General features: G+C 39.0%; 4 gene segments (V, D, J or C); all 4 read left to right on the forward strand.

The window, feature by feature from the left end:
* The first annotated feature begins 16,857 nt into the window (after positions 1-16,857).
* LOC138833346 (immunoglobulin kappa variable 1D-13-like) lies at positions 16,858-17,422 on the forward strand. The segment is given in 2 exon segments: positions 16,858-16,929; positions 17,054-17,422. Coding segments are annotated over 2 exon segments (396 nt in total).
* Positions 17,423-26,288: 8,866 nt separating this feature from the next.
* Positions 26,289-42,070, forward strand: LOC138833352 (immunoglobulin kappa variable 1-9-like). The segment is given in 4 exon segments: positions 26,289-26,419; positions 26,762-26,937; positions 39,153-39,408; positions 39,533-42,070. Coding segments are annotated over 2 exon segments (477 nt in total).
* Positions 42,071-44,419: 2,349 nt separating this feature from the next.
* Positions 44,420-45,206, forward strand: LOC138833385 (immunoglobulin kappa variable 1-39-like). The segment is given in 3 exon segments: positions 44,420-44,519; positions 44,658-44,765; positions 44,884-45,206. Coding segments are annotated over 3 exon segments (531 nt in total).
* A 10,499-nt stretch (positions 45,207-55,705) lies between these two features.
* LOC138833347 (immunoglobulin kappa variable 1-9-like) lies at positions 55,706-56,610 on the forward strand. The segment is given in 2 exon segments: positions 55,706-55,779; positions 55,903-56,610. Coding segments are annotated over 2 exon segments (540 nt in total).
* Positions 56,611-72,089: the final 15,479 nt, after the last annotated feature.

The raw sequence follows: 72,089 nt of genomic DNA on the forward strand, positions 1-72,089 counted from the left end.
TGAAATCTGAGGATTGTTTTTAAAAGCTATCATCGGAAGGAATTCAGTGAGTGTCTTTCTCCAATTAATCACAAAAAAAACTGGAAGCAGAACTGTGGCTCAAGTAGTATAGGGATAACCTTGAACATAAAAATTTAGAGACATAGGCCAGGCCCAGAGTTCATGCCCAGGACCAGCAAAAAGAAAAGAAAAGAAAAGAAAAAGAAAAAGAAAAAGAACAAAAGAGAAGATAAAAGAAAAGGCAAGAAATATGTGACATGCACAAGTGAGATATCATGGCGAAAGCCCTTCATGTATTAATATATACTAAATAAATGAATGAAAGGAAGACAAAATAGGCTCTATGGGTTTCTGGGAAGAAATGACAGAGAAGGAAGGAGAGGAAATCAAGGTGAATATGATTTAAGTGCTTTAATGGCATATGTAAAATAGAACAGTAAATCCTGTTGAAATGTTTTAAGAAGGTAAAAGTGGGATAATGAATAGGGATCAATGGCATGAAGTTGACGATGTACATTGTATGTAAGTGAAAAAGTCACAATGAAACCCTTTTTGCACAACTTATATATGCTGAAAAACAAACAAATTCATTCTTATTTTCTAGCAGTACAAAAGCAGTGGTCAAAAACTCTATATGTTGCTATTTTCTACAAAAAATGTCACTATGCCTTTATGCAGTCTAAAATATCTCAGTCCAACATCATGGAAGTTCTCTTACCCAGACTTGTAAATTCAAGTTTTAATCTTAGTCACAATACATACAATAATCATGAACTTGTTAAGAAATGATTGTAGAAAGTGAATGATTTCAAAGCACACAGAAAAATTGATGAATTAATACCATATTGGGCATGCTGGCTTATACTTATAGTTCAGACTCCTAAGGAAACAGAGAATGGTAGGAATGTGCTTCTAGGTCAGTCAGGGAAAATTAGTAAGGCCATATTTCATTCATTAGGCCACCAGAGAACAATTTCTTTTTCTAAATAAGTTTATTATTGTGAAAATACTGTTGCATTTAAAGATAAGTAGTCAAATGGTTTTTTCTTTCTTGTGATTTTTTCAAACATATTTATAAGATGATTTCTTTGTTGCTTTGTATGTACCTCCCCCATGGGAGGTATCACTGTATTTGATGTTGATATAATTTGTAGAGGGGAATGGAAAAAATAAATAGTTTAAATAGGGTTACAGGTGTACTCATTACAACAATGAGATGTACAAAACGTTATGTCAAAAAAAGAGAACAGTCTTATCACTATCAGTGACCAAAACTAACCATGTTGCTGAATGTCTCTCAGATTAGATTTGTACTTGTTTACTCACAGGTTTATATTCAGTGGTGCATATCTCTGAGCAAAGTCCAGAAGTGTTTCTGTGTTCTTTTTGTTGTGTCTGTTAGGAGGTTCATGTTTTGAATTACCATTACTAGCAGTCTTCCTTCCAGTTCTAGACTAAGGGGATAGCTGGTAGATTGCTCTGCTCAGTTATTCTTTCCCTTGGTAATTTGTGAGAATGCATGGAGAACTTTTTGATAGTTAATAAATCGCCTATTCCTTGTTGAAATATTATTAATTCAAGGATTTACAGTTTCTTTAATGGATGTGATATCCAAATTCATCAGTGAATAGCACTTGATAGCTCATTTCTTTTCTCTTATTAGTTTAGCTCAAGCTAACTTTGTATCCCACACAGTAGTGACTCCTTGGGTCCTGACACCTGCACAGGCCAATCCCAAACATCTGGATGTCCTCTTGTGTCACTCCATCTCAGCACCTTCAATGGAGTCAACAATGCTATTTCTCCCTTGCATGGACAATCAGCTCTCCTCACTCTTTCTTCCAAGCCCCTTGTAGCTTCCTCCCCATATGGATGACATTTCTGGATGCTAATGGTTCCAAAAATCTGTTCAAAGATGCCAACATCATCTTCTTTTCTGTGGTTCTACTCACTCTGCTTGCGCCCAATATCTTTAGCAGAGGTGATGAGCACAGTGTTTTCTTAGTAACTAGGAGACCACTGAGTGTAGAAGACAGATGCAGGTTTGTACAACAAAATAGGTTCTAGGATAACCTGAGTTTATCCTCCTTTTCAGGAAGAATTAGCTTCTGAACACAATAGTTATGTTGAAGATGTATAAAACCCAGAAAGAATAATTTGAGGATAAGCACAAACATTTGAAATTATACACAAAGCTAGGTTGGTAGAAAAGATTGTTCATGTATGAAGGGAGTCAATTTCTGAAAAGACTTGCTTTTATTAACTGATCAGGACAAAAAAACTTAAGAGAAGAAGGAGGAAACAAGGCAGAGCTGTACATTACACAATGTCCAGGCATTTTCTCATCAATGAGGTCCACTTTCTTATTTCACCATTATGGATTGCTTTATAGGTTAGCAGTGCTGATATGCCATATAAAGGTTATCAGCGAACAAAAGCAATTCAAAAATGTTCTGTTCTGGATAATAAAGATATGTGTCAAAAATGTCTGTAAATGTCTGGAACTAACACTCCAGTGGACAGGTCTTGTCTCAGTTAAAAGAAATCAAAAGAAAAACAGCTTTGAAACAAAGGGACCATTGGCATTATCAAGCCACTGAAAAGCAACTTGTTGATTCTCTTCTGTGGCTACAATATTTTCTGTTGATGATCTAGGTCCCCTGAGAATCAGAATGTGCAGAGTTGCTGAGATGAGGCAGCTGGACAGCTGTGCTTAACCCTGCCCAGATGCTGCTGATTTACATGATCAAACATCACAGCCCACTATGTCAGGACATCTTCATATTCATGCATTTTACATGTATTTGTTCCATGCATTTGTTCAAGTCCATGCATTTTGCTGCTGCTTATAGGATGTCATGTTTCTTTATGCATGTTTGTGTGTGTGTGTGTGTGTGTGTGTGTGTGTGTGTGTGTGTGTGTGTGTTTGAAGCACTTTACTTTCTTATCTTTTGTAGGATACCTTACTAAATCCAAATTTTCACTACTGTGAACAATATCACAATTAACATAGGCATGCATCAATTCCTTCTTAATACTACTTTCATAAATTGGTTGTTTTTCCTTTGGATATATACCCAGGAATGAGCTAGTAAACTCATCTGGTATGTCTATTTTTAGGTTTTTAGTGCCTTCCTTACTCTCATCCCTACTGGATATCTAACATATTCCTACCAACTGAACTTGCTTACCTAGTAGTTTAGGGTATACAACTAGTTTGGATTCACAGGGTAAATGAGAAGCCATTCTCAGTATTAGAAGCAGGGTTGTTGCTGTTCTTGTTGTTTCCTAGTAAAAGAGAATTAAAGCTTTAATTATATTTGATCAACACATATTAATCATATGTAGTTAATGGCATGGTATCAAGTTTCAATAAGACTTACATTTTGTAATAAATAAATGTGTGTATGTGGCATATCAACAATCTTAAAATAACTCCTTTCTTTGAGGAGAATTTCTAAAGACCTGGGGGTTTGGCAATCAAATATTGGAAATGGGAGATTCTGAGTTGTACAGGACCAATCTTCACACAGCCAAGAAATCATAGATAGAAATTTCTAAAACCAAGAACTAACATCATTTTTAAGCTGTTTATCTGAGGCATTTTATTTTATCTCAGGCATTGAAAGCTGACTGGCATAAGAGGCATGTTAATCCTGATAACAACTTGACTAGATTGCTAAATGTCTAAGAGATCAACTCATCTCAAGTGGTGTTCATGAGGGTATTTCTAGATCACATGGGCTCTACCATAATGAGTGGATTCATCACATTATGGATTAACCATGGGGTAGTATTATGAGGAGGTGTTAAAGCATGGAGTGTGCTTAGTTGGAGGAAATATACCACTTATGGGCTTAGACTTGGACTATACATTGTCCTGTCCACTTCCTGTCTTCTCGTGGTTTCTTGTCTGCTCTAAATTGAGTGACCTCTGCTAGATGTTCCTACCCCATAACGTTCTGTCTCACCATTGACCAAGGAAGCCAAGGACTGTGAATAGAAGTTGTTACTGTCAAGCATTTGCTTTCAGACTCATGAAATTTATGAAATCCCTCATATCTCTTGACTAGCAATCTATACTTTATCTAGATAACAAGGATTCATACACAATTTCAGAAATTATGCTTTTGATGAAGTCTATTTTGGTTAAGAAGATCTTAATTTGGAATAAATTAGGCATACACAAATATTGAATCAAACAATGATCACATGTATCAAAACAACAATGGTTTTAGAAACTTGAGGCTATATCAAGACTAAAGAAATAACTAAAAAATTGCCAACAATCCCAATGAAATTTGAAAAGTAAAGAAGTAGATTGAAGTAGAGGCTCCATTGGCAAAATTGCTACCAAGAATCTATGTTAAAAGATAGATATGGGGGTAGTTGTGGAGGTAGGAGGGAAGGGATGGTACGGGGGAAAAAAAAAGGAGGAGACAACAATGCATGATAGGAAATGTACTCATTGCCTTGCTCATGTAACTGTAACCCCTCTGTTCAGTATTTTTACAATAAAAAAACAGGCAACAAAGATAGATAGACTATAGTCCTGACTACTAATAGGAGGAACCTGGTCCTGTCTGTATCTGACAAGCAAAACTAAAACTAAAAGGTGTGATAGAAGTATGGCTCACTTTAGAGTGCTTGCTTAGCAAGCTCAAGGTCCTGAATTACAATGCTTGGACTACAAACCCTCTAAAAATATGTTTCTGTGTTGGATATATTGTGACCTGAATTTCTTTTGTCCCTTAACCTCTAGATGTTGTTTGTGACCTCTAGAAGTCACTGCCCCTCTGGCCACTAAGGAAGATCAAATAAAATTCATGTTTGTGGCAAGTTGGGTGACCCACAGCATAACAGATAGCTGCTACATCTGGATCAGCAGAAATTCAGAACATGAATAGCTAATGAATATAACTGCTTGGGATTGTGTGTTGCTTTTTGGGAGGTGCATTATGCTTGCTCAAAACAAATTACATAATTATAAATCCTCATAAAACTATAAGAAATAGGAGAAATATAAAATATCTACAAAATATGATTGAGTACAAAATTTAGTTCCTTTATAGAAACATCTAAGGAACAGTTAGCACTAAAATTAACCATACTATGATAGTCCTCTCTAGTTTAGTCTCTGTCATCTCTGGTGGTGTCTATCTCTTACTGTAATACATAGTCATGCATAGTCATATATAAATGGAGCAATAAAATTGAGAATCATACATATAGAATATATAAATATAGAATCATCAATATAGAATATATGAATATAGAATCATAAATATCATTAGGTTCACTGTTAACAAAGAAGAGGCATATTAATAAATATTAATAAATATATGAATATTTGTCTATATTGGTCATATAGTTAAAAATATGTACATTTATTTATTTATTTATTGCTGCATATGTACAAATTTCCAGGAAGAAATGCATACATGTGCAGATAGATGCACACACAAAAATCAAGGATCCTGTGAAAGACAGTTTATTCTTTCCAGCGACTGCTTTAGAGAAAAACTTGGAAGAACCCAGAACCTGGAGACTTCTGAAGAAACATGCATATACTGTTCAATAATATTCATTTTTCACTCATTATTCTCTTGGAAGCTTTAGGAAAATAGAAGTACTTTTGATGATGGTATGTGCTGATTTATCTGCATTGTCAAATTAGTTGGATTGCTACAGGATGAAGAAACTATACAATCAGGACGACTCCAATTACAAACCCCCTATCTCCAACTCCAGAAGCTTTGCCTTAAGACTTCTGAATAGTTTGTGAACAAGTCCATATCATATTATAAGTCCTTTATAAGCACATTTGTTATCTGTAACTAAGAACAGTGACCAATCCTCACAGAATGCAGCAGCCTGTTTTCTTCTAATTATTACCCTTTCCCAGCAATGGCTCCAGGTAGCCAACACTAGCAACTTTGTAAGCTTTTTTCACTTGTTTCTGTGTCCTCCCCTGTGTGGACTTACTAGCTCTTCTTTTTCCTCTTCTTTGTCTTCCTCTTCTTCTTCTTCCTCTTCTTCTTCTTCTTCTTCTTCTTCTTCTTCTTCTTCTTCTTCTTCTTCTTCTTCTTCTTCTTCTTCTTCTTCTTCTTCTTCTTCTTCTTCTTCTTCTTCTTCTTTCTCTTCTTCTTCTTTTTGTTTGTTGTGGGCCTTAAACTCTGAGCTAGGGCACTGTCCCTGTGCTCTTCAGCTCAAGGTAAGCGCTCTACCACTTGAGCAACAGCACCACTTCTGGGTTTCTAGTGTTTATTGGAGATAAGCATCTCCTGGACTTTCCTGCTAGGGCTGGAACCATGATCCTCACATTTCAGCCTCCTGAGTAGCTAGGATTACAGGCGTGAGCCACCAGCACCTGGCTTAGCTCTTCGTTTTCAACTTAGTACTGAATACCCTCCCCAACACCCCCTTCAAAAAAAGAGTAGAATTTTATCTCACAAATTACTCCTTAGGTTGAACAAAGTGATATTCAATCAATTTGAAACCAGAGCTTTCTACAATATAAGGCAGTGAATAACAGTTGAGTATAGAATCCCTAAGGAAAAAGAGGAAGACCTAAGTAAAGACAGACTCCAATAGCGATAGAATATTTCTAATAAACTGTGCATAATTCCAAATTGGAAGAATTATGAAAGCAGCTGCCATGGTGCTCTTCTAAAGAGTTATTTTGCCAGAGGGACTTCTTTATCCATATGAATTTATTACTACCAGAAATAATAAGATAGGTTGAAGTTATATAACTCCTGAAATTTTGCACTGAGAATGAGTACACTTTCTATACTGCCATGCTGAAAAAATTATACTTGGAGTCAGTACTACTGAGATTTAGGTTCAGCAAGCGGAATCTGAAGATCAGAGTTTTTAGCAAACTGAAAATGAATCCCTCTGATACTTTCTCCAATTAACCAGCAAAACACCTGCATGTTGAAGTGTCAAGTGGTAGACCTCCAGCCTTGCACAAAAAAAGCTAATGGCAATATACAAGCCCTTACATCAGTACAAACACACACACACACACACACACACACACACACACACACACACACACACACACACAAAGGAGCACACTCTATTTTTACCCCCCCCAACAACATGCAATACAAATTTAATCCATAGAAAATGTCAATAGGGTCATTAACAGATAGAACAGTGCTAGAGGAATATCAATACCAAATTTCAAACTCTACTAAAAAGCCATAGTAACCAAAACAGCTTGGTACTGGCACGAGAACAGACCTCAAGTCCAATGGTATAGAATTGAAAACCCAGAAATGAACCAAAAGACCTATAGCCATCTAATCTTCAAAAAGGGAGCTAAAAAAATAGAATGGAAGAAAGTCAGCCTCTTCAGGAAATGGTGCTGGAAAAATTGGTAAATCACTTGTAGAAAAGTAAAGCTAGACCCTTATATATCACCCTGCACCAGAATCAACTCCAAATGGATCAAAGACCTCGGAGTCAAAGCAGACACTCTGAAAACATTACAGGATGGAATAGGAGAAACCCTAGGTCTCCTTGGCACAGGCCAAAATTTTCTTAATAGAGACCCAGAAACAGAACAAATCAAAGAAAGTTTGGACAAACGGGATTGCATGAAATTGCAGAGCTTCTGCATGGCAAAGGACATAGCTATCAAGATCAATAGATTGGGAGAAGATCTTCACTAGCCATCCAACGGACAAGGTTCTCATATCTAAAATATCCCTGGAATTCAAAAACTTATATCCCCCAAAAATAAATCCTCAAAAAAAACTGCCCAATAAATAAGTGAGCTAAAGATTTAAAGAGAAACTTCTCTGAAGAAGAAAGAAGGAAGGCCAATAGACACATGAAGAAATGCTCAACCTCCCTAGCCATAAAAGAAATGCAAATCAAAACAACATTGAGATACCACCTCACCCCAGTTAGAATGGCTATAATGAAGAACTCTAATAACAACAGATGCTGGAGGGGATGTGGACAGAAGGGAACATTACTGCATTGTTGATGGGAGTTTAAAGGTGTTCAACCACTTTGGAAAGTAGTATGGAGGTTCCTCCAAAGAGTCCACATAGAGCTCCCCTATAACCCAGCAATCCCACTTTTAGGCATTTACCCAAATGATCACAAACAAGACCATACTAAAGTTATCAGCACAACTATGTTTATTGCAGCTGCAGCATTATTTACCATAGGTAAGTTATGGAACCAATGGTGATGCCCCTCAGTAGATGAATTGATCAAGAAAATGTGGTTTATATACACAATGGAATTCTATACCTCCATCAGAATAAATGACATTGCCACATTTTTTAAGAAATGGAAAGACTTGGAAAAAATTATACTAAGTGAAGTAAGCCAGGCCCAAAGAAACATAGGTCCCATGGTATATGTCTGAGAAAAGCAGAAATGGTCAGATAAGTTGATATTAGATGAAATGAACCCCATAGCAAGGATTTGAATATTGTTTCTTTGTTGCGATTGTTTCTGACATGTTTATAAGATGATTTCTTTGTTGCTTTGTATGTCCCTCCCCAAGGCATAACCTCTTTTTTGACTGTATTTGATGTTGGTATAATTTGTGGAGGGGAAAGGAAAAAGCAAATTGTTTAAATAGGGATGCAGGGGGCCCCTTTCAACAATGAGATGCACAAGACATTATGTCAAAAAAGGAACTTTACAGCTTTGGCAAGGGTGGGGGTGGGGGTGAGAGGGTAAGGTGGGAGGGAGATGGGAAGGGAGGGGAAGGGGAAACAAAGGAGGAGGCAACAATGCTTGATAAGAAATGAACTCATTACCTTGCCCATGTAATTGTAACCCCTCTGTACGGTATTTTCAAAATAATAAAAAAAGGAAAAGTCAAAAGGACATTTTGGAATATATTGTATTAATAGTTCTAGCGGGAAAAAGCTTATTTTATAAAATATAAGGCTAAAATATTACCACTAGAGGGCAGAGAAAACCAGTAGAAAACAAGCTGTTCATCTTAGTAATAGGGAAGTCATAGAATTAGTGTTTTACTATCAACCAAGTCTGCAGGATTGGATATTTGAGGATGACCAGCCACACACAAGAGGAGCTGTCAGCAGGCTGGATTGTGGGGAAAAGTCTTCTGTCTTTGGAATTTGGAGACTGGAAACTTCATCTTGTCTCTATTTCATGCCTGCTTTCTTAGCAAAGGTAATCCTTCATGTCCCCCTGAGTTACGTTTACTTGGAAGAGGCCTGTAAGAAGTGAGTGAGGTGATGTGAGATCACTGGGCTGAAGCAAACCCTATAGTACTAGTGTCTTTAGGAGATGAGGCACTGGGGATTGCTGTCTTTGTCATGGTGTCTATCTCTGTCTCTGTCTCTGATCCTCTTTTCTGCACTTCATCAGGCATAACACCTGGTCAGTTGATACAGATGGATTGTAATAATAGTTTGCACCACTTGATATTTATAATTTGTTGTGTGTTTTTCAAACATTTTTTTCAGTAACAATCACTAATTAATTTTTCTTCTCATTGTCATTTCTACCTTTTAGCACCTTGATATAGAAAACCTTCTACTTACTCGGGGTTTAGGAGAGTAATCATTAAGACCACCTGTCTATGAAATATTTAATGCACTCATATATTCATAGTAGTCCCAAGGTTCTTATACCAACATGTTTCCTCTGCCTTATTAACTACTGGCAGATTAAAGAGGATAATTCTCACAAGTCTTTTCTTCTCTGAATTGCAAGAGTTGTACAAGAGATTATATAATGTAACATGCTCATTGGAATGTCTAGGGCTTCTTGATCAGAGTCAACCTTCTGTCATGCTATTTGAAAATAAACAGCAGAAATTATAGCATGGAAAACATGAAGTTATTCTATACAACTGAAAAGATAAAGAATTATATAGGATTTCTCTCACCTAAATCCTCATGATTATGAATGACCTAAAAACTGTTTTAGATAATAAATTGTTATTTTACCAAAATGAAGTGTTTCAATCACAAGAATAAATTAGTTTCCTATCACATTATTAAAAGCTGAGACATGTACATATAGGCATAGCTTTTTATTTAAATGTGGATAAATATTTAAACACTTTCAGATGATGTAATTTCAAATATTAAAAGATATGTGAGATATTGTCTATACATTACAAGAATCTTTCCAGAATTAGAAATACATTACTTGTGTGCACATTCATATGAGATAGAGCAGCAGGGAGGGAGCTGGGCAGTTGGGGTTGTGATGCCATCTTGCTGTCAGTCACCCTTATGATGCTCTCAGACTCTTGTTCCTAGGAAAGCCTATTAGAGCTCTGAGCACCCAATGTTGGACCTGAGCAGCCTATGCTAAGAGTCAGAGAATTAAATATTAGAACAGGGGCTGTGAGTTCTTAGGAAAAATAATGGAAAGACAGGAAAGATGCCATTACTCCTAGAAATATAAATGTATGTTTGCCAGGTGTCTGACAGCGAATTTAAATGCTTCATTTTCAGTCCTATTTAGCTATAAATCTAAATATAACATGTATTTTATATCTTGTACTATGCTTTTTTCAAATAACAGAGTCAATTTTAAAACACAGATTTATGTAGCCTAATCATTGAAATTCTTGGTATAGAATTGCAAAACATGGTGAAACAAGTCCTTGAAACACCTGAAACAGTTGATTGTTTCTAGATTGAATGAGAAAACTGCACTTTTCAGACTCTTTTTTTTTTTTTAAATTGTATTTTATTTTATTTGAGAACATACTTTACAAAGGGGCTACAATTACATGGGCAGGATAATGCATACATTTCTTACCAAGCATTGCAGCCTCCTCCTTTGTTTACCCTTCACTTCCCTTCCCCGCCTCCCCCCTCCCCCCACCCAATTTTACCCCCCTCCCCCCACCCAATTATACCCCCCTCCCCCCCCCACGCCGGCATTGTAAAGCTGGTTTTGACATGACATTTTGTACTTCTCATTGTTGCAACAGGTCCACCTGAATCCTTAAACGACTTGTTTGTCCCCATCTACTCCACATGTTATACTGACATCAAATATAGTGAAAACGGGGGTTACACTGTGGGGGAGGGACATACAAAGCAACAAAGAAATAATCTTATAAATGCATTAGAAATACATGCATGAAAGAAACGAAAACATTAAAATACATATTTAAGGGTTCATTTTCCTAACATCACATTATCTGACCTTTTCCGCTTGACTCATACCTATACTAGATATTGCAAATAAGGGAAACCATGGGACCTATGCTTCTTTGGGCCTGGCTTACTTCACTTAATATAATTTTTTCCAAACCTTTCCATTTCCTAACAAATGGGGAAATGTCATTCTTTCTGATGGATTTCTTAGATTATCCAAAGCAGACTTCTTACATTTCCATCAGTGTAAACACCATCTCCCAAATGAGTTCACACATACTTAGAAATCACCCTTCTCACTGCACCTCAGGACAGTTAGTTTAACCTATGACATCTCATATCCTACAAAATTCCTCTGTTACCATGAGATTTGAGGTGCCACAGCTCCCCCTCAATACAAAATGTGAAATATCTTTAGTTCTTCAATTCTGGTAGAGCATTTTTAAAAATTCTTACTCTAAATACAAAGAACCACATTTACCAAAGAATGGAGAAATAGTACCATGAACACTTATACACATGAATATTTTGAACAAATCAAATAGAACCTCTGATCTCACAGAGCTGCTTTCATTTGAAGGCAAAGAGCAGAAATTGAACAAAAACTTCTCATGAGTCTCTAATTCCTGACACTCCCTACATGCAGCCTTCCCTTTCTCCCCTCACCACAAGTAACACCATTACTGAAAAAAAAGTGAGCTGTGGACATCTAGGCCACATTTAGTCTCCTTAACACCTGACATGATTAAAGAGCAGGGTGGTAAGTTACATTTGACCATTTGTATTTTCTTAAAATAAAGCAAAAACAACAACAAAAATATCCTCTGATGCAATTTCACTGAAGACCATTTAACCAAACTATCTTTTCAACACACATATTAGTTTTTCATTCCATCATTTCCATGCAGTTGGAAATCACCAAAAATACAGATCAGAGCTGTGAATTACACCTCAATCTCTATTAAATAAATCTGGACCCATTTGTAGCAGAGCAATTTTTACTATTTTTACCATTTCTGTTAGTGAAGAGCACAATCTCCATTTGTTTTTGTTGAGTTGTTCACAAGCAAAGGGAGAAAAAGTAATTCTTATCTATTATATAATGACAATCAGATTCAAAATGATAGTTCTTTTGAACTGTGAATTACTTTCTACCTGTAATCTTTAAATTGGGCTTGGCCATTTCTGTTTGCTTTATTAATTCATCTTGTGCATCTGTTTGTTACAATACATCAATTACACATGGAAGCTCTCACTCCAAATAGCTATGACTGTTTGTAGACAGTTTGCTTTGGAAGATGCTGAATCTAAACCCATTGCAGTGAACATATGCAGGAAAGCTGAATGGCCTGTCTGAGAAGCTATGCCCTTGGCTGTGATCTGCAGTATTTGTCCAAGATTTGGCCTTGTCTGTCTTGAACTCATGGAGAAAAAAATGACATGTTAGTGGTACATGAGAAAGAAGCCTGCACATAGCTAAGAGTATACACATTCTTAGGATTGGGTAGCAACAAGCCCAAACCTTCTCCTAATACAGAAGTAGTACAAAAAGGGTAGAAGAGAGAAGTAGGCAAAAATCATATCTTAGTATACAAATAAGCTTCTTTATTAACTTTTGTTTGTGATTCTTCTCTGGAATTTTCTCTTGTTTCTGTATTCTTCTGTTCACTTCATTGTAAACTGAAATCTCTGCCAAGTATCAAAGAAATATTACCAACTGATCATGGAGTTCTAATCACTGTTATTCAGTAATGGAAGACTAGTTTATCTTACATCCTACGATGTTAGTAAAAAAAATTCCACAATGTAATTATGCTTCAAATTTAATTTTATTTTTCAGTAAAATTAAAAAGGAAAAGAACACAATGAAAAGAGGTCAATCCTTTAAAAAATACCATTGATGTCTCCAAAAGCAAGATTAATAGAGAGGGTTGTTCTGATTAAAAGATGATATATAACCTGACACCTGTGGCTCACTACTGTAATCCTAACTATTCAGGATGCTGAGATATAAGGATAGTGGTTCAAAATCAGCATGCCAGGAAAGTCTGTGACACTCTTATCTCCAATTAACCACAAAAAAGCTGAAACTGGAGCTGTGGCTTAAGTGGTAGAGAGATAGAATTGAACACAAATACTTAGGGACATTGGTCATTCCCAGAGTTCAAGCGCTAGAACCAGCAATAAAGAAACAGAAAGGAAATATGATTTATGCACAGGTGAGATACCATGGTGAAAGCCCTTGGTACAATTAATATATATGAAACAAATGAATGACAAGAGAATGAAATAGGCTCTGTTGGCATTTTATGGAGGGAGGACTATGAATGAAGTTGTATGAAGGTAAAGATTATTGAAGTGCTTCTCTGGAATATAAGAAAAAGGACAGCAAAACCCATGCAACTGCTTTAAGAAGGGAAATACGGGATAAGGATGAGAGATCAAGGGTGTGAGGTTAATGGAGTCCATTGTATGACTGTGTGGAAATGTCACAATGAAACCCTTCTTGTACAGTTAATATATGCTGACAAAGACTAGTGTATGTCTAGGAAAAGCAGAAAAGCTTAAAAGCTATGTACATATGTCCATATAAAATGATGCTAAGCAAAACGCATCCCAAGATAGGGACACAAGTGGTTTTATCTTTCTTGCTGTTTTTTTAATGTATTTATAATGTACTGTGTGATAGTTTTGTTTCTTTTGTATGTTCTTCTCCCATGGTGTAACCTCTGTTTTCACTGTATTTGATTCTGGTGCCCTGCATCTTGTATATATATTTTTCTAATTTGGAGAGGGGAATATAACTAAGAAAATGCTGAAATAAGGATACAGGTTGGCCCATTATAACAATGAGATTACAAGATGCTATATTGAAACCAAACTTTACAACTTCATAAGGAGAGTTGTGGGAAGGGAGTAGTTGGGGAAGTGGGGAGGGAAGGGACAGTAGGGGAAAACCAAAGGAGGAAATAACAATGATGGATAAGAAATGTACTCAGTACCTTACTCATATATTGTAAACCCTCTGTACAGTATTTTTACAATAAAACTTATAAAAAAGAATTTAAAAAGAAATTAAATGTATTCTTATTCTGTAGCAGTATAAAAACAGTGGTTAAAAATTGTATGCGTTACTGTTTTGTTTTGTTTTTTACAGATATTGCTCACTATGCCATTATTTTCAAAAAGATCTCAGTTTGAAGTCACTGAAGTTCTCTTAAGCAGACATGTGAATTCAATCTTAAATCTTAGTCACTGTACATACCATGTTTATGAACTTGTGAAGAGATGGCTGTAGATGAATGATCACATCCCAATAATCAAGCCACCAAGGAACAACGTTTTAGTTCAATCCTAAATTTTGTGCTCTTATTGCTCATGGTGATCACATACTAATCATCTAGATGAATGTCTCTCAGATTAGATTTGTGCCTTTTTCCCCTCAGAGTTCTTTCAGTAATGGATATATGTGAGCAAAGTCCAGAAGTGCTGCTATGTTCTATAAGGACATCATTACTGATCATCTTTATTTCAATTCTAGATTAAGGTGTTGGCTATTGGATTTCTCTGCTATATAGTTGTTCTTTTTTCTTTGAAATTGTGAGGATTTGTGGAGAAATATATGGTGGTTTATGGATATCACATCCCTAGTGAAAATATCACTACTAATCTAAGGATTTACAATTTATTTCATGGAATACTTTGGTATTTATATTCAATATTCAAAAACTCTCAAAATTGGCCAGTGGGCATTCCACTTTTTTTCTGTACATCATCCAATATGAATTTGTAGTTTGTGACAAAAAGTGATCCAAACTCATCTTCCTCTTTTTCTATTTTTGAGAAAGAAATAAACTGTTCTGCAAAGGTCACTGATTTTATTTATGAGAGAATAAATGAGGTCAATTAATGAAGGTGATATCCGTTATTAAAGCTAAAGCATCATTACTTCTAGAATAGAAAAAATTATCCACTTGTGCATCTACTCATCAATATGTATATATATATTTATATGTACACATTCATATATACATATGTATACATGCATACATATGTAAATTTATGGTAATTACTTCACTCACATTAAAAAATAGGTTATTATTAAATGAATTCTTAGAAAAATTTTCTGATTTTCTTTTTTCCAGAAAATATTCAGTATAAAAATCTTTGAAATATGTCACTAACATTAGATGAAATTTTCATTTAATTAGCTTACTTTTTTTTACCTCAAGAATATTGGCTCTAATTTTCCCTCATTAACTTAGTCATATGATCAACAACTCTTCTGGGTGATATGAAACTCTCGGTGTTACTGCCACTTACATGATCAGATCATACACACCCTGCCCCACCTCCAGATTCGTTCAGACATTCCTCAGAATGTGATAACATGGATCAGATGAGCCAACTTTGTATCCATGCAATAGTGACTTCCTGAGCCCTGACAACTGCACAGGCAAATCCAACACATATGGATGTCCTCTTGGGTCACTCCATCTCAGCACCTACAATGGAGTCAACAATGCTATTTCTCCCTTGCACAGAAAATCAGCTCTCCCATGTTGCCTCATCCCAATATGGATGAAATTTCCATGTTCTATTGATTTCAATACTCTGTTCAGAGATTCCAACATACTCACTCTGCTTGGGCCCAATATCTTTACCAAGGTGTGTTCTCTTAGGAACTAGAAGAGTCCACTGAACAGGAGACATATGTAGGTTTAGGCCACAAAATAGGCTTCAAGATAACCTGAGTTTATCTTTCTTTTTTTAAAGGGGGGATCCAGTTGTGGGGCCTGAACTCTGGGCCTGGGCGCTGTCCCTCAGCTATTCAGCTCAAGGCTAGCACTCTACCACTTGAGCCAGAGTGCCACTTCTGGCTTTTTTCTTTTTGCTTATGCGGTGCTGAGGAATCGAACCCAGGGCCTCAGGCATGCAAGGCAAGCGCTCTACCACTGAGCCACCTTCCCAGCCCAAGTTTATCCTCCCTTTTAAGAAAAATTTATCTCTGCTTCTGAACATAGTAGTTGTGTTGAAGATGATTAAAAGCCAGAAGGAATAATATGAGAACCTTCAGCATGGATATATGACAACTCTAGGTCAGTAAAAATTATAAAGCCTGCTCAGACATGAAGGGAGAAAGGCTCTGAAATGACGTGCTTGTATGGATCACCTGGGACAAAAACTCAGAGATGGAGGAGATAATAAGGCTGAACAGCACAGTATAGAAGTCCAGGCATTTTCTTATCAATACAACAGCTCCATTATTCCACTTTCATGGATTGGATTCATTACAGGACAACAGTGCTGATAAATTGACATATACAGATTATCAGTGAATCAGAGCTACTGTAAATCTTTCTGTCCTGCATAATAATAAAGAAATGCCAAATTTGTGTTGTGCAAAATTTGTTTGTAAATTTCTGGAACTAATAGTCCAGTGAACAAATCTTGACTCAGTTAAAGAAATAAGAAGAAAAGAAGCTTTGATCCTCAAAGCTACCATTGTTGTGCGCACATCACAGGAAAGCAACTTGGTGATTCTCGTCTGTGTTTAAAACTTATTCTGTTGCCCAACCTAGTTCCCTTGAGACTCAGAATGTGCAGAGTTGCTGAGATGAGGCAGCTGGACAGCTGTGTATAACTCTGCTGCTGATTTGCATGCACCAACAGCACAGCCCAGTGTGCTCAGAACTTCTTCATAGGCTGCTCACATTAGGCAGTAGTCAGTCCAAGTCAGCACACAGCATGGACATGAGGACCCCTGCTCAGCTCCTGGGGATCCTGCTGCTCTGGCTCTCAGGTAAATAAGGACAATGCTAGGGATTTACACATCTCAGTGTGATCCAGGATGCTTACTCTTCAGGGATGCCTTCTTATAACTTGATAATTAGTGTGGATATTTGTTTTCATGTTTCTGCTTCCAGGTGCCAAGTGTGATATCCAGATGACCCAGTCCCCATCTTCACTGTCTGTGTCTCTAGGAGACACTGCCACCATCACTTGCAGGGCCAGTGAGGACATTGGGTATGCTTTAGCCTGGTACCAGCAGCAACCAGGGAAAGCTCCGAAACCCTTGATCTATCTTGCTGATAGTTTGGAGTCCGGAGTTCCATCAAGGTTCAGTGGGAGTCAATCTGGGACAGAGTTCACTCTCAGGATCAGTGGCCTGGAGCCTGAAGATGTTGCCACTTATTACTGTCAACAACATAGCAGTTTCCCTCCCACAGTGATACAAGCCATAACAAAAACCTCCCAGGGAAGATGAAGTGTGAGTCTGGGCTGCCCCAGCTGCTCCTCCTGCTGCCTCCACCTGCTCAGAATGTTGTCAGAAAAGGCCAGTTAATACTTCGAGAGTCTGAATTATGGCATCAGTTTATGCAATAATAAAATAAATAATGGTATTTAAGCAAGAATTGCCTGTAATACAAAGAATGGATTCATGGCTTCAGATTTTATTCCCTTATTTTCTGATAGCCTATTTTTTATTAATGTACATATCTGTAACCATTAATCGGATTCTGGGTTTCTCAGTATATGTGTATTATGTGCATTGATCATAGTCTTTCATCATTCTTCTGTGTTCAACCTCCTGTGCTCTGATCCTGTGCCCTTGTCAGCCCCATAGAATGACTATTGCATTTTATTTTTTTAAATTTTGCTTGAGTGAGAAGCAGTATAGACAATGCTCTTTGTCTTTACTTTTTTTGTTAACAAGGTGTTCTCTACTTCTATCCATCATGCTGCAGACTATATGATTCTTTATGCATGTTGTATGTATACATATGTATAAATACATATATATTTCATACATACATATACATCTACATATATGTATGCATACATATGTGTATACGTATACATATATGTATATACATATATACATATATACATATATACATATATACATATATACATATATACATATATACATATAGGTATGTATGACATACATATATATGTATTTCATGGGGCTTGAACTCTGGACACTAGACACTGTCCCTGAGATTTTCATGTCATGGCTAGCGCTCACCACTTGAGCCACAGTGCCACTTCTGGTTTTCTGGTGGTTAATTGGAGATAAGATTCTCATGGACTTTTCTGCCCCAGCTGGCTTTGAACTGTGATCCTCAGATTTAAGCCTCCTGAGTAGGTAGGATTACAAGCCTGAGTCAGTGGGGTCTGGCTGTTTCATTTTAAAAGACAATGTTATATAAACGTTTTTTTCTACTTATGTGTCTTGTGTTTTAGTTCATCCAGACATGAATGTAAATAAACAATATTCAGACTTTTTAGGCACAAATTTAAATGTCTGGGAGCTCAGTTTTGAAGTTTCAATTCTTCTGCTTGATTTAGCAATAGTAAGTCCTGATCTTCTACTGATCGTCAGCAGATCACTTCCACCCTTCATCTCACATTTCTACACACAAATCACAAAACAACTCTTGTGTGGACTGTCTGTTCACATATTCAGAATCCATCCACCTTCCTCAAAGCAGCAGGGTTGGACCCCTGTGGATCTGGGGAATGGATGGCCTGTTGTGGAATGATGGTCAAGAGGATACATCTGAGGAAGAGAGCCACAGAGCTTATAAAATTTAAGCTTTGAATTTTTAGTTTAAAACTTTTGTGGTCATGAGGGTAATATAGATTGAAAAAGATGATTCTGTTTTAATTACATCTTTATTATCTTTAAGTAGTAATATACGAAATTACCATTCAACAAGTCAGGTTTTGAGTAAAATAATATCATTTTGTCCTGTCCCTCCAAGGAAAGTTGATATTTTTAAATTCTATTTTATTGTCAAGATAATGTACAATGGGGATACAGTTACATATGTAAATTAGTGAGTACATTTCTTGTGGAACATTGTTACTCTCTTTCCCATTTTCCTCCCACTTTCGCTCCCTCATTATATCCCACCAAGATGTAAGGTTCATTTCCAACATATTGTTTTGTGAGTATTGCTGTTGCATTATCTCTTTTTTCTTTTTTTTTCAGTTTTCCCCTATGGTTTATCCCCTGTTGTCACTGTATTTTATTTTGGTGCCCTGTGTACTATATATACATTTATCTGAATTAGGGAAGGGAAGGGGAACAACAAAATTATGAAACAACATTGATTCTTGAATTGTCCTTTCTCTCAGAATGTCTGAAGGAGAGCTATGCCAGAGATCTAATTTCTGGTGAACAAAGGAAGATATCAAAGTGGCAATTTATACTTACTGGGTTATCAACATGGGATTGTTTGGCATGAAACTCTGATTATTTTTTTTACACTCTGAGGGCCTAATTGAAATAGAAGATCAGAACTTGAACCAAGACACTGTCCTTTACATAGAGTCCTTTTTGATCAATCAGTTCTCTGTTGACTTTCTGGTGTTCTTAGATTCCTGGCAGCACTTTTCATCTCTGCCCTCACTTTCTTCCTCTCTGTGTCTCTGAACTCAGGGTAATAACCCAGGTGATGTGATGCTGACTTTTGTCCTACATTCGTATCATTGTTCTGAAATAGATCTGAACTACTCTGGGGTTTTAGGGTTATCCTAAGTCTAGTTCCAATCACAGGGCCAGCTTGCTTGGTTGGAGGAAGTAGAAGGTTCATCAGTAAGAGATAACCATAGAACTACAGTAGGTACAACATATAAAGTTTATATTTAGGTATTAAATTATATGTGTATATTCTTTGTCTACAAGTTGTATAATTAGAAGAATCACAGGAAGTAGGTGTAATCTAGGTCCATGATATAACTAACTACATGGAAGAATCCATCAGGGAAAGTCTCTCTCTGGATGTGTGTACCAAACATACATATTTCGTCTCATTCAATTTTATTTATGTCTACACAGCAAGATTTGCTGTGCATCTCATCCTGACAGGAATATGGGAAAGTGCTTCTGGGGTCACATTGAGCCCTGTCACATAACTAGTTTCTATCTAATTGTGACTACATAAACACCCCTCTGTGCAGTATTTTCACAATAAAAAAAAGCACCATGTCTCACTCTTCCCCGAATGTTGTGTTTCATTAGACTCAGTCTCTTCATGGAGGGATCAATACTGTAAAAATATGAAGTTAAGAGATAATCTGAAATTGTAAAATCTGTTGTTCACTTCTCATTAAGGTGATATTTTGATAGTATGCAATTATGAATTGAAAAGAAATTTTCCTCAAAATATATTGTTTCTCCAATTTCCAGATTTCAAGTGGAAAAGTCACATTTGAGTTGAATGTTTTCATCTTTGATTTTCAAACTTCTGCTATGTACACTGCATCATTGCTTAATGGAAATTTTTTCCTAAATTTTATAATGATATGCTAGTTCAGACAATTCTCTCACAATTTTACTGAGCACTAAAATGGATTTCTCAATCCACATGTTGAGTTGTTGAGTCTCTGAGCATATGACAAAGGCAAAACCCTATACTAATACCCTTGCTAATTATTTCTTAATTCTGAATTGTTCTTATATGTAGAAATAGTGACATAATTTAATAGCTATAGAATCCCTAACAGAAACGAAGACGCAACTTTCTATGATCAATTTTTATTACTCCTTTGCTAATTTTAATTTATGATTATTTGGTTGTCTTGAGACACAGAAATTCCCCACCCCTGTTGCACTTCACAAATGAGTTGCAGATGAGTCTCCATGTGCTCACCATTCAAGAGATGGAACAACGTTAGAGCCGACTTCCAGGTGTTGAATTTCATTGCTATGTAGTGTCTATTATATAAATATAGCACAATTAATCTGCTATTGGTTATACTGTTTTAGCTATGGATCTTACATAGAAAAAACAGTGATGGGAGCAATTATTTTTGTTGCTTTTTGGAGCTCAGTTTAAGCACAGGATTCTATCCTATTTTTTTTAAAAATCTATTTGTAAAATGTTTCTTTGGGTATTTTATTTTACTATTCTGAACAGCATGCTTTTAGTGATATTTATTTATTAATTCATCAATATGTTTAGATATTACATATCTAATAAATAAATTTTCTAAACATGACAGAGATTTAGTGGTACAAAAACCTGCAAAAATCTGCAGACCCACACATCCAGATGAAGACTTCCACTTGCTGGATTGTTCCATGTAGAGTTAGTTATACCATGGACCTAGTCTATACCTACTTCCTGCCATGCTTTTAATTATACAACATGTAGACAAAGAACAGAAACATATAATGCATAATATAATACTTAAACATAAGCATTGTGCCTACTGTAGTTCTATGTGTACAAATACAGAGTGTCAGATATCTCTTACTGATTGGCATTCAACAATCTACTTCCATGTAAACTATTCAGACATTTCTGCCACTAAGGGGAAGGAGTTAGAAAGTTCCTTGGTTTTTTTGTCTACTGAGAAATTATCAGTCATTTCTTCAGTGCTTTTGAATAAGAAAACTATTATATGTTCTTATTGTTTATTTTCAAATAATTATAAATGTCCATAATGTTGCGAAGAAAATTACTAGGAGGTGTTTTGTATCCATCCCCCAGCCTATCCCAGTACCAACATCTTGTATAACCATGCTACATTATGTAAACCAGGAAATTGACATTGACACAATACATAGAGATTCTATGTTAGTCACTTGCACACTTTGGTGTTTGTTCATGTGCAGATGTGTGTGCATTGGGTGTGTTTATCACATGAGCAGCCCACATGTATGTGTGAATGTTGAGAATATATAGGTACCACATATTTGTGTTTCTCTCTTGTCAACACCATCATGGAGGAACTGTTCCATATCAATGCCACAGACTACTGGGGCTGTCTGTGGGGTATAGAATTCCCTCTTTCCAATCCCTCAGCCCTGGCCAACACTTCATAAAAAGAAAATGTAAAAAGTCACATTTTAAGATTGGCTGTATTATTCACTATAGCTTTTTTATGGCTCATCCAGTCAATGTATATGACAGTATAGCTCCTGTTTTTATTAAATAGAATGGCTTGGTTGAAAACCAAATTTTCTTTAATTTTTTGTTAGTTAGGAATAGTTGGGTAGTTTTTAGTTTTACTACTGATAAGGATTCTAAGATTATTTATTTACAAGTTTCTATGTGAAAATGAAATGTATTACTTTGGGATAAATGGCCCAATATTGATCTTTTGAAATGTATTTTAACAGAGCTTTCAAGTTTAGAAAGCACTGTCCAAGTTCATATTTTTTTTTATTGTCAAGGTGATATACAGAAGGGTTTCAGTTACATAAACAAGGTAATAAGTGCATTTTTTTGTCAAACTTGTTACCCAATTTCAAGGTCATTTTAACATTGCTGTAACATTTTAAATTCCATTCAGCAATGGATGAATATTCAGCTCCCCACCATGTTTAGCATGGTTCCTGTTATCTTTATCCTTTTTCATTTTATTTCTTCTCGAATGTTTATGTAGCTTTTCTTCTGATGGTATAGAACCTTGTGCCAGACCTCATTCAGGTTCATGGCCCAGACCATAAACACTTTCCTTCTGAACTGTACTTCCTTCTCCCAGGAAGGTCCACAGGAAAGTCTTCCAGTATCCTCCTTCCCACTGATCAGCAGCTTCATCTGTCAGGCAGAAACTCACAACCCATGAAGTGTAAACCTGCCCACAGCCCTGGTTTGAGATCATTATTCCAAATTCTTCCATGGCTTCTGGTGCCTGAGTCTGTGTGGACTGGAAATTCACAAGCCATATGGCCATATTTGCTGAAGCCAGCCCTGGAGCATACATCATGAAAATTTCAGGGGTTATCCTTAGAATCTGGCTTCTTTCAACCCTACTTGTGTCAATGCTTTTGCAGCCTCTCTTTGTCAATCTATTAATGTGTCCCCTATAGTTTACCAGGTGGCTTTCACATCTACACAGCACCCAGCTTCCTTTGCCTTGTTTTATTTAGTACCAGCTTTGTCTGTCCTGCAGTTCACATGATAAAGGGAGAATGAAATAATGATTTTATAGTAACTTGAGGAAATACAAAGGAGAAATAATATAAATTTGTACCTTATTTTAGAATGATTGGACATCATTTTTAATAATACTTTTTGAGCATTTATTAAGTTCCAAAAACAGCTCTTTGAAGTGATGGAAGGGCTGTGAGTAAAACCTATGGGGTTTCTTTTTTTATTCTTTTATTTTATTTTCTGTTATTTATTCAGAGTTTAGATGGTCAAAGCACCCTTGGCTTGTGGCTCAGTTAAATAAATACACACATAGAAAAAATACGAAAAATGTGAATAAATAAAATATATTTAGGACACTTATGAGACTGTATAACAGGCACAGATAAAATAGTGACCCATATTACTTCAGTATTTCCAAGAGTAGACTGAAAAGGGTCTCCCATATACCATACATATATAGAGTCATAAATTCATATTTAATAATTTAATATGTATTTTTATACATGGATATGTTTCTGGAAGGAAAGGAGTTGGATAGGGAAGGACAGAGTACAAAGATATAAAGAGTGACATTATTCAAGATGCATTGTATTTATAAAGTGACATGTTTAATGGTAACACTCTTTTTGCACAACTACAGAGAGATAATAAAAGTAGAACTAAAAGCAAGAAATGTGTATGGAGTTCTAAATTTCTTCTTTTCATGGGCACAGAACCTGGCATTTATTACAGGGAGACTTAGGGATGCTCATTCGGTCCAGCAGTGGCTGCAGTGCACTCGTAGTACAGGTGCAGGGCATCCTCAGCCCGGGCACTGTGTGACTGGAAGAACACTGCCTCCTTGTGGCCACACTTCTGGCATGGGTGGTCTTCGGTCCAAGGCAAAGTGGGGTCCTGGGACATGTCAGCGATGATCTGGGTCAGCTCCTCCACTTCCTGCTTGATTTTGTTGACATTAGATGTGGCTGCTGTCTGCTTCCTGCTGGTAGTCACAGTTCCTGCATGCGCAAAGCAGGATGCGGTTCTCCTTGTCTTCCTGTGGGTACAGCATGTTGTTACATTTCTGGCAGAAGCGGATACCTACAAAACCCGGCTCGTAGTACTATCGGGTTCTATAGTTATGCACTGACCGCCCAGACTCCCCTGCTTGCGCAGACTGAAGCTCTAAATTTCTTCACTCTCCTCTCTGCCCTTCTGTTTCTTTGAAGGTTATATTTAAACAGGATTGAGTCTTTTAAGGCTTCTAATCTCAAATGAGATTAGAAGTGATCTCATCAGTGTTGGGAAATGTACTTCCAGAAGAGACTGTGAAGAGAGGAGTTCACAGCAGATGACCCAGTGCAGTCTTGGTCCAACTCACAGAAAATATACAGGAAGTCATTGTCCACAACAAGAGTTTCAGTCAAACTCAGTCAAGGCAAAATGAAGTATAGTCATATATAAGGAACATTTATCCAACAAAACTCCTTCTTGACACATAGGAAGTAACACAACTAAACACAGATGCAATATTATTTTCTTTTCTACTCAGAATTTGCCCAGAAATCAGAATCAGCAGCAGCATTTCCGAGAGTGTGCTACAAATTCAAAATTACAAAATCACCTCAGATCTAGTGAGTTAACAAGTGATCCCTGTTAGGTTTAGGAATTTGTGTTCAGGAGATGAGTATAACAGATACTACATATATTTTATTCCTCAACACATTTAAAATCATTTTTATTTAAATCATATTTCTCAGAATTTATTTGTTTCTCTATCTCTTTCTGTGTCTCTGTCTCTCTGTATCTCTCTTACACATACAGATAAATGAACACACACACACACACACACACACACACACACACACACACACACACCTGTGCCAGTCCTTTATTATAAAAGAGGAATTGACCTAAGCTCTGACTGAAGAAAAGTTTTTTTTAACTCACAATTTTAGGTGCAAAATTTCCTAGATGCAGTAACCCTCATCTTCCTGTACTCAGGCAAGGCCAGTTCTGTCTGTGTCACAATAATATTTATAAATAGAAAAACACTGCAAGTTGAGATGGACAAGCATATGGCTGTCTTCACTTTAAAACAAGTGAATATTATGTGACTCATTTCATGAGAGCAGTTTTAATACTCTTAAGGAATGGACATCCAATGGTCTAATAATTTCCCACAAGGCACCTCTTTGCAGGGCTAAATTGGGTACATTGTGGCATCAGCACAAGCCTTCTTCTCTATTTGCTCATAATTGCCAGGTGATGTTCTGCCTTACAAGTCCAGAATCGTTGGAGACAGGAACTAGAGACTGAAATCTCTGAGACAAATAAGCAGAAACAGGTTGTTTTGGATTGGGACTGAAGACCTTTAAAGAATGTATGTTAGTTTAAAATAAGCATAATTATATATATATATATATATATATATATACACTCATCATGTGTCTATGTATATAATTATGTACAAATATTTACACTAGGGCATTTCAAGTCTACATGTCAGTATATGAATGCAGTACATCTTCATCAATTTCAGATTTCCATTACTCCAAAGAGAGAATTTTAAAGAATTATTAGATTAATTTGCTATAGAAATATGGTACGGAAGAATAACAAGATATTAGTGGATACAAAAATTGTTACATTGAATACATATTCACACTTTCATGTATAAACATTTCTATCCTTTCCTTTTTCATTATAAAGGCCATCAGGATGCTACCTGTAGGAGTAAATTTTGTTCTCCCTGTCAATTCTTTACCCTAAGTCTTAATAGGAAGTTTCTAGAAATCAGAGTTTCTAACACTTATAGCAAACATCCCTGAACAGATGGGAACTATGCTATCAGCTGCATATTCAGGTAGCTCAGCTCTGTGCACTGATTGGTCAACTCCATTGACAATCAGTGCTGTTGATGGTGGACACTGTCTTTTTCTGGACTAGCTGAATTAGGTTCAGGGGAGATCAGCCCCAAATCTATTCCTTTCCTAGAGACAGTGTTGGACATAAACTTACCTATCACTGGGTCTCTGATGCTGATTTAGGGTGGTAGGTGCATATGTCTCTTCAAAACCATACTTTCACAGTGGGGTCCTTCTTCCCGGTGCTGAAAACATCATGGATTTTTATTGATTATTGCCAAGGATGTCACTTTTCTCAGAAGAGCAGGCCTTAACCTCCCCTAGGTTCTTCTCACACTGTTGCCCCACCTGGCTATTTGCATATTGCTCCCTAAGGAGGGCCTCCCATTCTAAGTCTGAAATAAAGGCTCAGCTCTGAACTTGCCTTGACATGTCAAGACTCCTCATTTCACTCCTAAAAATGAAGTCCTTCTCTCAGCTCCTATGGCTGTTAATACTTTGGATCCCAGATAAGACCAAAGGGAGATGAGGAGCAAGAGTGGGTGGAAGGGTATGCTCTCAGGGGCCAGTTGTGACCTATGCAAGTGTTGGATGTTCAGTTCTTGTTATCTATGATGGGGCAAGTGATATTTAGGTCTGGAAATAGAGAAATATTTCAGAAATATCTAAAACTTATGCCTTGGTGAAGATTCTTCTTGGTTAGAATAATGTAGTTGACTCCTGAGTACTCATTTATATTTAAAAATACCTTTATTTCTAATATGAAATATTTTATATTTCAAGCCAAACTATGAAATATGAACAATAGGTAATATATCAAAATACAAATAAAAAGCATGCTTTTCTCTATATTTGTACATAACCTTGCACTTCTGTCTTATTCTAATTTCAGGATCCAGTGGAGATGTTGTGCTGACCCAGACTCCTCTTTCCCTGCCTGGCACCCTGGGAGAGCCAGCCTCCAACTCCTGCAGGACTAGTCAGAGCCTCTTGCATAGCAATGGAGACACCTATTTGGATCGGTTCCTGCAGAAACCAGGCCAGTCTCTACAACTCCTGATCTATCAGGTTTTCAACCAAATTTCTGAGGTTCCAGATAGATTTGGCCGGGGGGGTGGGGGGTTAGGCAAAGATTTCACATGAAAACAGGGTGGAGGCAGAAGATGTTGGAGTTTATTGCTGCTTTCAACATACACATGTCCTCCCACAGTGATACAGCCCTGAACTAAAAACTCCCTTCTGGCTATGTGAGCTGCCCTTATATATTGCTGGATTTGTGGGCACTAGAGAAGATTGTCTGGGATGCTTTGTATGTCCCTCCCCCACGGTATACTCCTATGTGCACAAAATATTATGTCGAAAAATGACCTTTACATCTTCGGCGGGGTGGGGGGGGAGATAGGAAGGCAGGGGTGGTAAGGGGAAATAAAAGAGGAGGCAATTTAAGAAATGTACTTATTACCTTGCTCATGTTATTGTAACCCCTCTGTATGGTATTTTCACAATTAAAAAAAGAGAAGAAAAGAGAGAGAACTGGAAACAGCACATGTCTTGAAGCTCACTTTGATAAGCATCATTTTATATGCTCATATGTACATAGCTATTGAATGCTTATGTTCTTCTCCTGAGAACATATGTGAATCTTTAGACTATTGTTAAATTATGTCCAGATGTAATTATTTTTCTTTTACTATCCATTGCGTTTCCTTGTAGGTTTATAGGCTTAACCTACTTTCCTAGGTGTCAGGTCTGTTTTAATTAGTACAACTTTTTCCAAGGCTATTGTTGCTAATTATAATGTTTATCCAATGTATCTTATCATTGGAGGCAAATAAGAACAATTTTCCAGGTCTTCAAATATGAAGTCAAACAAGAACCCAGGGATAGTAATTATTCCACCTGTAAGGTCAGATGGTACAAAGGAGCAAACATGGGAATTTTCCCTCAGCCAATCAGCTTTTCCTTCTTCAGCCAAACTCATGGTTTCTCTCCTTCACATTGATCAACATTCTGTGGAAAAGTAGCAAAGAACTGGGCTCTCTCAGTTAGCTCTGTCCTCTCTGCTTACTTCACACTCCTGGATTCTGTGCTTACTCATCACTTGATGGGTTGACAATGGTGTGGTGTTACTGGGAGGTGGTAAAAACACCTAGTTGGATGAAATAGATTTGTGGGACTGTCTTTAGGCCTAAATCTTGCCCTCACCTCTTCGTATGTAACTTTTGATTCATGTTTGCCATGAGTTGAGTAGCCTCTACTAGATGGTCCCACATCATGATGTTCTGCCTCTCCATAGGCCAAGGAAACTAAGGATTGAGAATGGAAATCTCTGACACAATGAGCCCAAATGAATACTGTCTTTCTTCCCTTAGGTTGTTCCTGTCAGGTACTTGGGTTCAGACACACAAATATTAGGAACTCATCTATATATACTGACTAGCAATCTGTACTTTAATCAGGTAACAAGGATCCATACAAAGTTTCAGAAACTAGGCTTTAGCACTTGCCTATTTTGGCTAAGAAGATCTTAACTTGGAAAAAAATTATTTAGATATATACAACTATTTATCAATACCATGATCTCAGGCCTCCAAATAATAGTGGTTTTAGAAACTTGAGGATATATCAAGACTAAACAATTACTAAACATTTTGCCTATAATCCCCAAAGGTCACAGAAGGAAATAAGTGGATTGAAGTTGAGGCTATATTGGCAAATTATTATCACAACTCTATCTGAATTAAATCTAGGCATTGTGCTACCATCTTATACTTACGGCTACAAGGGAGGTACAGATAGATGGAACGTGGCTTTACCTTTATCTGATAGACAAAACTAAAACAGAAAAGGCTAGGTGTATGGCTCATGGAGTGTGGGAGGTTGGGGAGCGAAGGGATGGTGGGACAACAACAAGGGAATGGTTAACAATGATCGACAAGTAATGTACTCATTGCCTTACTCATAGAACTGTAACCCCTCAGTATAGCATCTTTAAAATAAAATGAAATAAAAATAAAATAAAAAAGAATTGCTTAGCAAGCTCAAGGCTTTGGACTACAAGCCCTTTACAAATGTTTTTCTGTGTTGGACATTTTGTGGCCTGAATTTCTCTATGTACCTTGATCTCCAGATGTTACTTATGAACTCTAGAAGTGACTCTTTGGCCACTGAGGAAGATCAAACAAAATCCATGTCAGAGGCAAGCTGAGTGACTTGCTCAAGAGCAGGTGGCTCATGCCTATACATCCTAACTACTCAGACATATAGGATGTCAGCAGAAAAGTCCATGAGACTCTTACCTTCAATTATCACTGGAAAACCAGAAGTGAACATGTGGCTCAAAGTGGAGAGTGCTAGCCCTGAGTTCAAGCTCCATTAGTGACCAAAAAAAGTATGAATTGCTAATGAATATAAGTATGCCAAAAAGTTTTTGAGTGTGTTAATTCACACTATTTTCGTTATAAACCAATTGCTTCACTATAGATATTTATAAAACAATCGGAAACAGGAGAAATAAAAAAATCTACAAAATATATGAATAAATAGAATACATTTTAGTTCATTTATGGAAACATCCAAGGAATACTTAGTACTATTACCAATATTACAGAATTATATAATGTAATAGACAATAATGTATGGTAATACAAAAATGGAGCAATAAAATGTGACTTTATATGTGCAATAAAGACTTATCAAATATCATTAAGTTCACAGTTAAAAAATGAGTGGCATATATCCTTATGGGCCAGATAATTTAAAAAATGCATATAGATTTATTTATTGCTGCATACATATATATATATGTGTATGTATATCTATAAATATCAAGAGAAAGATGCATCATGTGCAGATACACACACAGACACACATAAACAAACACAAATTATGACACATTTGATGAAAGTAACTTAGCTTGCCCAGAGCCTGTCCTAAAGACAGAAATGTCAGAATGCAGAGCATGGAGACTTTTTAGGAAACCTATATATTGTTAACCTACATATTGCTAAATAATCTTATATCTACACATACCATTGTCATGAAAAGTTAAAGAAAACAGAAGTACTTTGAATGACCTTTTATGGTAGTTCTTCTGCATTGTCAAATGGGTAGGATAGCTTGCAGATTAAGAAAGTGTATTTCTGAACCTGTCTGTGAGAAACTCTCTAGATAGAATTGACTGAGAGAGGAAGATCCACCTCATAGTCCACAGTTCCTTTCAATAGGATGTGGTCTCTTGTGCAATAAAAGACCAAGGAGGAGGAAGGAGAACATTCACTCTGCTTCTTGGGTGACATGATGTGAGCTCCATTATACTCTGCCCATGTGGCAGAGTAAAATGTCTAATCTAAGACTGAAATAAAGAATTCTTCCCTTCAAATTGCTTTTATTAAGGTCTTGTCACAGCAATTAAAAGTTAAGTACACATCTTTATAACATGTTTTAACTTACTTTGACCAATGATATAAGATGGATGCTGTACTGAAAGCATTTGGATCACCATCTCTGGGTTGAGAGGGACGGCTATTATTGTAGTGGAAACTTTGGGAATTTGTTAGATAACAATATGGTGAGGTAGATTTTTTTATAGAGGGTGTATAAGTGTGGGAAACTAAGTTTCTAAGCAGAGGGTGTAGAATAATATCCCGAACTCATCGATTTAGCCTCAGGAAGATGAAATGTGGGTGTGAATAAGGCAGGAGAAGAGAGCTGCAGGCCAGGAGGTGGGTTCAGAACACTGGTACCTGGATGCCATATTCTTGGAGCAGGAAGAGAGTGGCAGCTCTTCTCTGTAGGCGGCAAGTGTGTATAGAGCAAGGTTTCCCCCTACAGGCTCCATGTACAGCTCCACTCTTTTTTCATGTTTCAAATCAAGTGTTGTATTTTATTCTTAATAAGTTTTTTTTTAATTGTGAAAATACTGTACAGAGGGGTTAAAATTACATGGGCAAGATAATGAGTACATCTCTTATCAAGCATTGTAGCATCCTTCTTTGTTTCCCCTTCCCATCCCTTCCCATCCTCTCCCCACCCCCCCACCCAATCCTCCCCGCTACCCCCCCTCACACCCCCCCGCCGCACCAAAGTTGTAAAGTTCACTCTTCGACATAACGACTTGCACATCTCATTGTTGCAATGGTTCCACCTGTGTCCCCATTTAAACGATTTGCTTTTCCCCCTCTCCTCCACAAATTATACTGACATCAAATACAGTGAAAGCAGGGGTTATACTGTGTGGGAGGGACATACAAAGCAACAAAGAAATAACCTTATAAATTTGTTAGAAACAATCTCATGAAAGAAAAAAAAACATTTGAATACATATCTTAGGGTTCATTTCCCTAACATCACCTTATCTGACCTTTTCTGCTTGACTCAGACATATACTAGATATTGCAATTAAGGGAAACCATGGGACCTATGTTTCTTTGGGCCTGGCTTACTTCATTTAATATAAGTCCATGGAATGGGAGAAGAGCTTCACTAGCCGTACAACAGACAAGGGTCTCATATCTAAAATATACCTGGAACTCAAAAAATTAAGTCCCCCAACAACAACTCTTCAAAGAAACAACTGCCCAATAAATAAGTGGGCTAAAGACTTAAAGAGAAACTTCTCTTTAAGAGGAAAGAAGGATGGCCAATAGACACATGAAGAAATGCTCAACCTCCCTAGCCATAAAAAAAATGCAAATCAAAAGGACATTGAGATACCACCTCACTCCAGTTACAATGGCTAAAATCAAGAATTCTAAAAACAACAGATGCTGGAGAGGATGTGGACAGAAGGGAACCTTACTTCATTGTTGGTGGGAGTGTAAACTTGTTCAACCACTTTGGAAAGTAGTATGGAGGTTCCTCAAAAGACTCCACATAGAGCTCCCTTATGACCCAGCTATCCCACTTTTGGGCATTTTCCCAACTGTTTACAAACAAGACCACACTAAAGCTACCAGCAGGACTATGTTTATTGCAGCACTATTTACTATAGCTAAGATATGGAACCAACCCAGATGCCCCTCAGTAGATGAATGGATTAAGAAAATATGGTATATATACACAATGGAATTCTATGCCTCTATCAGAAAGAATGACATTGCCCCATTTGTTAGGAAACAAACTGAGTTTCTAGACCCTTTGCTTTAAACTTCTCAAAGATTGTGAACAAATCCACATCCCATGATAAGTCCATTGGCTCTGAGTGCACTTGACATCTGTAACTAAGAACAGTGATGAATTCACACAGAGAGTAACAGGCTCCTTTACTTCTAATTATAATACTTTCTCGGCATACTGGCTTCAGAAAGTCAACACTAGTAACCTTTTAAGTCCTTGGGACTCAATGACCAATAGACATAAAAGAAATGCAAATCAAAACAACATTGAGATTCCCCCTCACCCCAGTTAGAGGGGTACTCACCAAAAACTCTAATAAAAACAGATGCCTGAGGGGATGTGGACAGAATGGAACCCTACTGCATTGTTGGTGGGAATGTAAACTTGTTCAACCACTCTGGAAAGTATTATGAAGGATCCTCAAAAGACTCCACATAGAGCTACCCTATAACCCTGCAGTCCCACTTTTGGGAATTTCCTCAAATGATCACAAACATTACCATACTAAAGCTACCAGCACAACTATGTTGATTGCAGCATTATTTACCACAGCTAAGATATGTAACCAACGCAGATGCCCCTCAGTAGATGAATGGGTTAAGAAAATGTGGTCTATCTACACAATGGAATTCTATGCCTCCATCAGAAGAATGACATTGCCCCATTTGTTAGGATATGGACAGTCTTGGAAAAAATATATTAAGTGAAGTAAGCCAGGCCCAAAGGAACATAGGTCCCATAGGTTCCCTTATTTGAAATAACTAGTATATGTCTGAGACAAGCAGAAATGGTCAGATAAGTTGATGTTAGGCAAAATGAACCCCAAGATAAGGACTCAAATGTTTCTTTTTTCTGTCTTGCTATTGTTTCTAACATATTTATAAAATATTTCTTTGTTCCTTTGTATGTCCCTCCTCCATGGTATAACCTCTATTTTCATTCTATTTGATGTTGATATAATTTGTGGAGGGGAAGGGAAAAAAACAAATTGTTTAAATAGGGAAACAGGTGGACACATTGCAACAATGAGATGTACAAGACATTATGTTGAAAAACGAACTTCACAACTTTGGCACAGGGTGAGGAGGGGGGAGGATTGGGATTGTAGGGGTGATGGGAAGGGATGGTAGGGTAAGCAAAGCAGGAGGTAACAATGCTTGATAAGAAATGTACTCATTATCTTGTCCATGTAATTGTAACCCCTCTGTTTGGTTTTTTTACAATTAAAAAAAAAAACAACTAGCTCAGCATGAACCGCTGGTTCTCCCCATTTGTTCTGTGTCATGCATGAATAGTGACAGATTTTCCTTTACCACTTAAGCCCTCCACATGCCCTGGCACCTATGTTTCTTTGGGCCTGGATTACTTCACTTAATATATTTTTTTCCAATTCTTTCCATTTCCTAACAAGTGGGGCAATGACATTCTTTCTGATGGAGTCATATAATTTCATTTTATATATGTACCACATTTTCTTGTTTTTTTTTGGGGGGGGGGTCCAGTCGTGGGGCCTGAACTCTGGGCCTGGGCGCTGTCCCTCAGCTGTTCAGCTCAAGGCTAGCGCTCTACCACTTGAGCCACAGCACCACTTCCAGCTTTTTTCTTTTTGCTTATGTGGTGGTGAGGATTGAACCCAGGGCCTCATGCATGCAAGGCAAGTGCTCTACCACTGAGCCACCTTCCCAGCCCCCGTGTACCACATTTTCTTGATTCATTCATCTATTCAGGGCATTAGGATTGGTTCCATATCCTAACTATGGTAAATAATGCTGTAATAGACATGGTTTTTCTGATAGCTTTGGTATGACCTTGTTTGTGATTGTTTGGGTAAATTCTCAAAAGTGGGATTGCTGAGTCACATGGTAGCTCTATGTGGAGTCTTTTGAGGAACTCCCATACTACTTTCCAAAGTGGTTGAACAAGTTTACACTCCTACCAACAATGGGCTTCCCTTCTGTCCACATCCCCTCCAGCATTGTTGTTACTAGATTTCTTGATTATAGCTATTCTAACTGGGATGAGGTGGAATCTCAATATTCTCTTCAATGATATTGAAAGCAAAAATTCACTATCACACTCTTTTTATGAAGCCAGCATAACCCTCATCCAAAACCCGAAGGGATTCATCAACAAAAGAGAACTATAGACCCTTTCTTTGATGAATATGGTCGCAAATCTTCTCAACAAAATATTGGCAAATTGACTTCAACAACTTATCAAAAAAATCATACACCATGATCAACAGGATTCATTTCAGGGATGGAAAGCTGGTTCAATATATGCAAATCAATTAATAAAATTCAACAAGAGCAAGGATAAGTACCACACGATTATCTCAATAGATACAGAGAAAGTATTTGACAAAATCCAACACCCCTTTATGATGAAAGCTCTGGAAAAATTAGGAATCTATGGAACATACCTCAATACAATAAAGGCTGTATATGACAAACATACAGCCAGCATTATACTAAATGGCAAAAAGTTAAAGCCATTTCCTTTAAATTCGGGAATGAGACAAGCATGTCCACTCTCTCCACTCCTCTTGAACCTAGTATTAGACTGCCTAGGTCATGGGCCTCAAGCAAGAAAGCTTAGGGGTCGTGCCCAGGTCCTGCAGCTGAGCCCAGCTCCTGAGGATTTGCATTTGCTCCAGCACAGCCAACTTCCTGGACCCTTCTCCATGGTCTGTTCACACCCTGTGCATCAGTCAGTCCCAGTCAGCACACAGTACGAGTGAGCACCCCTGTTCAGCCCAGGGGTTGCTTCTGCTCTGACTCAAAGATAAAGAAGGACAATACTAGGAATTTATAGAGCCCAGGGTTAACAGTGATGCCTCACTCTTCATGGAAACTCCCACAACATAATTAATTCTGTAGATATTTGGTGTCTGTATTCAATATCAGGTGCTAGATGTGACATCCCCATTTCCCAGTGTCCATCCTCACTGTATGCATCTGTAGGGGACAGTTTCTATCACTTGAAGATCCAATCAGTGATTAGTGATGATTCACAGTGGCAACACCAGGAACAAGGCGATGCTCCCAAACTCTTGATTTATTGGTCACCCAATTTACACTCTGGGGTGACATCCAGATTCAGTGGCAATGGATGGGGAAGAGAGTCTACTTTCATTATCAGCAACCTGCAGTCTGAAGATATTGCAACTTACTACTGTCAACTGAATAATAAATAGTTCAACTCCCACACCAAATATAAACCTCCTGGATTGGGGGGGGTGGAGAAGGGAGAAAATGTGAGAGTCTGGACTGACCCAGCTACTCCTTCTGGTGCCTCTGCCTGCAGACAGTGCATCTCAGCCATAGCCAGGCTCTGAAGGTCACTGGGGGATTTGGTAGAGGGGCTCACTGACAACCCTCTCAATATTGTCTATCTGTCTTCCATCAGCCTCAGGAGCACCAACCAGATAATGCTTCTGGTGTCTTATAAAAACACAGATCTGTAGTTTTGAGCCTCTGAAATATGGCATCCAGGTGGATATAATCTGCAGTTTGTCACACAAGAGGCCTTTGCCCGCCTTGTGCTCCCTTTTCACTGCTGCACCCACCTGCTAATTTGCATACTGCTCCCTAAGGAGGACTTTCCCTTTTGAGTCTGAGATGAAGGCTCAGTTTGCCCTTGTCTTGTCCTATCAGGACTCTTAAAAGAGAATTCTTTTAGTAAGCTCCTGGGCTGCTAATGCTCTGGCTCACTGATAAGGACAGAGGGAGATGAACAATGAAATCATGTAAATTTCAAGGAAATGGAAAGAACTAGATCGTCATATTGAGTGACATAGGTCAGGATGCAAAAGCAAAATACTGTTTGGTCTTACTCACTTGTGGAACCCAGACTTAAATGATGGTAGCGATGATGGTGGTGATGGTAATGATGGCATTGATAATAATAATAAAACATGAATGCCAAAATGGAAAATATCTGAAGGGAAACAGGTAAAGGTGAAAGAAAGGGACAAAAGCACACAAAGTGTAGAAGATGCATTGGTACATAAATAAATAGATATACATATATATATATACTCACATGTGCATTTGAGTTATGAAGTTCCTTTACACAGTATGAAAAATGGTGGGAGTGGAAGAGGAAGAGTATAGCAATAGAAAGGAGGTGGTGAGTTTTTCAAAATAAGCTGCATTCAGGCAGGGATTCTCATCACAAACTAACCTTGTGTTGTTAATATATGACAATTACAATTTATCCAACAATAAAATAAGTGAAATTCCATGATTTTACATATAAAACTCCTGGGAATCTGCACAACTATTAACAAAGAATGGTAAAACTCCTAATGAAAATCTTGTCCACTGCTATGTCACAAAAAGGCCACTAGATGGCAAACAAATCTCACAAAGAAAAACCTGAAACCTAACCTTGTCAATAGGAGCTTGAAGCCAGGGAGCTCATCTCAGGCTTTCATGGCACACATGGCATGTAGGACCATGTTTACAGAGGGGATTGTGTCTCCCCATATCCACCTTGTAAACTGTAATCAAACCTGAGAAGGATGACACACAGTTTCTTGTAGTGAAGTCATTAAGGGCAGGTCAGAAAGGTGAGGGAAGGAGGGTGGACCCTGCAGATATGCAGCCCTGAAGGGAACATGTGCACACACCCTGTCCAGCTGTGGGAGGTGAGAGGGGGCTGCAGTGTCAGTACTGTCCCCAGCAGTTCCCAAGAGTCCTCTGCAGTGATCAGGCCACTGATTGTCCTTAAAGGCACAGATGGTGTCCTGAGCTTCATGATGTCAGACTAAAAATATAACTGCTCATTGTCCTAGCATTCTTTTTCAGTGTCAGAATTTCAAATGCTGCATTAGACAATTATAATTATATTAATTAATGCTTTAGTTTTATAGGTAATTTACTACATATGAACAATAGACATATAAATTCTACATTCATTTGTGAAGTACTACTCTCTATTCTGAGAAGGATAGACATTTTCTTTGGACCCAGGCCTCACTCAGGTCCATGGCCCAGACCATTAACACCTTTCTTTCCTGTATGCTCTTTCTTCTTCCAGGAAGATCCTCAGAAATGTTTTCTTATGTCTTCCTTGGTCTTCATCTCTTTCCTTGGTTTTCAGCCTCATCTCTCAGCCCGGTGGCTACATTCCTCACACCTCAGGGCAGTGTAAGCCTACCAGCAGCTCTGATATGAGCCTGGTATTCCAAGTCTTCCATGTATTTCAGTACCTGAAGTCTGCGCAGATTTCAAATTCACAAGTCCCATGCCACATGGCCACACATTCTGAAGGCAGCCCTGGAGTGTGGATCTGGAGAATGTAATGTGTTATTCCCAGAGCCTGGCTGATTTTAACCACACTCAAATAGGTATATTTTGGGTCAGTCTTCCTCATCCTATTATTATGGCTTCTTGAATTTACCAGATGGCCTTCACAACTATCGCAGCCAGCTGCCTTCTCCTGGTTTTCTTTAGTACCAGCTTTGTCCTGCAGTGTATGTAAGAGACACCAGATCCTCCCAGCAAGGGCAGTAGGAGTTATTCTTGGAACCATGTGATAAGATTAGAAGTGATATTTCAGATCAGTGAAGGAGGTGGGCATATCTTTTAGGGTAGCTTATAAATCATCATCAAAATTAGGGGGAAAGAGCAATGTAGAAGAATTATGTGAGCATGTGGTGCAGAGAACATTAATATTTTAAAAGGTGTAGGTCATGAAATCAAGACTCAGATGGAGTTCTGGTAGTAAATGGTACTGAAGAAAACACTGATTGGGTAATGAGTTACTCCTGGTCCATTGGTTTTGAAAGAGCAGTGTTATCTTTACACATTATCTTCTCCGACTGCCAGTGATAAATACCATGTGATCACCCTGTTCATCTACCTCTGGTATGATTGTGTAGATTGTCAAATCTACACAATGGGATGAAGTATGTCCACATGCTAATCTCTATGTGGGGACCTTCTTCACTACACTTTGCCTTCACTGTGAATCCCCAGGTTAAAGCTGTTCTTTGGTAACTGGGTGGCTCCAGTTTCTCAACTCCACCCTTGACCTCATTTCAATTTGTCATTTCTGTACCTATATGAATCACATCTCCTAAATACAACTTGTGAAAACTGCTTTATTGGTGGTCATGCATATAATACTAGCTACAGAGGAGCCTGAGATCTGACGATTAGAGTTGGAAGTCACCTTGGACATAAAGACAATGAGTCTCTGTCACCAGTTAAACACCAAAAGGTTGGAAGTGAAGCTGTGACTCATTTGACACACTACTACCCTTGAGCACAAAAGCTCAGGGACTAAGCCAAGCACTATGCCTAGTACACAAAAAAACTGCTTGACTTAGGACCTAAAAGACATGTAACTTGAAGGACTATGCAGCGTAAGGAGCAAAATGAAGTTAAAGTAGAGTTGAGTCCTTGGTCTACAGAACAACTCAGCTTCTGAGAAAGAAGAGTTTCCATTAACAGATGAAACAAATGTCCTCTAAAAGTTCAGAATATCTGGCACATACATGCATAATACCCACAAAGCTAGATATGATTCCAGGTGTTTTCCTAAAACTAAAGAAGAAATACCTGAGGTGAACTGTTCTAGAGGGAGATGATAGGGAAGAACATTCAGAAGGGAAGTAAGCCAGTCATGTATATGAGTTCACAGGACACCAATGAATGCACCAACGGATTGTCCATATACCTCTGATCAAGACACTGTATTGCACATATTTCAGTGCTACCTTCCATTAAAAACTTTGAAAACTGTTCATTTCTTTCTTTCTATCAATGCATCTATCTGTCTTTCTACCTACAGATGTATTATCACTTTTATAACACATGTCTGTGTACTAATGTTTATTATTAAACCATATAACAAGGTTCAGGCAAACAATTAAGAATTCTGTATCACAAACTCCACTGATACCAGAGTTAGGGACATTCTAAAATTACTTTCCCTTGGAAATGTTTGTTTTTGAGTGACTGATTTAACTGAAGAAAATCATACTAAGTCATGGATAAGTTGAAAATGTTAAAAATTCTATTTGGGGTTGGGAATTGAGCTCAGTGGAAGAGTGCTTACCTGGAAAGTTCAAGGCCCTCAGTTCAGTCCTCAGCTCTGGGGAAAAAAATCTATTCTTATCACAGGCCAACAGAATCATAATGTTTTCTTGTCTCTAGAAACACATTATCTACAAGCACATTGGACATCTGGGTTCTCCAGGTCTGTGCTTTGTCACTGAGATCTGCCAGCTGAAGCTCTGAGTTGCATTGCCCAAGCCATGTTGATTTGCATGTGCCCAGAGCACAGCCCACTACACTGGGAACTTCTTCATAGGCTGCTCACACTCTGTGCAGGAGAAGTTCCAGTCAGCACACACCACGGACATGAAAGCCCTTGCTCAGCTCCTGGGGCTCCTGCTGCTCTGGATTGCAGGTAAGGAAAGATGATACTGGGGATTATTCACCGAGTGTTCAGTGGAGCTACTTGGCTGTTCATGGAAGTACTTGGACAGCAGAATGAATTAAACTGCTAATGGCTTTTATGTTTCCAATGTTAGGTGCCAGATGTGACATCCAGTTGACCCAGCCACCATCCCTGTCATCACCTCTGGGAGACAGAGTCAAGATTACTTGCCAAGCCAGTCAGGGCATTAGCAATTATTTACATTGGTACCAGCAGAGAGCAGGGAAACCTCCAAAGCTTCTGATCAGTTATGCAACTACTTTGCAATCTGGGTTTCCACCAAGGTTCAGTGGCAGTGGATCTGGGACAGAGTTCACTCTCGCCATCAGCAACCTGCAGCCTGAAGATGCGGCAACATATTTCTGTCTACAGAGTGATAGTTATCCTCCCACAGTGACACAAGTCATCATCACCAAAACCTCCCAGAGAAGCAGAAGTGAGAGGCTGGGCTGCCCCAGCTTCTCTTCTACCTGCACAACTGCCTCTACTCTACACAACTTCTCAGACAGACACAAACTTTAAAGTTACTGGAAAGTATTGGGACAGAGGTCATGGAGGCATTTGCACACCCTAACTCTCTGTCCTCCTGCTCATCCCAAGCAGCACACACCTTACAACGACTCTTCTGACTTTAAAAATCAGTTATCTATACTCATGTTTCACTTACATTGTGCTAACAATTTGCAGTCACAAAAAGAATGAGCCATTTTAGTTATATCAAACCAGGTTTTAAAAGCAAGGCAATACAGCTTTAGAAAAGATTTTGTTTTTAGATTATAAAAAAATCATCTTTAAGTATTGAAACATGAAGCAATTTTTTTTATTAAAGTGGAAAATTTCTAGTTCATTGAGTGACACATCCATTAGTTATTATATCTATATCTATATATACACATATATATGTGTTATGTGTGTATAAATGCATATATAGATGTATATATATAAACCCAGTAGCAATACATAAAATAGCAAGTTTACCCAATCCCTGTTACAGCCATGGTCTCATTTGTAACGTATTTTATTCAGCTGCTAAGGGCTCTGAGGATACAGAGCAGAGCATAACTTCTGAGACCCCACTCAGCTGAGCCTACAGCCCACAAAGCTCTCCCCTTGCAGGCTTTTGTTGGTTGCTCTACTCAAGAAGCAGTTTTTTTGTTTTGTGTTGTTTTTGGTTGGTTCTGGGGCTTGAACTCTGGTCCTGGGTGCTGTCCCTCAGCTCTTCAGCTCAAGGCGAGCACTCTACCACTTGAGCTACAATGCCACTTCCAGTTTTTAACTCAGTTTTAGATATAGAAAATTCTAGATGAAATAGTCTCATCTGCTTCTACTCAGGTGAGGCCTGTTCTGTCTGTCAACGAATATGCTGTATTAATGTGAAGAGAACAAGTAGTATCTAGGCACTGGTGGCACATGCCTGTAATCTTAGTTACTCAGGAAGCTGAGATCTGAGGATCGAGGTTCCAAACCAGCCTGGGCAGGAAAGACCTTAAGAGTCTTACCTCCAACAAACCACATGAAAACTGGAAGTGGCACTGTAGTTCAAGTGCTAGAGAATATTCCCTGAGCTGAAGAGATAAGGGAGAGTGCCCCAGCCCAGAGTTCAAGCCCCACGACCAAAAAAAAATAAAAATAAAAATAAAAACAAGCTGCAGTTAGAAGAGTCCAAATATATGGTTTATAACAAGCAACTTCTGTGAAAACTGACTCACTCCATGAGAGGAGATATAGCCCTTCTGAGAACAGGATCTCCAATGATCTAATCACTTCCTATAAGGAGGCCCTTCAGATGACCATGTGGGGTCTTCTGGAGCATCAGCACCAACTTCCTTCTCCGTGTGTTCCTTCTTACTATGTGATATTCTGCCGCATGACAGAGCAGAATCCTTGGAGACAAGAAGTAGGGACTGAACTCTCTGTAACAAATAAGCAGAAACTGGTTAATTTAGATTGGGAATGGAGACATTAAAAGATTTTTTGTTAATTTAAGAAAACCAGAATTATATACCTACATTTGTCTTTACATAGTTTAAAAAAGGGTTCAAAAACATAACAGTATGGAAGTGGAATATATCTTGATCACTTTCTCCCTTTACTCTCTAGAGGGAAGATTTAAGAAATTCTGTGAGCAATTTGTTGTGCAAATACAGTGTGGAAGATTAACAGGACATGTAATGGATTATAATACTCATTACATTGAATATATAGTCACACTTTGAAGTAAAACTTTATAACATTTTTCTTTTATCCTTTTAAATTTTATTCTGTTGTAAAGGTACTGTACAGAAGGGTTACAGTTACATAAGTAGGGCAATGAGAACATTTCTTGTCAAATAGTATTACCCATTCCTTCATCTCCTACTATCCCTCCACCCCCACCCACCCCGAAGTTATAGAGTTCATTTCCAACATAGTGTCCTGTGAGTATCACTGTTGCATTGGTCACCCTTTGTCCTTGTTTCACTATTTTGTTATCCTCCTTCTCTTCTCAAGTCATATAAATGTGTATAAAAGATGCATGGTACCAGAATATAAACAGTGACTACAGGGGATAAGCCAAAGGGAAATTTAAAAAGATATAATAAAAAGAAGGAACTTGGTACAGTATAGAGACCACAACAAAGACAATAACAAAAAAGACATCTTGTTTCTATATCTTGGAGTTCATTTGGATTAGCATCATTCTATATGGTAGTATGTACATAGCTATTGATCTATTGTGATTGTCTGCAAGGACTATACTAGACATATATTAATTATTACAAATGAAGGAAACTATGGAGCCTATGTTTCTTTGGGTCTGCTTACTTCACTTACTATGGTTTATTCTAAGTCTTTACATTTTCTTGCAAAGGACTTTCTAGGGCTCCTTTACCCAGGTGAAAACTTTCTAAATAAAGATCCAGAAACACAATGAATCAAAGAATGGACGGATAAATGGTATCATATTAAGCTGCAGAGCTTCTGCATGGCAAATGCCATAGCAATCAAGATAAATAGAAAGCTCGCAGACTGGGAGAAGATATTCAAAAGCTGTACAACAGACAAGGCCTCATATCAAAAATATACCTAAAGCTCAATAAACACCCCTCCAAAATATCCTCAAAGAAATAACCAGCCCATTAATCATTGGGCTAAAGAATTAAAAGTCTATTCTGGAGAGCAAATAAGAATGTCCAATAGACACCTGAAGAAATGTTCAACATCTCTGGTCATAAGAGAGATGCAATTCACAACCACATTGAGATTCCACCTCACCCCAGTTACAAGGGCCATTATTAAGAAAACAAATAATAATAGATGTTGGCAGGGATGAGGCCAGATACTACTCTGATGGTGGGAACATAACGTGATTCAACCACTATGGAAAGCAGTATGGAGGTTCCTCAAAAGATTAAACATAGAACTCATTACAATCCAGCAATCCCACTTCTAGGTATTTACTCAAGTGACCACAAACAATGTCACATTAACGTTACTAGCACAACTGTATTCCTTGCAGCACTATTCACCATAGCTAAGGTATGGAACCAACACCGATGCCCCCCAATAGATGAATGGATCAAGAAAGTGTGATATATATATATATATATATATATATATATATATACATCTATATATGCATCTGTATACATCTATATCTATCTATCTATCTATCTTCTATCTTCTATCTATCTATCTATCTATCTATACTGGAATTATATGCTTCTGTGATTCTCTTTCTATCATCATATCCACTCTTCTTCCAAATTCAACTGAGAGCTATTCCTCTAATTGCTCTTCTCTCAAACCCATGTCAGAGAATGATAATCTAGAGAACTTGTCTGCACCAGGAGTGCATGTTTACCATAAGCCAGGTCCAGCATCAAAACTCTACTCATTATGTGGTGGGAGGAGAAGAAAACATTTATTTCTATACTCTGCTTTGCTCCAATAGTGTGTGAAATAGCTCAGTGAGCAGAGTTGTTATAGGAACCTGTCATGTAGGGCCTGGTACAGATGGACTCTGACTTTGACAATGCCTGGTCTGTGAGCTACTGACCTTTGGGGAGCAGTGTTATCTTTGTGCACCTGCAGTAACTGCTTGGACTCACAATAAGATGGTAGATTTATTGTCAAGCAAATGTTCTGTCCTTGTATTCCCAGTTGTGACATCCAGCACAAGGGTGAACAGCTTCATCACATGCTGGATTCCAGGTGGGAGCCTTCCTCATTGTACTCTGGATTAATCACCTGTGACATTTTCCCTTGTCTTCTCTGGGCTTTGCAGCTCCAGTGTCCCACTTCACACTTCACTATGCTACATGTCATCCTTACAGAGCTTGCTTATATCATAAACTCTAAGTTCAATCAATGAAAACTTATTTAATTACAAATTCCATTAAATGGGAGGTGCTGTAGGGATTTACCGTTTTAAGAGGCAGAGTAAATTGAAGTTTAGTTCAGCCTTGGTTTAGAGAATAGCTCAGGTTCTGAGGAGGAATGACTTGGATTAAGAACAATAAGGCATGAATGTCATCAAGATTTTAGGAAACTTGCAGCTCAGAAATGTACAATGATAATAAAGCTATGCAGAGAGCCAATGTCTGATGTTAAGTCTACTGGATGATGGTGGTGGGAAAGTGCATTCAGAAACAGAGGACAGCAACCTGAAGTTGATAGTAAAACCCAATGGCTAGCCTGTACATTGTACATCATAGCACAATACTGCAAATACTTTAATTTCAGACTTTTCATTGTCTTTCATTAAGTCTTAATTGATACTTGTCTATCATCTATTTATTTAACTATCATTCTCTCTATCAACCTACATACCCAAGTAGGTTGAGTAATTGAATAATTGTGTCCATGATTAACAAATGGGTTCAAGGAATCCACAGACTTAGAAAATCAGATCTAAATTATTAATTGTACATTTTGGAACCAGTTTTGCTTGAAAAATTGACTTAGATAAAATGCTATCATGAAAAGCCTGTCATGACCCATGTATAAATTAAAGTTCATTTTAGTTAACCAGAGAGACATTCTGTCCGCTGCTCCCCAAAGCGAAACATATTCTCTTCAGGCACAACAGTGCTACCCTGGTATGTTTTTTTTGTGTGTCTGGGATATCATGTCTGGGCTGAGATATTGAAATCTGGCATTCTGGTGCAGCTGTGCTGGACCCTTCCAACTCATACTGATTTGCATGTTCCCAGAGCACAGCCCACTGCCCTGAGCAGTTCTTGAAAGCTGCTCACATCCTGGACAGGAGTCAGTACTAGTCAGCACACAGCATGGACATGAAGGCCCTGCTCAATTCCTGGGGCTCCTGCTGCTCTGGATTACAGGTAAGGAAAGACTACGCTGAGGGTCTCCTCAGTATGCTGTAGTCAGTGATGCGTGGCTGTTTATGAAGCTTTCTTATAACATGCTTGATTCTTTGTATAATTACTTTTCCCATGGCAGGTACCAGATGTGACATCCAGATGACCCAGTCTCCATCCACTTTGTCTGTATCTCCTGGAGACAGAGTCACCATCACTTGCCGGGCCAGTCAGGGCATTAACTATGCGTTAAGCTGGTACCAGCAGAAACCAGGGGGAGCACCAAAGCTCCTGATCTATGGTGCAAACCATTTACAATCCGGGATCCCCTCCAGATTTAGTGGCAGTGAATATGGGACAGAGTTCACTCTCACCATCAGTAGCCTGCAGCCTGAAGACATTGCCACTTATTACTGTCAACAGTATTATGATAACCCACCCACAGTGATACAAGCCATAACATAAACATCCAAGAAGCAGAAGTGAGAGCCTGGGTTGCCCCTTTCTTCATGTTTCCTCTTGCAAGAGCTGTCCTAGAATCATAGGACAGGGATGCTGCCCAGGCTAACCTGGACAGTCAATTTCTGTGTCTCAATCTTTGGAGTAACTGTAATTATAGATGTGCAATACTGGCACTGGGATGAATGTTGAAATATTAAAATTACATTCCAGAATATAAACATGGAAATACTCTGCCTTTATTCAGGTTTCTTTTAATCTTGCATAGATATTCACAATGTGCACAGGGACACTTCAAAGTTATTTCAAAACTTTTATTTTGAGATTTTTAAATACTTTATGGAAAAATTTCATCAGCAAGTAAAGACAGCTTGCCACCTCATTTTTCTGCTTCAGGTCTTTTTTATTCTTTTTTCCAGTTAGTTTTAGCTTTTCTTCTTGCATTTGGAGAACCTCAGTACAATTTGAGGTACAAAAGGTAATAGAGAGCTGGGCGCTGGTGTCTCACGCCTGTAATCCTAGCTACTCAGGAGGCTGAGATCTGAGGATCACGGTTCAAAGCCAGCCTGGGCAGGAGAGACCGTGAGACTCCTATCTCCAATAAACCACCAGAAAACCGGAAGTGGCCCTGTAGCTCAAGTGGTAGAGCGCTTGCCTTGAGCTGAAGAGCTGAGGGACAGCGCCCAGGCCCAGAGTTCAAGCCCCACGGCCAACAACAACCAAAAAAAGGTAATAGAGTACATTTCATTCTGTAGATGTTGCTTATGAATGCTAGAAGTGATTTTTGGCCACTGAGGAAAATCTAACAAAATATATGTCAGAGGAAAACTGAGTGACCTGCAACACAAGAGCTCCTGTCAGATCAACAGTCATTAAAAGTTTGAGTAGTCATGAGCCGGTGACTCATGCCTGTAAATTCTAACTACTCAGAAGGCTGACATCTGAAGATGTCAGCTGGAAAGTCCATGAGACTCATATCTCCAATTATCACTGGAAAACCAGAAGTGGAAATGTGGCTCAAAGTGGAGAGTGCTAGCCCTGAGTTCAACCTCCATGAGTGACCAAAACAGTATGAATTGCTAATGAATATAAGTACTTGGGTTGTATGCCAAAAAATTTTCAAGTAGTTCATTGCACACTATTTTTGTTAAAAACCAATTGCTTCAATATAGTAATCACAATAAGGAACAGGGGAAATAAAAAAATCTACAAAATATATGAATAAATAGATTACATTTTAGTTCATTTATGGAAACATGCAAGGAAGAGTAAGTACTATTACCCATATTACAGAAATATATAATGTAATAGTAATGTATGGTAATATATAAATGGAGCAAGAAAATGTGACTTTATATGTACAATAAAGACTTAACAAATATCATTAAGTTCACAGTTAAAAAATGAGTGGCATATGTCCCTATGGGTAATATGTTTTAAAATATGCATATAGATTTATTTATTTATTTATTGTTTATGGTTTATTGTTTATTTATTTATTTATATGTGTGTGTATTTATAAATATGAAGAGAAAGATGCATCAGTGCAGATATACACACACAAACACACATACACAAACACAAATTATGAGGCATCTGATGAAAGGTAGCTTAGTTTGTGCAGAGCCTGTGCTAAAGACAGAAATGTAAGAATACAGAGCATGGAGACTTTTGAGGAAACCTATATATTACTAACATATATATTGCTAAACAATGTTATTTCTACACTTCCCATTTTTATGAAAAGTTTAAGAAAACATTAGAACACCTTTTCTAGTAGTTCTTCTGCTTTGACAAATGGGTAGGATAGGTTGCAGATTAAGAAAGTGTATTTCTGAACCTGTCTGTGAGAAACTCTCTAAAGAGAATTGACTGAGAGAGGAAGATCCACCTCATAGTCCACAGCTCCTTTCAATAGGATGCAGTCTCTTGTGTAATAAAAGAGCGAGGAGGAGAAAGTAGAACATTTACTCTGCTTCTTGGGTGACATGATATGAGCTCCACTGTACTCTGCCCACATAGCAGAGTAAAATTACTAATCTAAGATTGAAATAAAGAATTCTTCCCTTCAAGTTGCTTTTATTAAGGTCTTGTCACAGCCATTAAAAGCTAAGTACACATCTTTATAAAATGTTCTAACTGGGGCTGGGAAGGTGGCTAAGTGGTAGAGCGCTTGCCTTGCATGCCTGAGGCCTTGGGTTCAATTTCTCAGCACCATATAAGCAAAAAGGAAAAAACTAGAAGTTGCGCTGTGGCTCAAGTGGTAGAGCGCTAACCTTGAGCTGAAGAGTTGAGGGACAGCATCCAGGCCCAGAGTTCAGGCCCCACAATTGGACCCCCAAAAAAAAAATGTTCTAACTAACTTTGACCAATGATATAAGATGGATGTTGTACTGAGAGCATTTGGCATCACCATCTCTGGGTTGCGAGGGATGGCTATTATTTGTACTGGAAACTTTGGCAATTTGTTAGATAACAATATGGTGAGTTAGATTTTTTTTTTTAAGAGGGTGTATAAGTGTGGGAAAATAAGTTTGTAAGCAGAGGGTGTAGAATTACATACCCAACTCATCTACTTAGCCTCAGGAGGATGAAATGTGGTGTGAATAAGGCAGGAGAGCTGCAGGCCGGGAGGTGGGTTCAGAACACTGGTATCTGGGTGCCATATTCTTGGGGTAGGAAGAGAGTGGCAGCTCTTCTCTGCAGGAGGCAAATGAGTATAGAGCAAGGTTTCCCCCTACAGGCTCCATGTACAACTGCACCCTTAAAACTGAGTTTCTAGACCCTTTGCCTTAAACTTCTCAATAGTTTGTGAACAAATCCACATCCCATGATAAGTCCATTGGCTCTGAGTGCACTTGACATCTGTAACTAAGAACAGTGATGAATTCACACAGAGAGTAACAGGCTCCTTTTCTTCTAATTATAATACTTTCCCAGCACACTGGCTTCAGGAAGTCAACACTAGTAACCTTGTAAGTCATCGGGACTCAATGACCAATAGACATAAAAGAAATGCAAATCAAAACAACATTGAGATTCCCCTCACCCCAGTTAGAATGGCTATCACCAAAAACTCTAATAAAAGCAGATGCTTGAGGGGATGTGGACAGAATGGAACCCTACTGCACTGTTGGTGGGAGTGTAAACTTGTTCAACCACTTTGGAAAGTAGTATGGAGGTTCCTCAAAAGACTCCATATAGAGCTATCCTATGACCCAGAAGTCCCACTTTTGGGCATTTACCCAAATGAGCACAAACTAGACCAAACTAAAACTACCAGCACAACTATGTTTATTGCAGCACTATTTACCATAGCTAAAATATGGAACCAACCCAGATGCCTCTCAGTAAATGAATAGATTAAGAAAATGTGGTATATTTACACAATGGAATTCTATGCCTCCATCAGAAAGAATGACATTGCCCATTTTTTAGGAAATGGAAAGACTTGGAAAAATATATTAATATATATCATAAAATATATTAAGTGAAGTAAGCCAGGCCCCAAAACATAGGTCCCATGGTTTCCTTTATTTGCAATAACTTAGTATATGTCTGAGACAAGCAGAAATGGTCAGATAAGTTGATGTTGGCAAGATGAAGCCCAAGATAAGGACTCAAATGTTTTTTCTTTCTTGCTATTGCTTCTAACATCTGTATGACAAATTTCTTCATTGCTTTGTAAGGTCCCTCTCCCATGGTATTATCCCTGTGTTCACTGTATTTGATGTTGGTATATTTTGTGGAGGGGAAGGGAAAAAACAAATTGTTTAAGTAGGGATAGAGGTGGACCCACTGCAAAAATGAGATGTATAAGATATTATGTCGAAAAACAAACTTTACAACTTTGGCGCAGGGTGTGGCGAGGGGTGGCGATGGGGGTGGTGGAGGAGATGGGAAGAGATGTTAAGGGAAACAAAGCAGGAGGTAACAATGCTTGATAAGAAATATACTCATTACCTTGACCATGTAATTGTAACTCCTCTGTATGGTATTTTCACAATTAAAAAAAAAAAAAGAAAGAAACAACTACCGCAGGGGGAACCACTGGTTCTCCCCATCTGCACCATGTCATGCATGAATAGTGATAGATTTTTCTTTACAGCTTAAGCCCTCCACATGCCATGGGACCTATGTTTTTTTTTGCCTGGATTACTTAATTTAATATAATTTTTTCAAGCCTTTCAATTTCCTCACAAATGGGGCAATGTCATTCTTTCTGATGGAGGCATAGAATTTTATTGTATACATGTACCACATTTTCTTGATCCACTCATCTATTGAAGGGCATCGGGATTGGTTCCATATTCTAACTATGGTAAATAATGCTGTGATAAGCATGGTTGTTCTGGTAGCTTTCATATGACCTTGTTTGTGATTGTTTGGGTAAATTCTCAAAAGTGGGATTGCTGAGTCATAGTGAAGCTCTATGTGGAGTCTTTTGAGGAACCTCCATACTGCTTTCCAAAGTGGTTAAACAAGTTTACACTCCCACAACAATGAAGTAGGGTTCCCTTCTGTCCACATCCCCTCCAGCATTTGTTGTTACTAGATTTCTTGATTATAGCTATTCTAACTGGGGTGATGTGGAATCTCAACATTCTCTTCAATGATATTGAAAGCAAAAATTCACTATCACACTCTTTTTATGAAGCCAGTATAACCCTCACCCAAAACCAGGCTGTGACTCATCAAAGAAATAGAACGATAGACTCATTTCTTTGCTGAATATGGTCGCAAAACTTCTCAACAAAATCTTGGCCAATTGACTTCAACAACTCATAAAAAAATCATATACTTTCATCAAACAGGATTCATTTTAGGGATGCAAAGCTAGTTCAATATATGCAAATTAATTAATAAAATTAAACAAGAGCAAGAATAAGAACCACACAATTATCTCAATAGATGCAGAGAAAGAATTTGACAAGATCCAACACCCCTTTATGATGAAAGCTCTGGAAAAACTAGGACTCTACAGAACATCCCTCAATACAATAAAGGCTGTATATGGCAAACCACAGCCAGCATTATACTAAATGGCCATTTACGTCATACCAAGTCCATTTTCTCTAAATTCAGGAATGAGACAATGATGTCCACTCTCTCCACTCCTCTTGAACCAAGAATTAGAATGCATAGATCATGGGCCTCAAGCAAGAAAGCTCAGGGATCATGCCCAGGTCCTGAAGCTGTGCCCAGCGCCTGTGCATTTGCATGTGCTCCTGCACAGCCAAGTGCTTGAACCCTTCTTCATGGTCTGCTCACACCCTGTGCATCAATCAATCCCAGTCAGCACACAGGATTAGTAAGGGCCCCTGTTCAGCTCAGAGGATCCTGCTGCTTTGACCCAAAGATGAAGAAGGACAAGACTAGGGATTGATTGAGCCCAGGGTTAACAGAGATGCCTCACTCCTCATTGAAACTCCCAGAACATAATTGATTCTGTGGATATTTGGTTTATGTTTTCAATATTAGGTGCCAGATGTGACATCCCAATTTCCCAGTGTCCATCCTCTCTGTATGCATCTGTAGGAGACAGTCTACATCAATTGCAGACTCAATCAGGGATTAGTCGTGATTCACAGTGGCATCACCAGAAACGAGGTGATGCTCCTAAATTCTTGATTTATTAGTCATCCAATTTACAGTCTGTGGTGACATCCAGATTTAGTTGCAATGCATGGGGAAGAGGGTCTACTTTTACTACCAGCAGCCTGCAGTTTGAAGACATTGCAACTTACTACTGAGTAATAAATAGTTCAACTTCCACGGTGATGCAAGACCAAATATAAACCTCCCTGGGGGTGGAGGGAGCAAATTTGAGAGTCTGGAATGACCCAGCTACTACTTCTGGTGCCTCTGCCTGCTGACAGTGCATCTCAGCCACAGCCAGGATCTGAAGGTCACTGGGGGATTTGGTAGAGGGGCTCACTGACAACCTCTCAATCTTGTCTATCTTCCATCAGCCTCAGGAACACCAACCAGATAATGCTTCTGGTGTCTTATACAAAACACAGATCTGTCCTTCTGAGCCTCTGAAACATGGCATCCAGGTGGATATAATTTGCAGTTTGTCACACAAGAGGCCTTTGCCCGCCTTGTGCTCTCTTTACACTGCTGCACCCACCTGCTAATTTGCATAGTGCTCCCTAAGGAGGACTTTCCCTTTTGAGTCTGAGAAGAAGGCTCAGCTTGCCCTTGTCTTGTCCTATCAGGACTCTTAAAAGAGAATTCTTTTAGTAAGCTCCTGGGCTGCTAATGCTCTGGCTCACTGGTAAGGATAGAGGGAGATGAACAATACATTGCAAGGAAATGAAAAGAACTAGATCATCATATTAGTGACATAGGTCAGGATGCAAAAGCAAAATACTGTTCGGTCCTACTCACTTGTGGAACCCACACTTAAATGATGGTAGTGATGATGGTGGTGATGGTGATGATGGCATTGATAATAATAATAATATGATAATAATAATAATAATTATAGGACATGAATGGCAAAATGGAATATATCTGAAGGGCGACAGGTGAGGGTGAAAGAAAGGGACAAAAGCACACTAAGTGTAGAAGATGCATTGGTATATAAATAAATAGATATACATAAATATATATATGTATATATATATATATATATATACTCACATGTGCATTTGAGTTAAGAAGTTCCTTTACACAGGATGAAAAATGGTGGGAGTGGGAGAGGAAGAGTATAGCAATAGAAAGAGATGGTGATTTTTTTTCAAAATAAGCTGCATATAGGTAGGGATTCTCATCACAAACTAACCTCTGTTGTTAATATATGACAATTATAATTTATCCAACAAGAAAATAAGTAAAGTGCCATGATCATGCATATAAAACTCCTGTGAATCTGTACAACTATTAACAAAGAACGGTAAAACTCCAAATGAAAATCTTGTCAGCTGCTATGTCATAAAAAGGCCACTAGATGGCAAACAAATCTCACAAAGAAAAACCTGGAACCTAACCTTGTCAATAGGGGCTTGAAGCCAGGGAGTTCATCTCAGGCTATCATGGCACACATGGCATGTGGGACCATGTTTACAGAGGGGATTGTGTCTCCCCACATCCACTTTGTAAACTGTAATCAGACCTGACAAGGATGACACATAAAGTTTCTTCTAGTGAAATCATTAATGGCAGGTCAGAAAGGTGAGGGAAGGAGGGTGGACCCTGCAGATATGCAACCCTGAAGGGAACATGTGCACACAGGCTGTCCAGCTGTGGGAGGTGAGAGAGGGCTGCAGTATCAGTGGTTTCCCCAGCAGTTCCCAAGAGTCCTCTGCAGTGATCAGGCTACTGATTGTCCTTAAAGGCACAGATGGTGTCCTGAGCTTCATGATGTCAGGCTAGAAATATAACTGCTCATTGCAGCCTAGCGTTCTTTTTCAGTGTCAGAATTTAAACTGCTGAGTTATACAATTAGAATTATATTAATTAATGTATTAGTTTAATAGGCAGTTAACTACATATAAACAATAGATATATAAATTCTACATTCATTTGTGAAGTGCTCCTCTCTATTCTGAGAGGAATAAACTTTTTCCTTGGACCCAGTCATCACTCAAGTTCATGGCCCAGACAATTAACACCTTTCTTTCCTGTATGCTTTTTCTTCTTCCAGGAAGATCCCTAGAAATATTTTCTTATGTCCTGCTTGGTCTTCATCTCTTTCTTTGGTTTTCAGCCTCATCCCTCAGCCAGGTATCTACATTCCTCACAACCCAGGGCAGTGTAAGCCTACCTGCAGCTTGGATATGAGACTAGTATTCCAAGTCTTCCATATATTTCAGTACCTGAAGTCTGTGCAGATTTGAAATTCACAAGTCTCATGCCAAATTTCCACACATGTTGAAGGCAGCCCTGGAGTATGGATCTGGAGAATGTAATGTGTTATTCCCAGAGCCTGCATGATTTTAACCTCACTCAAATAGATACTCCTTGGGTCTCTCTTCCTCATCCAATTATTATGGCCCCTTGAATTTACCAGATGGCCTTCACAACTATAGCAGCCAGCTGCCTTCTCCTTGTTTATTTAGTACCAGCTTTGTCCTGCAGTGCATGTAAGAGACACCAGATCCTCCCAGCAAGGGCAGTAGGAGCTATTCATGGGACCATGTGATAAGATTAGAAGTGATATTTCAGAACAGTGAAGGAGGTGGGCATATCTTTTAGGGAAATATATACATCATCATCAAAATAGGGAAAAAGAACATTGTAGAAGAATTATGTGAGCATGTGGTGCAGAGAACGTTAATGTTTTAGAAGATGGAAGTCATCAACTCAAGACTCAGATGGAGTTCTGGTAAGAAATGGTACTGAAGAAAACACTGATTGGGTAATGAGTTACTCATGGTCTATTGGCTTTGAAAGAGCAGTGTTTTCTTTGCACATCATGTTCTTGGACTTCTAGTGGTAAGTTCCATTGGATTACCCTGTTCATCTAACTCTGGTATGACAATCTACACAATGGGATGAAGTATGTCCACATGCTAATCTCTATGAGGGGACCTTCTTCACTTCACTTTTGCTTCACTGTCTGTGATTCCCCAGGTTGAAGATGTTCTTTGCAAATGGGGTGGTGCCAGTTTCTCAACTCCACCCTTGACCATTTTGCAATTTATCATTTCTGTACCTATATAAACCCATCTCCTAAATACAACTTGTAAAAACTGCTTTATTGGTGGTCATGCCTACAATACTAGCTACAGAGGAGGCTGAGATCAGATGATTAGGGTTGGAAGTCACCTTGGACATAAAAGACAATGAGTCTCTGTCACCAGTTAAACACCAAAAGGTTGTAAGTGAAACAGTGACTCATTTGGCACACTACGACACTTGAGCACGAAAGCTCAGGGACTAAGACAAGCCACATGCCTAGTACACAAAAAACTGCTAGACTTAGGATCTAAAAGACATGTAACTTGAAGGACTATGCAACTTAAGGAGCATAATGATGTTTAAGTAGAGTTGAGTCCTAGGTCTAGAGAACAACTCAGCTTCTGACAAAGAAGAGTTTCCATTAACAGATGAAACAATTGTCCTCTACAAGTTCAGAAATATCTGGCACACAAAGAAACATAGGTCCCATGGTTTCCCTCATTTGTAATATCTAGTATAGGTATGAGTCAAGCAGAATGGTGAGATAATGTGATGTTAGAAAAATGAACCCTTAGATACATATGGAAATTTTTTTTCTTTCATGCATTTGTTTCTAACGCATTTATAAGAATATTTCTTTGTTGCTTTGTATGTCCCTCCCCCACAGTATAACCCCTGCTTTCACTATATTTGATGTCTGTATAATTTGTGGAGGAGATGTGGAAAAACAAGTCATTTAAGGATACAGGTGGATCCGTTGCAACAATGAGAAGTACAAGTTGTCATGTCGAAAGCGAACTTTACAATTTTGGTGGGGGGGGGGAGATTGGGTGGGGGTGGGGGGAGGCTGGGAAGGGATGTGAAGGGTAAACAAAGGAGGAGGCTGCAATGCTTGATAAGACATGCACTCATTATCTTGGCCATGTAATTGTAACCCCTCTGTACAGTATGTTCACAAAAAAAATAAATACAAATGTAAAGAAAAAGAAAAAAAGAAATATCTGGCACATACATTCATAATACCCACAAAGCTAGATATGATTCCAAGTATTTTCCTAAAACTAAAGAAGAAATACCTGAGGGTGACCTGTTCTAGAGGGAGGCGTTAGGGAAGAACATTCAGAAGGGAAGCAATCCAGTCATTTATATGAGTTCACAGGACACCAATGAATGCATCAATGGATTGTCCATATACATCTGATCATGACACTTTATTGCACATATTATATTTTTCAGTGCTACCTTCCATTAAAAACTTTGAAAACTGTCCATTTCTCTCTTTCTATCAATGCATTTATCTGTCTTTCTACCTACACATATATTATCACTTTTATAACACACATGTCTGGGTATTAATGATCATTATTAAACCATATAACAAGGTTCAGGCAAACAACCTCAATACTCTTAAGAATTCTGTGTCACAAACTCCACTGATACCAGAGTTAGGGACATTCTAAAATTACTTTCCCTTGGAAATGTTTGTTTTTGAGTGACTGATTTAACTGAAGAAAATCATACTAAGTCATGGATAAGTTGAAAATGTTAAAAATTCTACTTGGAGTTGGGAATTGAGCTCAGTGGAAGAGTGCTTACCTGGAAAGTTCAAGTCTCTCAGTTCAGTCCTCAGCTCTGGGGAAAAAAAATCTATTCTTATCACAGGCCAACAGAATCATAATGTTTTATTGTCTCTAGAAACACATTATCTACAAGGACATTGGACATCTGGGTTCTTCAGGTCTGTGCTTTGTCACTGAGATCTGCCAGCTGAAGCTCTGACTCGCGCTGCCCAAACCATGTTGATTTGCATGTGCCCAGAGCTTAGCCCACTACACTGGGAACTTCTTCATAGGCTGCTCACACTCTGTGCAGGAGAAGTTCCAGTCAGCACACAGCATGAACATGAGGGCCCCTGCTCAGCTCCTGGGGCTCCTGCTGTTCTGGATTGCAGGTAAGGAAAGATGATACTGAGGATTATTCACCCAGTGTTCAACTGAGATGCCTGCTGTTCATGGAAGTACTTGGACAGCAGAATTAATTAAACTGCTAATGGCTTTTATGTTTACAATCTCAGGTGCCAGATGTGATACTCAGTTGACCCAGCCACCTTCCCTGTCATCATCTCAGGGAGACAGAGTCACCATCACTTGCAGAGCCAGTCAGGGCATTACCAATTATTTACATTGGTACCAGCAGAGAGCAGGGAAAGCTCCAGAGCTCCTGATCAGTTATGCAACTACTTTGCAATCTGGATTCCCAGCAAGGTTCAGTGATAGTGGATCTGGGACAGAGTTCACTCTTGCCATCAGCAGCCTGCAGCCTGAAGATGCCGCAACTTATTTCTGTCAACAGAGTCATTATTATCCTCCCACAGTGATACAATTCATAACAAAAACCTCCCAGCAAAGAAGAAGTGAGAGGCTGGGTTGCCCCAGCTGCTCCTCCTGGGGCCTCTACCTGCACAACTGCCTCTACTCTACACAACTTCTCAGATGCAGCCAAACTTTAAGGTCACTGGAATGTTTTGGGAGAGGTCATGGAGACATTTGTACACCCTAACTGTCCTCCTGCTCATCCCAAGCAGCACACACCTTCTGACTTTAAAAATCACTGATCTATACTCATGTTTCACTTACATTGTGCTAACAATTTGCAGCCACCCAAAAGAAAGAGCCATTTTAGGTATATCAAGCCAGGTTTTTAAAAGCAAGGCAATAGAGCTTTAGAAAAGATTTGGAAAAAATTATATAAAGTGAAGTAAGCCTGGCCCAAAGCAACATAGGTCCCGTGGTTTCCCTTATTTGCAATAAGTATTATATGTCAGAGTCAAGCAGAAAAGGTCAGATAAGTTGATGTTAGGGAAATGAACCCTAAGATATGTATTCAAATGTTTTTTCTTACATGTGATTGTTTCTAACACATTTATAAGATCATTTCTTTGTTGCTTTGTATGTCCCTCCCCCACGGTATAACCCCTGTTTCACTGTATTTGATGTTGGTATAATTTTTGGAGGGGAAGGAAAAAAACTAAATCGTTTAACTAGGGATACAGGTGGACCCATTGCAACAATGAGATGTACAAGTCGTTATGTCAAAAACAAACTTTACAACTTTGATGGGGGGGGAGGGGGAAGGAAGAGTGGGTGGAGGGGCAGGGGGAGGATGGGAAGGGATGTTAAGGGGAAACAAAGGAGGAGGCTACAATGCTTGATGAGAAATGTACTCATTATCTTGCCCATCTAATTGTAAACCCTCTGTATGGTATTTTCACAATAAAAAATTATAATAATAAAAAAGATTTTGTTTTCAGATTATAAAAAATTCATCATCACGTCTTGAAACATAATTTCTTGATTAAAATGGAAAATTTCCAGTTCACTGAGAGATACATCCATGAGTTACCATATATATATGCATATATATATATATATATATATATATATAATATACCCAGTTTCAATACATAAGATAGCAAATTTACACAATCCCTGTTACAGCCATGGTCTGATTCATAAGCTACTTCATCCATCTGCCAAGGGCTCTGAGGATACTGAGCAGAGCATATCTTCTGAGACCCCACTCCGCTGAGCCTACAGCCCACAAAGCTATCCCCTTTCAGGCCTGTAATGGTGGCTCTGCTCAAGAAGCAGTTTTCCCTGTATTTGATGTTGGTTTAATTTGGGGAGTGGAAGGGAAAAAACAAATTGTTTAAATAGGGGTACAGGTTGATCCATTGCAACAATGTACAAGATGCTATATTGAAAAATGAACTTTACTATTTAGACTGGGGGGGGTGTGGAGGGAAGAGAGGAGGGAGGGTAGTTGTGGAGATGGGAGGGAAAGGATGGTAGGAGAAAACAAAGGAGGAGGCAATAATGCTTGGTAAGAAATGTACTCATTACCTTGGTTATATTGTAACCCCTCTGTATTAGTATATTCATAATAAAAACCTTATTTTAAAAAAAGGAGTTGTTTGAAGATATTGAAAGGTAAAGAAAAACAGTAATAGAAAAGGAAGAAGAAAAAAGCCTTGCTCCTGTCATTGCTTAAGGAGCCAAAGAAAAAATAAGCTAATAGAGGAATAGAAACATCTTAATATTCCTTAAAATAACATGAAGCTCAGACATAAGTGAGACATAAGTCAGGCAAAGCAATTCTCAACACTTTCAAACAGTGTGTTGAGCATCCTTTGAATATCAAAGTGTGAAATAGGAAAGCAACAAACTCATGCTATGAGAAAGAGGTTAGAAAGGACAGTTGTATAAAGCTTAAGGTTGAAAATGGTTCTCCAGTATCATTTCTTTGGCTTGCTGGTTAGTGGCCTCCAGAACAACAAGATGTGAGGCTCTGGTTTATGGATGCTATAATGACCCCATACCTGACTCTGCTGCACACCAAGATTCCTCCTTGCAGATTCAGACAACAAATTGTTTTTAGGGACAAGCTCCATTATGTCGTTGGGCAACATGTCATGCTGGCATGTCCTATTTATCTGAACAGTAAATTTATATATATACAACATGAACGCTCCATCAGTGAAATTCTAAATGCACACTTGAAAACATTTTGAAAAATAATTTTATAAAGAAAAAATAGTCATTAAAAAACAATTTTGATTGCCATGATACAATTGTATTTGAAGTACACTATGGTGCCATGATCTAAACATTTGAACTAACAAGCTAGTTCATCACATTAAACATCAATGTCTTATAGAGATATGATATTTTCAGCTAATTATGTCTTTAAAAACTTATTTCTGGGGCTGGAAAGGTGGCTCAGTAGTAGAGCGCCAGCGTTGGCCTGAAGAGCTGAGGGACAGTGCCCAAGCCCTGAGGTCAGTCCCCATGATTGACAAAAACAAAACAAAACAAAAATAAAACCACCCTTATTTCTACTCATGTTAACAAAACATCCATTATTTTAATCTAAATATCAGAAAATTAATTTCTTTCTGATGGTGATTATCAAATTGGTTATTAATTGTCAATGCCATGGTTTCATCCCTTGAAAGTAGAATAGAACAATGACATTATAATAACTTAAGGAAATACAAAGACAAAACTAAGAAAAATGTTTTACACAATTTTGGAAAGTTTGGACACAGATGTATTTTTTCAGTTACTAGATCTCAAGGTACAATTCAGAGTTCAGAAGGTCAAGGCAGCCTTGGATTCTGGCTAGATTCAAATAAATACACACAGAAAAATAAAAATATGAGAATTTGGGAATAGATAGAATATATTTAAGACAATATGTAACAGAGTCAGCTACATACTGACCCATATTACATCAATATTTACTATAGAGTAATGAGAAAGGGATCTTACATATACTATACAGTTTTACAGGGTCATAAATTCACATTTATTAACTGAAAATATTTTATATATGGAAATATGTATGGAAAAAAGGGGTTGGATAGAGAGGACTGGGGTAGAAAGATGAAATGGTAATATGGATCAAGATGCATTATATTTATAAACTGACATGTTTAATGTACCTTTTTTGTAATACTCATAGATAACAAAAATATAACTCAAAACCAGAAATACGCCTGAAGTACTTAGTTGTCCACATTCTCATCTCTGTCCACATGATTCTTTGCATGTTGTAGATGGACTGGATTGAGACTCTTAAGTCTTCTAAACTCATATGCGATTAGAAGAGGTTTCATCTCATTCAGAATAACCACAGTAAAGAAGATTAAAGAGTGCTGGAAAATGCACTTTCTGAAGAGATTGTGATCACAGGAGCTCACAGCTGAAGACCCGGGGAGGTCAGGGCCCAACTCTCGGAATATGCCTTCTCCAGGAAGGCATTGCCCAAGACCATGTTCACACGTGCCTCTTCTTATCAGCAACTTTTAACCATAGAAAGAATTTCCGTAAGGCTCAGTCCACAGAAAATGAGCTATTTGCATGGAATAGGTTAGGGACACTTAAGCAAAACTACTTCTTGACACAAAAGAATCAGACACAACTAAACATGGATGAAATATTGTTTTCTTTCCTACTCAGAATATGTCTAGAATTCAGAATCATCATCACTATCCCCGAGAGCATGTTACAAATAATCACCTTAGATCTACTGAATGTGAATCCTCACTGATTTCTTAAGGAATCTGAATATGTTTCCTTAAGGTTTAGGATGTTGTTTATGAGAGGAGAGGAGTATCACAGGTAAAGAGATGCTTTTTATTCCTCAATCAGCCCATTAAAGAGCATTTCTATGTAAACCACACCCAAAACACACACACACACACACACACACACACACACACACACACACACACACACACACACACACACACACACACACACACACACACACACACACACACACACCTTTATCAGTCAACTGACCTAAGCTCTGAATAATGTTTAACTTAGTTTTAGCTACAGAAAATTCTAGATGCAGTAGTCTCATCTGCCTCTACTCAGGTGAGGCCTGTCTGCTTTGTTAATGTAAAGAGAACAAGTAGTAGTTGGGCCCTGGTGGCTCACGCCTATAATCCTAGTTACTCAGGAAGCTGAGATCTGAGGATCGAGGTTCAAAGCCAGCCCAGGCAGGAATCTTATCTCCAATAAACCACCAGAAAACCGGAAGTGGCACTGTAGCTCAAGTGGTAGAACTATCCCCTTGAGCTGTAGAGCTGAGGGATAGTGCCCAGGCCCAGAGTTCAAGCCCCAGGACCAAATAAACAGAAAAACAAAAAATAAAAACAAGCTGCAATTAGAGGAGTCCAAATATATGGTTTGGAAAAACCAACTATTGTGAGAACTGACTCACTCCATGAAAGGAGATATAGCCCTTCTGAAAACAGAGCCTTGAATGATCTAAACATTTCCCACAAGGAAGCCCTTCAGATGACCATGTGGGGTCTTCTGGAGCATCAGCACCAACTTCATTCTCCATGTGTTCCTTCTTACCATGTGTTGTTCTGCCAGATGACAGAGCAGAATCCTTGAGACAAGAAGCAGGGACTAAATTTTCTGTGACAAATAAGCAGAGATTGGTTAATTTAGATTGGGAATGGAGACATTAAAATATTTTATGTTAATTTAAGATAATTAGTATTATATACCTATACTTGTCTTTATATAGTTTAAAAAAGTAGGTTAAAAAACATGTCAGTATAGGAGTGGAATACATCTTAATCACTTTCTCCCTTTATTCTGTAGAGGGAAGATTTAAGAAATTCTGTGAGCAATTTGTTATGAAAATACAGTACAGAAGATAATCAGGAAAGATAATGGATTTTAAAACTCATTACATTAAATTTATTGTCATACTTTGAAGTAAAACTTTATAACATTTTTCTTTTATCCTTTTTAATTTAATTTAATTTTGTTGTAAAGGTACTGTACAGAAGGGATATAGTTACATAAGTAGGGTAATGAGAACATTTCTTGTCAAATATTGTTACCCATTCCTTCATCTTCTACTATCCCTCCACCCAAGACACCCACCCCGAATTTATAAAGTTCATTTCCAACATAGTGTTCTGAGTATCACTGTTGCATTGGTCACCCTTTGTCCTTGTTTCATCATTTTGTTATTCTCCTTCTCTTCTCAAGTCATAGAAATGTGTGTAAAAGATGCATGGTACCAGAATATAAACAGTGAGTACAGGGGATAAGCCAAAGGGAAATTTAAAAATATATAATAAAAAGAAGGAACTTGATACAGTATAGAGACCACAACAAAGACAACAAAAAAGACATCTTTTTTCTATATCTTGGAGTTCATTTGGATTAGCATTATTTTACATGGTGATGTGTATGTAGCTATTGTGATTGTCTGCAAGGACTACACTAGACATATACTAATTATGACAAATGAAAGAAACTGTGGAGCCTATGTTTCTTCGGGTCTGCTTACTTCACTTAATATGGTTTATTCTAAGTCTTTCCATTTTCTTGCAAAGGGATTTCTAGGGCTCCTTTACCCTGATGAAAACATTCTAAATAAAGATCTAGAAACACAACGAATCAAAGAATGGATGGATAAATGGTATCATATTAAGCTGCAGAGCTTCTGCATGGCAAATGCCATAGCCAGCAAGATAAATAGAAAGCACACAGACTAGGAGAAGATATTCACTAGCTATACAACAGACAAGGCTTCATATCAAAAATATAACTAAAGTTCAATAAGCACCCCTCCAAAAAATCCTCAAAGAAATAACCAGCCCATTAATATTTGAGCTAAAGAATTAAGAGTCTATTCTGGAGACCAAATAAGAATGGCCAGTAGACACATGAAGAAATTTTCATCATCTCTGGCCATAAGAGAGATGCAATTCACAAACACATTGAGATTCCACCACACCCCAGTTACAATGGCCATTATTAAGAAAACAAATAAATGTCAGAAACAATTGCAAGTGTAGAGGGGAATGGAAAAATATTTAAATAGGGGTACAGGTGGATCCATTGCAACAATAAGATGTACAAGACATTATATTGAAAAATGAACCTTATAACTTTGGCATGGACAGCAGGGCGGGGCAGGGGAAGATGGGAAGGGATGGAAAGGGGAAACAAAGGAGGAGGCAACAATGTTTGATAAGAAATACACTCATTACCTTGCTCATGTAATTGTAACCCCTCTGTATGGTATTTTCACAATAAAAAATAATAATAGATGTTAGCAGGGATGAGGTCAGCTCTTACTCTGTTGGTGGGAAGCTCACCTGGTTCAACCACTCTGGAAAGCAGTAGGGAGGTTCCTCAAAAGATTAAACAAAGAACTCCCTATAATCCAGCAATCCCACTTCTGGGCATTTACTCAAATGGCCACAAACAAGACCCACATTAATGTCCCAAGCACATCTGTGTTCTTTGCAGCACTGTTCACCTGAGCTAAGATATGGAACCAACCCAGATGCCCCTCAATAGATGAATGGATCAAGAAAATATCTACACTGGAATTCTATGCTTCTGTCAGAAAGATAGGCATTGACCTTTTACCTTCTAAATAAATGCATTTAGATCACTACCAGTAGCAGAAAATGTTGTTCTTCCTGTCAATTCTTTATGCTAAACTTCCTTTGCAAATAGAGGTTCTAACACTTGTAGCTGAGATCCCTGAACTCATAACCTAGAACTATGGGTATAAGATGCCTTTTCATCTAGCTGAACTCTGTGGTATTCTTGGTTCTCTCCCGTGAGGAGCAGCCCTGCTGCTGCTGCTGCTGGGTACATTGTCTCTCTCTAGACTATCTGCTGGAGTTTCAGGAGAGCTTGGAACTGTGCCCATTCCTTTCCTACAGACTGTCTTTGACATGAACCTGCATTCTTTGGGTCTCTGATGATGTTTAGGGTATAAGAGTGATGTGTACCCTATCTTTCCCTCAGATTGAGACTTTCACAGTGGGCTTCTTCTTCCCAGTGTTGCAGGAATCAAGGTTTTTATTGGTTGTCCCTAAACACAGAGCGTATTTGGTATCAATTTTCTCAGAAGAGCAGGACTTAACTTCCCCTTGGCTCTTCCCACACTGTTGCACTCACCTGGAGATTTGCATATCGCTCCCTAAGGAGGACCTTCCTTTCTAAGATCTGAACTTGCCTTCACCTGCCAACACTCCTCATTTAACGCTTAAAAATGAAGTCCTCCTCTCAGCTCCTGGGGCTGTTAATGCTCTGGATCCCTGGTAAGGGCAAAGGGAGATGAGGAACAAGAGTGGGTGGAAAGGTGAGATCTAAGGGTCCAATTGTGCCCTATCTGTGTAGATCCTGTTATCCATGTTGGGACAGTGATAGTTTAGGTGTGAGAGAGTGAGGAACAGTCCAGAAATTGCTAAAAATGTGCTTGGACGAAGACTGTTAGATGAAAATACAGTCAGTGACTCTTAGAGACCTCTTTATACTTTAGAAATACCTCTATTTATAAACTTTCATATTTTTAATTATTAATCAATAAGAAATACAAAAACAGGCAATATATATCAAAATACAAATAATATCAGGATGTCTATGTCGTGAATAACCTTGCACTTCTGTCTTCTTCTAATTTCAGGATCCAGTGGAGATGTTGTGATGACCCAGACTCCAGTCTCCCTGCCTGTCACGTTAGGAGATCCAGCCTCCATCTCCTGCAGGTCTAGCCAGAGCCTCCTGCATAGCAGTGGAAACACTTATCTGAATTGGTACCTGCAGAAGCCAGGCCGGTCTCCACAACTCCTGATATACACAGTTTCCAACTGATTTTCTGTGGTTCCAGACAGATTCACTGGCAGTGGATCAAGCATAGTTTTCACACTGACATCAGCAAGGTAGAGCCAGAGGATAATGGAGTTTATCACTGCCTTCAAGATACACATAAGCCTCCCACAGTGATACATCCCTGAACTAAAACTTCCCTTTAGGCTGCATGAGCTACCCTTAGGGGTTACTGGTCTAGGGAACTGCAGAACAGATCATCTCAGTCTGTCTAGAAGGAACATATTTTGATCAATGTAACGATGAGTAACTATGAGTGCAGATGAGGTTTGTGTGACAATATGACTTCATTCAATCTACAATCATGGAACAGGAGAACAATCATGGAAGCACAGAGACCATGAGACTTCAGATTAACCATGAAGTATTTATTGAAAAAATTCTTTGTGTCTTAAGTAATATTATAGCTAACAGGTAATATAAGAATGAAATGTCTTTTGTAATTTTATTCCTTTATAATTAACTTGAAATATTTCCATCAAGCACATGGTCCTGGCTCAAAACTATAGCAAATGCTGTGCTTTCTGTTCACCATCTGGAGGTCCAGTTGTGCATTCTTTGCCTCTGCTCTATGTGTTCCCCAAATGCTGCTTTACCTTCAAGCCCTTAGCAGAGTTTGGTCACTGTCCTTTGGTTACATTAACCTTCCCCCAGTTACAGTACTGCACCCTGTACACTGATCTATCATCTTCTGTGCCCCAGGCTCTGGCTCTATTTAAGAGAGTCGAGTGTGATCAAGCCCTGTCATGGTGTCCATAGGTCCCAAATTGGAAGATTAAGTCTTGTTCAATAAGCACAGCACTCATAACTCTGTCTGGTGAGCATTAGTGTCTTGATTTGAAAAAATCATGGCATGAGGTCATCATTAATAACTTAATTTTATTTTACATCCATCTGTATAATCCTAAATTTTAAACAATGACACCCTAGTATTTGGGTGATACTCTGGGTTATGCCAGCATGTAGTATGCATCTGCATCAAACGGTGTAAACTGTTTCACCATGATTTTCTCAAATCCATCTGGGATATTAAAGGTTGGAGTTTGAGATGCTCTGAGCTCCAGATTTTATCATTCATTGGCAAAATATATGACTAGAATGTATATTAACAAATGAGATACCTTTGATTCATTTTTGAACAGTTATTGTAAAGTTTATCCTCATTTGTAGCATTCTGTAGAATGCTAGTCAGAACTACGTCAGAGTGTAATCTCAGTTCTCACCTCTGTCCTGGCAAGCATCTTACCCACATTGAGAGGCACCCTTCTGGTTTCTAATTCTCACTGAGTCTCCTCATTGTGTAAGTTTGTGGGTCACCAGAAAAGAAAAAGGAAATGATCCCTGAGCTTCCAGCATGGTGCTGACGCTGGGTGACTGATAGCTGTCATCACTACTCCCATCTTAGAAACAGTTGGTTGAAGGTACTGGAGCTTACTTGGAAGTATTTCCAGATACTTTTATTGGTTCTAAGATTAGTGCAACAAATCTTCATTGCAGTTTGGTAAATAAAAAGAAGAAATTACATTAAGCATTGTCAACATTTGACAAGTAGTGGAAAACCTCTCTTGAAAAACACATACATGGTCAAACACACATACTGAATATAACTATATAACACTCATTTACCTTAATGTATATTAATATACATTTCTTCTTAATTTTTTCCTGAAATGAGACATATGCTCATCATCCCTTAGTACTTGTTACAAATGCAGAATAGCTGATACACCTTGGTCTATAGAATGATGCGCTGCCTTTTATCAAAGTTACACTTGTTCTACAATCATTTGAAATTCCTGATTTAGAAGAACTTACCTTGGTAAATGATATCTCTTATGAAAAGTTGTTGGCAACAACAACATTTTTGTGTAAGTAATAACAATTATTTTTTCTTCTTTGATGTTGAAGTTTAGTTCATAATTATTTACTATTTGTAAGATCCAATACCTTGAAAGTCTCATGGAATGATTAGTTCTTATTAACTTGATGAACTATTGAGAAATAATGATTTCAAATTTGTATTTCTCTTCTGGAAATACATGGACATACATGTGTTTCTATATCTTGACCTCAAGATAGTGTTCATGATCTTATGTGTTAAATGTTTTTTTGGTGTCTGTTCCAGATCAAACACATCCACACATCCACACAATGGAGACAAGTCCAGTGACCTGCAACAGAACTCTCCAGTTGAACCCTGCCTGCATTGGGCAAATCATTGCAATGGTGAACTTCTCTATGACCTAAGATTCATGTTCTGTATTAGGATCCCCTGGGTTTGGAATTTTTTACACACCATCATTGTTGAAACACTGACTGATTTCATGTCAAATAGGCACACAGAGAGATGAATTTTTATAAAAACTGACTACATAACTAAACTATTTAGAAAAATTATAAAGAAAATACAGGGATAATATGAACATGTGAATCAATGAAGTAGAGTAAGATCTTCCAAGGAACCTTCTATCAGAAACAATTAATTTGCAAGAGATCCACCAACATCAATAAATATCAGAGGTATTGAAAAGACTTAGATATAACTTGTGAAAGTACTTATGATAATAAGTTTACAACAATATACACATTAACAAGTTGTATGTTTGTTCATATAAACTTGTATAAAGAGTTCAGTTGCCTGCAGCTCTCAACTCTGTTCTCTGCTCTGTTAGTGATGAATAGGACTCAGTCATTCTACAACTTTGAATCATAAATAAAGCCCTCATTCCCCATATGGATAGGGATCCAGAGAGGGAAGGGTTTCTGGAAAATGCACTTAATGCAGAGACTGTGTAATGAAGTTCAGAGCTGACTACACAGTGTGGTCCTATGGCCTAACTCTCAGGATTTGAGCAGGAGAGCATTGCCCAAGAACATTTCCATATTGCATCTAAATGTCATCAGCAGGTGGTAATAAAAGCAACAAAGTTTCATAAAGTCACACATCAATGGAAATAAAGTATATATATATATATATATATATATATATATATATATATATATGAGGCTCTTTACAAACTAAATTCTGCTTAACAAAATAAAAAGAAAATTCAACTGAATATGGAAATAATATTATTTTCTTTCTTATTCAGACCTTTCCAGAATTCAACAATATCATCAACAACACTGAAAACAATACAAAATTTTGCAAATACAAAATTATAAACCACTTGAGTATACTGAATGTGACTCTGCATTTCAACATGTTGGCAGGTGATCTTTATTAGGTTTAGGAAGCCATGTTTAACCCAGTAGCTGGTGGTTCACAGCTGCTATTTTAGCTTCTCAGGAGTCTGAGGCCTGAGGATTGTGGTTCAAATCCAGCCAAGGTAAGAAAGATATTAAGACACTTATCTCCACTTAATCACGAAAAATCTGGATGAAGAACTGTGACTGAAGGTGGCAAGGCACTAGCATTGAGTAAACAGAGTTTAAGGACACTGCCCACGCCCTGAGTTTAAGCCTGAAGACTGCCACAAACAAGCAAACAGACAAAAACAAAAACAAAAGAAAATCAGCTGGTTTAGAGGATGATTATCAAGGTTGAAAGATTCTCTTTACTTCTCTATTAGCCTCTATTAAGAATATATCTAGTTAATCCACATCTTAAACACATGCATGTGCATATACACACATGAATGTGCACATATATACATGCACATGCAGGTGAATATACACATATACACAGTCTATTTCCAGTTGCTATAAAAAAGTAAGTCACTTTCAATAGTTTGATGCACAGACTTATTCATTCAGAGAATGATAATCAGTTTTTAGTTGGCCTAATTGAAAAAATGCCACAAACCTTACAAACTATACTATTCTGCTTTGGGCCAATGTCCTAGGCAGTTGTGGGGAGGGGACTTGTGGAAGGTCATGCAAAGTGCATCTTGAGAGACTCCTACTAGGATGTGAAGGCTTAACAGGCATGAGTCAGGGAAGGGCTTAGAGGAGGAACTGTGGGAAGAGGTGGGGCAGCCAGAGGACTATATAAGGCAGGCAGCTGGCAGGCAGAGTCACTCTGGACACTGCCCAGCAATGCCATGTGCCTCACAGTGACCAACCAGAGACAAGTATTCTGAGCACGGTGAGTGACCCATGGCATCCAGGAACCTAGGTGAGTGGCCCAGGCACCTATGTAAACGTGGACATGGTTGGCAAAAGGATGGAGGTGGCCAGGTGGGTGTGTGGAGCTGTGAGGCAGATTCAGGAGCGCCTAGCCTCCAGCACAGATGCCCAGAACCTCCACAAATCCTTGAGGCTGCTCTCAGTCATTCCCATCATGGCAGAAATCCTTGCCACCACGGGTGTCAGAAGGGTAGTGAAGAGTTTTAGGAAGCACCCACAGGTGGCTGGTTTGGCCAAAGAACTGTACAAACACTGGAAGACCTTGGCTGTGCTGAGCCACAAATCAGAAGCTCAGAGCCAGGTCCCTGATCATGATGGAGTCTAGAGCCCAGGAAGTATGATCTTGGGCAGGGGGAGGGGCAGAGGGAGGTGGAGGATGGTGAGAGGGAGCAGGAGGACCTGTTGAAGGCGTCAAATGTGGATCTGTCCTCTCAGAGCAGGGCAAGTGAACCCCTGGGTGGAGGAGTCCAGGTGTGTGGTTCCCGGGTCTCTGTAGAGGTGGCCAGGGGTGGCATGGGGACGCAGACCGCCGAGTGGGTGTGGGGAGCCGTGCGGCTGCTCCAAGAGCACCTGGCCTCCAGCACACATTCGGAGGAGCTCCGCAAATCCTTGAGTCTGCTCTCCGTCTTGCCCATCACGGCAGAAATCCTTGGCGCCACGGGTGTCAGAGACATGGTGAAGGGTTTTAGGAAGCACCCGCTGGTGGGCAGTATGGCAAAGGAGCTGGACACACGCTGGGAGACCTTGGCTGTCCTGGGCTGCAACCCAGTGCTTCTTTCGGCGATTCTACAGCAGGTCTCTGAACAGGATGGCGCTCAAGAGCCCAGGAAGGAGGCTCTTGTGCTGTCAGAGTCAGGGTGGGTGCGAGAAGACAAGATGAAAGAGTTAAGTTTAGTTTGGGGCTCCGGGGAAAAGCCATGGTGCCCAGGAAGGGAGGCCCCAGATCTGGGCCAGAGCTCCCATGGCCTGGGAAGCTGTGTGAGCTCCAGGGACCTGGCAAGCAGACTGTCAGCCCTTGACCCAGTAACAGGTGGGAGAAGCATCCCCAAGTGGCCCCAGCATCCTCTGGGGGCAGCATCAGTCCTCATCACTGGTCCATGGACAGCTCCACAGGCTCTCAGGACCCTGGGCCCACTGGTACTGGGGGCATGCCTGGCATCGGTTGCCCTCCCCAACTGTAGGTCCAGGACTCACCAAGGTGCCTACAGGAGGGTCTCCCTTGGGAACCCCAGGAACAGGACATAGCCAAAAGAGGGGTGCTGATCCTCTGTGGAGGAGAAAGTAGGATTAGGCCCTCTAAGGTCAGACCTCTGGCAACCCAGAGAAGCTGTGTGGGGGCAATCACCAGAGCGAATCCCAGCAACAGCATGAATTCCGGGCACCTCCACAATCTTTCGAGGATGCCCTCAACCAGACCCAGCTGCTGCCGAGGAGACAGAGGACCAGGGGCAGGATTCGTGCTCCTGCCGCCTCGGCTCCAGGAGGTCTGAAAGGGAATGGCTCCCAAAGCCCCAGTAGACCCTCAGATTTGGTGCATAGCTCAGTCTTGAGGGTGAGCACAGACAATTGGCCCCAGCCCCAGCCAACTATACAGCCAGTGTTACCAATTCCACACAAGAAGCCAGGGTGCCAATGGTGCTGCTCAGCACTGAAACCCCTAATTTCCCTGGGTCGCAGGCCAACTCTGGTGGGCTGCCCGACCTGCAGTGGATGTCCCCATTCCCTCCACCTGGGCTTGGAGCCTCTGTGCCCTGGAAAGTGGGAGAAGGAGAAGGGAATGTGGTGGGGAAGGGGCAGCCTTGCCTTTTGTCAGAATGTCCCTGAAGATGCCTCTGTACTCTGGACTAAAGCACGGTTCCCTCGCTCCCTGATGCAGCCAGGATGTCCAGGGCCTCCCACAACACATTGTTCCAGCCAGTCCCAGGCCACCCTGCATTCTCCTCGCACCGGTTTCCAGGACTTATACCGCTTCTCCGCACCAGCATCAAGGTAACACTCACCCCAGGCCAGTGGCACACAGAGTTTGCAAGCAGTGAGTGCCAGGGTCTAGCCTGCCCAATCCAAGAAGAGCAGAGGGAAATGGGTCCAGAAGCTTCTACCCCCACCTCCAGAAAAGCCTCCTGGCCCTGGTGCAAGCTTCTTGGCCAGACTGTAAGGCCAGCCATGTCCCGAGGAGGCAAGGTCATGCCCGAACTGGCCCACACTGTGAGTGTGCACATCGCCAACCACCTGGCAAGTGCTGCTGGCAGTGCTCCTCAGCCAGGAGCTGGAGGTATAGGAGGAGGAAGGGGTGCTGGTAGTGTTGCTAGTGCTTGTGGGGGTGGAGGAGAGAGTGGTCTGGAAGGCAGGATGTTTCATCCACAAGCTCAGACAACAGCCTGTGCCCCTTCCAGTACCACCATGGCTGCCCCCAGGCCCATGGGCAACATCACAAAGGCCGCTGATATAAGAACTGCCGGGCTATGGTCAAGAGCATTTTTGAGGACAACCAAGGCAATGGCAAGTCCCCCTGGTGATGAGCTCAAGAAGCCTGAAATAATGGGGAGATATCCAAAGGACACCGCCAACTGACTTTCCAATGCCTCTGCCAGGGCTACAGTCTCACAATATGTCCACTGTTACCTTACTCCTGGGATCCTAGCACCTCATGGCTACTCCTCCTTCATTAACTCCAGCCCCTATACAACTTGAAGGAAAATGTCCTAAGGAACAGGTATCTCTCACATGGATTGGTTTAGAAGATATAAAAATTAATAAGTCTTAATACTCTCGAGGAGGGAGGTATTTTTCTCCCATTCATAGAGAATAGCTGTGTGAAGATGCACCATGTGCCCACACATAGACCCACATAGTGCACATATTCTGCAGATCAGCTGTGGATAGGGAAAAGCAGTCAAACATGGTCAAAATCAGTGAAATTAATTTTATACCAATATATAAATGAACCGTGCAGTATAGTGGGGGAATTTCAAATCACAGGGAACATCTGTATAGAGCAAAGAATAGACACACACATGTACACAACAAACACACAATCAGTGTGTTTATGTGTCTCAGACTCAAATAAAGCACAGACTACTTGGTGGGCCTCTGGATAGGGAAAAGTAATCACATGTTTTCCAAAGAGAAGAAAAGCTGGAGGATCTCTGACTCAAGACTTCAGTGAACATGATTCCAAAAAGACCAGATAGGAAAGTACAGGAGCCTGTCATCTCCACTGAACTACTCTTCCCCAAAGGCATTCCACCCTCAAAATCATTGCTGGAAGTGGAGCTTTGGCTCAAGTGGTAGAACACTATCCTTGAGGAAGGAAACCTCAACAGTTCAACCAGGCCCTGAGTCAAGACCCAGGATCAGAGCCAAACAAATAAATAGTGACAATTAAAAATTTATGAAAAATCTTGTAAATTAAAAAGGTTTAAATATTTTAAGAATATCCAGGTGAAAGATGATTCATGGAAAAGCTGAGAGACACAGGTGGGCTCCAACTGGTGAGGCAGCTGGAGAGGCACACTGGAGCCAAGGGGTTCACAGCCAGGCTGCCTGAGAAACCAACACCTCATGTCCTAGGAAGCATTGTGTGTGAGGGCTTGGAGGCAGAGGGAAGAGGAGGAGGAAGCAGTTGAACGCCATCTTTACCAGCACAGGTGTGGGTGGACATTACTTCTAGGTGCTTGATGAACCTGAGGCAACCACCCCTGTCCACACCACATTATATACATCAAGAGGGAGAGGCTCCAACAGCACTGGTCTTGCAAAGTCCCCCTTTCATTTTCCCTAGAATGCTGGAGATTGGCATGTAGGGTATAGAGAGGTGTTAGCTACCATTGATTTCATGCCTTCATTCAGTGGGCTCTGGTGGGAATGTGATGGCTGTCAATGACATGAGTGCAAAAAAAAAGGTCTA

The sequence above is a fragment of the Dipodomys merriami genome, unplaced genomic scaffold (assembly GCF_024711535.1).
Source record: "Dipodomys merriami isolate MVZ:Mamm:240054 unplaced genomic scaffold, mDipMer1.0.p SCAF_204, whole genome shotgun sequence".
NCBI classification, from domain to species: domain Eukaryota; kingdom Metazoa; phylum Chordata; class Mammalia; order Rodentia; family Heteromyidae; genus Dipodomys; species Dipodomys merriami.